Raw genomic sequence first — 72,089 nt, forward strand, 5'->3', positions numbered from 1 at the left:
TACCTTTTTCCCCACATCCTCACCAACATTTATTGTTATCTGTATGCATATTAGCTGCCATTCTGACTGGAGTAAGATGAAATCTTAGAGTGATTTTGATTTGCATTTCTCTAATTGCAAGTGATGACGAACATTTTTTTATATATTCATTTATTACTTGTAGATCATCTTCTGAGAAGTGTCTTTTCTGGCCCTTGGCCCATTTATTGATTGGGTTGTCTGATTTTTTGTGTTTAGATTTTGAGTTCTTTATATACTCTAGAGATTAGTGCTCTATCACATATGTGAGGGGTAAAGATTTGCTCCCAAGATGTAGGCTCTCTATTCATCTCACATTGTTTCTTTTACTGAAAATAAATTTTTTTGAGTCCATTCCTTTTATTGACTCTTGATTTTAATTCTTGTTCCACAGGACTCTTATCGAGGAAGTTGGTGCCTAATCCCACATGATGGAGAATAGGGCCTACATTTTCTTCTATTAGTCGTGGGGTTTCTGGTTGTATTCCTAAGTCCTTGATCTATTTTGAGTTGGGTTTTGTGCCTGGTGAGAGATAGGGGTTTAATTTCATTTTGTTGCATATGGATTTCCATTTTCCCAGCACCATTTGTTGAAGAGGCTATCTTTTCTCCAATGCATGTTCTTGGCAACTTTGTCTAATATAAGATAATTGTAGTTCTGTGAGTCAGTCTCTGTGCCCTCTATTCTGTACCATTAGTCTACCAGTCTATTTTGGTGCCAATACCATGCTGTTTTGTTATTATTGCTCTATAAGGTTTGGTATAGTGATGCCACCTGCTTCAGTCTTCTTGCTAAGGATTGCATTAGCTTTTCTGGGTCTCTTATTTTTCTAGATAAATTTCATGATGGCTCTTTTCTATTTCTATGAGGAATGTCATTGGGATTTTGATTGGAATTGAATTAAATCTGTATAGTGCTTATGGAAGTATGGTCATTATGTTAATATTAATACTGCCTATCCAAGAGCAAGGTAGATCTTTCCATCTTCTAAAGTCTTCTTTGATTTCTTTTTGGGGGTTCTGTAATTTTCCTTATATAGATCTTTCACCTCTTTCATTAAATTTATCCCAAGTATTTTATTTTATTTTATTTAGGCTATTGAAAATGGTGTTGTTTTCCTTGTTTCTCTTTTGAAGGTTTTGTCAGTGATATGCAGAAATGCCTTTGATTTATTGGTGTTGATTTTATTTAAAATTCTAATATTGAAAGCCTTTTCTAAAGCAAGGCACCATTTCAGGCAGTGGAGATGAAATAAATAGAAAACCCTCTAATTTCCTGTCCTTTTGAATCTAATGTTTTAATGGATTTATGGAACCAATGAATTAAAAACATGATAAAACATCTTACATGTAAATTATCAACACAAAAATAACAACTAAAAAACAGATGCATTTCAATGTTTAATAAACATCTGTATAAATGTTCATGTCAACATGGAGACTGAATTATAAAACATGAAATTCCACAAGTTTGAATACTCTGAAAATCACAGGGCAAATGAACTAAGTTTAATAGAATTTACATGAAGTAAGATGCTAAAAATTCTGTTTCTAATTTTTATTTAGTTTTGATGGATCTTTATTTTATTTATTTTATTGGTGCTGAGGATTGAACCCAGTGCTTCACACATGATAGGCAAGTGCTCTACCACTTAACTACAACCCCAGCCCCCAAAATTCTTGAATAACTTGTATTTGCAAGGCAAATATTTATATATCTATATATTTATTTGCTTTTATGATTTATATATAATATATTAAACTTTTAGTAAAATAACAGAAATCTCATTATTTTATAAAGAATAATTCTATTGAATCACAAGAAAGAGTTTGTTGTTCCTTTCTACCTATAGGGAGTGTGTACAATGTTTTACATTATTCAAACAAAGAGTTATTTTCTTCAAAATACAAAAACAACATATTCTAGGGCAGTCTAATTAAGAATAAGAGGAGAGAAGACTGAAATAAATAAAATCAGAAATGAAAAAAGGTAACATTATGACAGATACCTCAGGAAAAAAATCATAATGAACTGTTATGAAAAATTATATGCCACCAAAATGGAATAGCTTAGAGGAACTGGACAGATTCCTAGAAGTATGTACCTACAAATGCTGAATCAAGAATAGCCTGAACAAACTAATTACTATTAGATGGAAGTAGTAGTCAAAAAGTCCCTAAAATAAGAAAAGCCCAAGATAAAATGATTTTGAAGATGAATTTGACAAAAACTTATGGAAGAATTAATACCAATTTTTCAACTCTTTGAAAAAAGTACATATAGGGAACACCTACAAAATCATTTTCTGAGATATCACTCTGAATCAAAAGCCATAATACATCAAGTACTTTGACCACAATAGAAATTCAGAATCTGAATGTAAAAGTAACCCAACAAATAAGTTTGTAAAAGAGAATCTGTTACTAAAAATTTTATGTTATGACTATCTTAAGAAAATGAGTATAAATTTGTAAAAATATCTGAATGTAGGGATTATGACATGCTTGGGGAAAGAGAGCAGTAAGGATAAATAATATAAAATTTAGAAAACAATATATTTTCATTTATTCAGAAAAAGACTGCAAAATTCTGCTTAAGAACTTATTTTATGTGTAAATGATATTGACCTTTTAAACAGTCTAATCATAGACTAATGCCAACATAATGTAAAATTACTTATTATCTTAGAAAAGTTAATGAAGAAATATTTCCATTAAAATGTACAAATAAAATTATTTATTTAGGTGATTAAGGATTTTGTATTATTATTTATCTGTCCAAAATTTTAAGAAATTTATTTGAGATAATAATGAACATTCTGGGCTGAGGTTGTGGCTCATTGGCAGAGTTCTTGCCCAGCAAGTGTGAGGCACTTAGCTCAATTCTCAGTACCACATATCAATAAATAAAATAAAGGTCCATTGATAACTAAAATATTTTTTTAAAAATAATGAACAATCTGACAGTTTTCTTTTGAATAATAAATAAAAGTCTTTCACTTTTAAGTATTTATTCCAATTCAGAATGATTAATTTTATGAGTACAAAATACATGGCTGTATGCAATCTCAGAATGGCAGTGTATAACTATAAGCATCTATTTTGAAAAAAACGTTAATTCGAATAGTTAATTTAATGGGTAAATTACTGGGAAACTATAATGACTTTAGAGGGATAGGTGCCATTGAGTTACTAAAAAAAAAATGTGTTATGATGAAGTAGCACAGGGAAGAGACTGATAACTCTGACTTGAAATGATGAAACAGGTACTTAAGAAAAGTGATATTTTGAGAGGGCTCAGAAAAACTAATATATGAAGTGTTTCACAATAAATGATAGCTAACCAAGTAATTTAAGTAGAACAGTGTTGCTTTACATGTAGATCTGACACATAGGTCAGACAAATAATATCTGAAAACAAAACAGAATTAGTATTTTTCTTACTTCACAGCGATTCACAAATCACTTAGAATTTGCTTTAGAGATATACCAAGTTGATTAGCAAAAGTTTGGGGAGTTTGAAAACATCAAATAATATGTTTCATTATTAATTTTCAAAAAAACCATTAAGATTATCACATTTTTTTAAATCATGATAATATTCATTTAGAAATATAATGTCTTTTATCTAAAAATTAAGTGATTTATTATTTTAGAGCAAGTGCCTATATACATAGATATATACATATATACAAATACACACATAAAACAGTTAAATACACACTTCAAAGGTAAATAGTTCTCAAATGTAAACATGAAATATTTTTTAAAACCATTGTGAATAGGATAAAACCTAAGTGATAGAGGTAAAACTGATAAATAATCTATAGCAAACTGTCTCTGAATGTTACATGTAGATTTAACAGAAGTCAGGAATCAACAATGCTAACAATACTGTAACAATTTTCATTCTACTGTAATTGACAGATGACCCAAAACCGCAGGTTCAGATTTTAATCTTTCTATTTCGTTTTTTTTCCTTGAACAAGCCAGTGTTCATTTTTAATAAATTTAGAATGATTAACTCAAGCCTATAAGCAAAAGTAGGGAGGGGTCATATTCATGAAGAATTTCCAAAGACCCTTGAACATGAAGACTTCTTATTAACACAGTCTTTATCTATGAATAAGCCTACTGCCTGCCACCCCTCCCTGCCTCTCCCCCTCAGTATCCAACTGTAGCAGCAGGATCTGAGGCAACAGCAGGTCCAAACTTTTCTGGGCAAGTCTCAGAGAAACTTCCTGGAGAGAATAAGCCACAGAAATGATGCTCTTCTGATCTTCAGGAGAGAAGAAGTGGGCTCTCCATTCCTACTTGAACACTTCAATCCTGGCATTTTGAAATGCAGTTGTTTCTCTGGCACATTTAGAATATGCATTTTTAATATGCTATAGGTCTTTATCCATGGAAGGTACCCAAGAGGGGAAGGTATTTGTTTTATATTTTCAATAGGATGAAGAGTTAAAGGAAAAACATTTGCTTTAAGAATTTTTAAAGGTATTGTTGGGTGGGGGTTAATTCTGTAAGAGGGACAAAGTAAATCATGGAGGATCAGTCTAAGTGTTTCCTGTCATTTTTTTAACCCTTTACAAACTGCATTAATCTATGGACCATTTTATTGTATGTAGTATTACCTCAGTTATGCTATATCTTTGGTTGTTTATAGGCTGTGTAGTCTTTGAAAGTTTTGGTCCTGGTCAGTAGGTTTTAGCTCAAACATTAGATTCTGTGCCCATTCCCACCATAGCCTACTGCAACTTTGTAACTGTTGAAAGAGGCGAACTGTCCTCAAGAGAAGGGATGTGTTATGTTGGAAACTGCTTAATTTTATTCCCATCTTATGTACTCATTGAATGTTCATTTACTTATAAAGTTAATTGTCTCTTCATTTCTGTTTTCTGCCATTTTATAGATGCAGAAATTGAGGCCAGGAAAATTACACTGTTTCAAAGTGTTACCAAAAGTAAGTCAGAATCAGAATCTAGGTTTTCCTGATGGCTCTGTCTAATAATCAATGTACCCAGAGCCAATTATTCAGTTGATAAATGTATCCCATTTATTTGTTTCCTTTTAGCTATTCAGCTTCAGCAACCTACTTTCATTTTACTCTCATAAATGTATTTCTTACCTACGTGTTAAGCATAAGTGGAAATATGACTATTATCTCTCTCATCTTAGTGAATCATTGCCTTAAAATAGCCATCTACTATTTCCTACAAAATTTTGCTTTCTTGGAGATCTCATTGACTTCTGCATGTATTCCCAGATACTTATGTAACATAGCAACAGGTGACAAGATGATTACCTACAATGCCTGTGTCAGTCAAGTATTTTTTACTGACCTTTGGTGTAACTGAATTTTTTCTCCTGGTTGCCATGTCCTATGATCCCTATGTGGACATCTGCAAGCCCATGCATTATGTGACTGTCATGAGTAGTAGAGTCTGCAGGAGGCTTGTCTTTTGTTGTTGAGTAGCTGGTCTGTTTCTTTTAATCCCCCCACTCAGCCTAGGCCTAAATCTGGAGTTTTGTGATATCAGTGTCATTGATCATTTTCTTCATGATGCATTTCTCCTCTGGAAATCTCTTGCACAAATACTTGGTTTATGGAACAGACCATTATCATCTGTGCTGTACTGACTCTCATTATGTTACTCATGTGTGTAGTTCTGTCCTACAATTACATCATCAAGACAATTTTAAGATTCCCTTCTGCCCAGCAATAGAAAAATGCCTTTTCTACCTGTTCTTCCCACATGATTGTAGTTTCCCTCACCTATGGCAGCTGCATCTTCATCTACATGAAACTTTCAGCAAAGTACTCAGTGGCCATTAATAAGGGGGTGACTCTCCTCACTACTCCCATTGCTCCCATGCTGAACCCCCCTTCAATTACACACTAAGGAACAAGCAAGTACAACAGGCTTTCAAGGACTCAGTCAAAAGAATTTTTAGTGTTTTTCAAGAAATAAGGGACATGAAGTTGATGAACAACTTTGGTGAATTTCCCAAAGTCTGATGGCAAGTTAACTTTTTCACAACGCTCTTGCTCATCCTCATCCAGTGGCATCTTCTCCAAAAGCCTCTTTTAAGATCACGTCATTTCATAATAGGCAGGTTAATAGCTTTCAAAATTTTAAATCCTTGCTTCATTTTCAAATTGAAGACCAAAAAATAAGATAAAAGAAAATAAAATAAATATAAACATCTTGTCATTTTTTACATTTTCAGGGATAACAGAACAAATAATCATCACCACTGTTTCTTCCAATCCAAAATGTCCAAATCATCCATTCATTAATTCACCTAATAAATATGTATTGGGTACTTTCTTTAGGGTAGGTACTGTTTTAGGTCCTACAAACAGAGGACAAAAAAAATCAGAAATAAAAAAATCCTCTTATGCACACTCAGAAATAAAACAAGAAATGGAACAAGCAAGCTTGTTCCATTGTAGAAAAGTTGTAGAAAACTTGTAGAACAGTTCCCAGACATAAAATAAAACTCTGTTATTTGCAAGAACATAGATGAATGTAGAAACAATTGCATTAAGAGAAATAAGCTGGTGCAGTGGGACATGCCTCTAATCCCATTGATTCAGTAGGCTGAGTGAGGAGATCATAAATTTGAGAACTTTTGAGACCCTCAGGAATTTAGAGAGACCATGTCTCTAAAATATAAAATAAAAATTGCAGGAGAAGTGGCTCAGTGGTTAAGTGCTCCTACTTTAGTCCTCAGTCCAAAAGAAGAGAGATACAAACAGAAATAAGCCAGGAACAGACAGACAAGTACTTTATGTGTGAAATATAAAATAATACATCTCATTGAAGTTGTGTGTAGAGTGGCAATTGCAAGAGGCTGGGGAAAGTAGAATGGAGAAAGGTAAATTGATGAGTAGTAAGTTACAGATAGGAGTAAGAAGTTCTGCTGTGCTACTGCCCAGAAGAGTGACTTCAGATAACAATAATATATCAGATATTACAAAAAGCTAGAAGAAAGGATCTTGAATGTTTCAGTCATAAAGAAATGATAAATGTTTGCAAAGTCAGATTATTTTCACCCTGATTAGAATATTATACAATGTATACATGTATTGAAGAATCATGTTGTACCTCATAAATATGTATACTTTTTATGTTTTTATTTGTTAGTTTATAAAGTAAATTTAAATAATAAAATCAAAAAGCTTACACTGCACCAAAATTAATGTTTTTGTCATGAAAGGGAATTACAAACCTTTCAATTTGAGAAAAACCTCTAAAATACTAAAAGTTGAATATTGTGAGATTTTAAATTGTATCAAAGTAATAAAGCCAAAATTTTAAATAGGATAGGCTTTCTCAATAAAAAAGGAATAAGGTTAAAAAATGCTATTTTGAGAAATTTGAATGTTTTTGTACTACAAAAAATTATGCTAGATATAGATAGCTATATTAATATATCTAGCCAAAATGTTAGTGAAATATGCAAACACACACAGAAAAAAATAAAGTAAAAAGAAATCTAGTAAATAAAAGCAGCCAAATATATAGTATCTTTAAAATTTAGATAATTTTCTAAAAGGAATATGAAAAGATATAAATACAGTACTACATCTTTAGGACATAAACAGCAGTATAATATAAGAGTATAAATTGTTTATAAGATTCCCCCACAAAAAGCTCATGTTGCTCATCATCTGAAAATAATTCCCATCCCAAAGGCATTTGAATTTACATTTTTCTAATTTTTTTGTCGCTCATCTTTTCCAGATGATGTTTATATGTCCAAAAAAAATTTCCTCATTTTTTATGCCTCAGTTCTCAAAATAAAATTTACTCCTTCTAAGAATTTTTTCCTGTCCAATTAAAATCCTACATGCTCAAACCCCAAAGAGTCACCATGCAGAAACATCCTGTATCTCTGCTATTATAACATTTTCTCTCTGTCTATATCTTTTAGTAGATTGTCAGTATTGAAAGAAAAATTTTATCAGTTTAGTTTTTGTCCTTGAGTATGAATAATTTCAAATATCTTGAGAGTACACCTTTATCCACAATAAAAATGACACAAGAAATATTTGGATCATTATAACAGAAAATAAAAGAGAAAAATATCTCCAACAAGAGGAATTGAATGTATCAGTGTTGAAACCAAAGTTGAATTTATGCTATATTGATTATAACATAAATATGCTTCCTGCATTTCATTTTTGATTGCTGCTTTCAGTGAATATAGAGTTCCAATTTATTATACATATATATTTATTATTTTATGTATCATTTTATTGATTTAATTGTATGTATCTAAACAACATGATATACATGATGAAATTATTACTACAATTAAGAAAATTAATATACCCATCATCTCAAAAAGTCTGTTTTGTGTATAGTAAAAGCACTTGATATCACTTATTGATTTTTTAGTATAAAATAAAATATTATTAATTTTAGTCCTCCTGATGTAAACTGTCTCTAGATTTATTCATTTTGCATAACTGTGAGTTTGTACCCTTTGACCTACATTGCATAGATTGGTTGAATATCATACATTTTATTTTCCTAACAGATGCATCCATATTCTACCTACTTAGTTGCATGTTCTCTAGTAAGATATAAAATCAGAGATTCTTGGGTTTTTCAAAAGAGTCCAAACTTTTCAAAAGAGTTAACTCTTTGAAAACTTAACCTTGAGGTAATAGTATCTAAATCCAGATCCTGTCGTCATTCCACTAGCCATGAGATTTTTACCAACTCACCCTACTTCAGTCATTTCCTTGTGATTGAAGCACTTTATCAATTTTTTGAAGAAAACAGCTGTATTAATAAATCAAATACCATAGAGTACACCTTAAATATACATAGTAACAAGTAATAAAAAACCTTTATTAATACGTGACTTATATACATATAAGTATATGAAGTATAGATTATAATTGTACAATTAAATATAGAATCAAATTATTTTGTTATATTTACAAAGTTGTGCATACCTAACCATAATCTAACTTTGGAACATTTCTATCATCCCAAAAGGAACCCTCTTATCCTCAGCCATCACTTTTCATCTATCTCTTTCCATATTTCTTCACAGCCTGAAACAGCAAATATATTTTCTTCACTTACTGGTCAAAGAACACAGAATTTCAGTTAGGAGATCTGTTGTATATCAGGGTTAATATATTGAATAACAGTATATTGTATATTACAAAACAGTTAAAAATAAATTCAAATCTCTAAGCACAAAGTCATGGGAGGTGATGGATGGAAGCACATGGCCACCAAATGATGGAGGCAGGAGACAGGAAGCAAACCTTGGATCAGCAAGCTTTCCTCTATTCTGCAGCAAAGTCCATTGATCAGGCTCAGAAGGGCTCATTTTCTGAGTACAGGAAATGGCCTCTGGGGTTACAGAAGAAGTTTGGGTTTTATAGTTTACAATGAGGGTGTCTTAATCAATGGAGACTGCAGATGTGCAGTTTGGACAGTCAGGGACCTACTTGTGCAGGTTAAAATTTTAACTCAGGAAGGCAATTGTAAAAAGGTGTAAACTTCTTGTCACTGGGAAAAGCTCCCAACTCAATTGTTCACTGTTTATCCCTGGAACCTACCTAGAGCTTACCTAGAGCTTCACTATTTGCTTTTCTCTTTCCAAGACTCACTGCAATGGGAAAGTGTAAAAGTCCAGGGCCCAGCATTTTGGTATTTGCCTCCCTTCTTCAGGACCCATTGTGGTTGGGAAGGGGTGAAGGTTTACTTTGGGTAGAGATGCTGGTGATGAACCTGGAAAGGATGGAAGTTTACTTTTTCCCTCAAGGCCTGTTCTTAATGTTTGGCTAATTTCTCTTCCTCCTCCCAAGCTATACTGTCCCTTCATTTTTTTTTCTTGGGGTGCTGTCTTGTGGGGAGAAATATTATTTTCCATAACCCTTCAAAGGATACACTATTTAGCATACTTTGATCAGAAATCATCTTACACATATATCAAAATATATTGCATGCCATAACTACATACAATTATGGTTTGTCAAATTAATACTAATAAAAATATATTTATTGTATATAAGCTTTAAAAATACTCTTATACTTAGTGGTATTATAAGAAATTTGCTTAACAATATTTTGATGCCTTCTATTATATTTCTATTCCTGGGGGAATTATAAAATCAATTGTATGAAAGAATAAATTTCATGTTGTGAAGAACTTTCAGTGGATTTGAAGTCATAGAAATGCTGGGGTACTAGATTTTAATATAATTTAAAATATCAGATATGTTAGTACATAAAAAGAAATTGACATTTCTGCTTTGTCTTAGAATGCTCACAGTTGAATGTAGGCATGTTTGCTGAACTTATTTATTTGTTTTTACTGAAGAATTTTTATGGTTTGTGTAATAAGAATAACATTCTGAGAAAGTAAAGCTGAGTAATATTTTAAAATCTTTATGTATAATTTATTTTTTGCATAAAAATTGGTAAAGCAGAAAAAGAGATCTTTTAGCTACTTTGTGTGCTAACAATTAATTAAAAGAAACTGGACTAGGTTTTGTTTTCAATGAGATTCTTAAAGTTGTCTCTTTTAATGATCCACATGCTTGCTCTAGTCTCTAAAGTCCATGATCCCATTGATACTATGGTAGGTTTGATTGTTTTTCCCCAAGTTCATTACACAAATGATTCATTAGTGGTTTTTGAATTTGGGTCACAGAAGACTTTTTTTCATTAATTTGTTGCAGATTTTGTAAATAAAATAAATATCTAGCTTCAAATTGGAAAACCCTTTCTCTGAGCAAGAGTTCTGAACATCAATTATTCTAAAGGTAACAAGAGTTCCTTGAACACAATTTTCAGTGATAGTTAAAAATAAAAAATAATTTCCTGGGCTTATGATAGAACTGTATCTATTGTGAGAAAGTTGGTGTAATTGATAAAAGAGAAAATCCAAGAAAATCACATATTCCCAGGATAGTATTAGTGTGGAAGTGACCAAATTCAATCAGTAGTGGGTAAAAATTAACAAGTTTATTCTCAACATTTTAAAGTTGTGTCTGTAAAAATACATGTAAACAACTAATAGAGGAAGGTTATGATTAATTGCCAGAAGGGTAAGTAAAATAAATTCTGTCATTTGTTCAATTCCTTTTTGAGAATTGGGTCATATGTGACTCTAATAAATAAATCTTGCCTGATTTCATTAAAATCTAGAAATGTAAATTAATGTGGTATTAACTAAACAGTATTTTTAGAATGCTTTAATCTTGTGTATTGTACATATATTTATAAGATTATATCAGGCAACAATAAAAAGGTAGCATAATTTGTGTCATGTGAAAAGTAGTAAATCTCCCACAAAAATTTTGAAACTAAAAACTAGAAACTATTGGCTTGATATGCACATTTTCAGTAAAATTGGATACTGTGGGACAGAGATAAAACAGAGAAATACAGAGCATTGAAGAGAAGATTACTCCAGATAATCCATGTGAAGTGTTTATTTCAATGTCTAGTCTATAGTAAAGTTTAATAATTAGAACATACTTATTTGATTATAAAGAATACAAGGTGAGAAGTAAAAAGGGGTGTGGAAAATCATGATTTTCACTTTGGTCGTGTTTGGGGTACATCTAATTATATGATTGAGATCATAAAGAGAAATAACTTTTTAGAGCTGAGAAATTCAGGAAAATAATCTATCAGAAAGAAATAATGAAGCACTAAGAACTATCAACATAATAGACACCAGCAAGAAAATAAATGTCTAAAAATGACAAAGCAAAAAGTTGACAGGCTCAACATGTATGTGACAATCAGCAAGTTAACAGAGGCTACTAGAAATACTGGGTGGTTGAAAACACTTCTGAGCTAGGAAGGGTGGCACATTCCTATAATCTCGGCAACTGGAGAGGCTGGGATAGGAGGATCACAAGTTCAAGTCAGGCCTGGGCAATTTGTTAGACCCTGTCTCAAAATTAGGAAAAGCAAATAAAGAAAACACACATTATAACATTATAGTACAAATTTCCTAAACTTCAACAGAAGAAGGGAGGTATTTGATAAACTGTCATGTAATTCATATATTTAAAAACATAGGGGCAAAACATGATTTCAGTATAATAATAATTGACTGTATGGTAACCAACAAAAGGAAAATAATTATGAACTAGGGCACTGAAGTAGTTAAGTTATATTTATTATTCATTATTAGTCAGTTACTTTTATAAATATTTTATATAATATACTTTCACAGAGTATATGTATGAAGAGTGATATTTTATTTTCCATTTTACACTAATAAACTGAGTCACAGTGAAATTAAATTGTGGTTCAAGAAATATGTAATAGTTTAAACCTGATATATTTTGGAATTTGGGATACTAATACAGTATTTTGGGCTGTGCTTCACACTTATAGACATTAAAAAATAAAAAAAAAATTGTGATTTTTTATCAGGTATATATTCCATACCTAACTTATATTATCACCATATACAATAAATTCATCCTGAAAATACTTTTTCTTATGTACAGCAATAGTAAAGCAGTATTTTAAATAGAAAATGATGAGGAAAAATCAGGGAAATAAGCAAGGAAGTAGTTGTTTACAGAAAACACAAGTGTACTTGACATCCTCAGCCACAGAAGGAGAGCCTGTATAATTAACTGTCTGTGTGATATAATTGTATTAATAATAAGACTTCAAGCAAACATAAATATGAAAAAGAAAGTTTAAGGTTCAGCTTTCGGGTTCACAGTATGAGTAAGGAAAATCAATCTCAGAAAACACTAGTAGTCAAATCTAATTGTTTGGGAAAATTAAATCTGAGATGCAGGTAAAATAAAAAAATAAGAACAGAATGCAATAATAAGGAAGCAACCATAACATTTTGGAATTGGTGTAGATAATGCAATTTGAATCTTTTAATCTACCCTGAAATGACCAAAAATATATGATTATAGAACCTATGCTACCAGAGAATTACAATATTTGTAAACAAAATATTTAAATACATATGAATGGGTTTTCCAGGTTCTTCCTCTGTGAATTACTATCCTACACAAACATCTCTGAATTTCAAATGAAAAGTAAATAGATGTCAGGATCCACTTATGAGAAATCACACAATAACAACATTTATCCTGCTGGGACTGACAGATGACCCACAACTAAAGGTCGTGATTTTCATCTTTCTCTTTCTCACCTACATGCTGAGTATAACTGGGAACCTGGCAATCATCTCCCTCACCTTGCTGGATGCACGCCTCAAAACTGCCATGTACTTTTTCCTACAAAATTTCTCCTTCTTAGAAATCTCATTCACAACTGCTTGTATTCCTAGATACTTGTACAGCTTATCTACAGGGGATAAGACCATCACATATAACAGTTGTGCCATTCAGATATTTTTCACTGATCTCTTTGTTGTAACAGAATTTTTTCTCCTCGCCACCATGTCCTATGACCGATACATAGCTATCTGCAAACCTCTACACTATGTGACCATCATGAATACCTGGGTCTGCAGAAGACTCATCCTTTGTTGCTGGACAGCTGCTTTGTTGGTCATACTCCCACCACTTAGCCTGGGCCTGAATCTGGAATTCTGCAACTCTAATGTTATTGACCATTTTGTCTGTGATGCAGAACCCATCCTAAAAATCTCATGCACAGAAACATGGCTCATTGAGCAGATGGTTATAATTTGTGCTGTGTTAACTTTTATCATGACTCTCATATGTGTAGTTCTATCCTATGTATACATCATTAAGACTATTCTGCAATTCTCTTCTGCCCAACAAAGGAAAAAGGCATTTTCTACCTGTTCTTCCCATATGATTGTGGTTTCCATAACCTATGGGAGCTGTATCTTCATTTATGTTAAGCCTGCAGCAAAAGATTCAGTGGCTATTAACAAGGGGGTGACAGTCCTTGTTACGTCCATCAGTCCCATGTTGAACCCATTCATTTACACACTGAGGAACAAGCAAGTAAAACAGGCCTTCAAGGACTCAGTCACAAGAATTGCATTGTTCTTAAATAAGTAAGTGAATTTGCTATTGTAAAAATATTCTAAGTGTACTGAAAAGATTGTTGATCTCTAAATATGTATCTTTGACTTTTTACATCATTCCTTTCCTTGCAAGGAAAGAGTTTCAGGATAAGTTTTCTCAAAAAAACACAAAAAACCTACTTCCAGACAACTAAAGGACTTCACATAATAGAAAATCTGAAAAGAAACTGCAAAAAAACCCCAGAATCAATGCATTCACCACATACTTGAGATTGTGTAATTGTGTTGATAGAATTTCCGAATTCTAATATTTTTTATTTATATATGACAGCAGAATGCATTACAATTCTTATTACACATATAGTACACAATTATTCATATCTCTGGTTGTACACATAGTATATTCACACGTATTCATGTCTTCATATCTCTACTGTGGATAATAATGTTCCTCACATTCCACCATCATTTATAACCCCATGCGCTCTCCCTTCCCATTCAACCCCTCTGCCCCATCTAGAGTTCGTCTATTCCTCCCATGCCCCTCTTCCCTATCCAACTATGAATCTGCCTCCTTATATAAAAGAAAGCACTCAGCATTTGCGGTTTGGGGATTGGCTAACTTCACTTAGCATTATCATCTCTAACTCCATCCATTTACCTGCAAATTTCATGATTTTATTCTCTTTTATTGTAATATTGTATTGTGTATATATTTCACATTTTTTAATCCATTCCTCTATTGAAGGGCATCTAGGTTGCTTCCACAGTTTAACTATTGTGAATTGTACTGCTATATACATTGATGTGGCTATGCCCCTATAGTATGCTCTTTTTAAGTCCTTAGGGTATAGACTGAGGAGAGGGATAGCTGGTTTAAACAGTGGTTCCATTCCCAATTTTCCAAGGAATCTCCAAACTGCTTTCCATATTGGCTGCATCAATTTGCAGTTCCACCAGCATTGTATGAATGTACCTTTTACCCCACATCCTCACCAACATTTATTGTTGTCTGTATGCATTAAAGCTGCCATTCTGACTGGAGTGAGATGAAACCTTAGAGTGGTTTTGATTTACATTTCTCTAATTGCTAGTGATGAAGAATATTTTTTCATATATTCATTTATTGCTTGTACATCATCTTCTAAGAAGTGTCTTTTCTGGCCCTTGGCTCATTTATTGATTTGGTTATCTGATTTTTTCCTTCTCCTCCTTCCCCTCCCACCCCTCCTCCTCCTCCTCCTCCTTCTTCTTCTTTTTGTACCAGGGAGAGAACGCAGGGGCTCTTTACCAAGGAATACATCCACAAGCCCTTTTTTATTTTGAAAGTGTGTCTCACTAAGTTGGTTAGTACCTTGCTCAGTTGCTAAGGCTCCCTCAAAATTGTTAATGTCTGTAAACAAGTCTGGATGGTGCCTGGCATTTTGCCAGAGGGAGTGGTTTGTGAAGTAATGCCAGGGAGCCATTAAGTGTGGAGATTTCTTATTGGTTGACTGCTGTATCTAGTTTATGTTAATTAAGATAAGCTGTGTGGAATGTATAAATACCCCTCCTGTCCTACAATAAACGGCTCCCACTCATGCTGTATCAAGGTACACAAGTTTTTCGTCACCCCGCCCCCCCCCGTTTTTTTGCCCAGCCAGCCAGTCTGCAGCAAAAAATTGTGGATTTCCTGCCTTAACTTCCAGGGTGGCTATGATTACAGGTATGCACCACCACACCTCACTGTTTTTAACAGCCATAATGAAAGAATCTCAATGCAACATACCTTTTTATTAACTATTATTTTAATGGTACAACTATATGAGATATAACGTAAGAATTCAATTATTTAATACATTCATAAGTTGTATAATGATCAAAATACCTGGCTGTTAACATTTCCAACTATGAAAACTTTAAAAAAATGTTTTGTCAATGCATCTTATCAATATAAGATTTATACTATGCAAATGAAACTTACTTATGGGTTAACAACTAAAGGAAGTATTAGATGAAAATTTAAATGTTGAGACCCACTAGCATAATTTGAGATTTTCTGAAAAAGAATTGAATTTTGCATATATAATTCAGTATAAACAATGGAAATGCAAATATGTAAAGTGTGCCACTTCTTAGAGCAACACCTAGTAATATTGACCAGGCAAGAAGGGGAGTAGAGTAAAATGCATTAGGGATGTGGAGAAGCTCTATCTAATACAGGCATTTTGAGGCCACTAATATTTTCAGTTGTTCAACAACACTAACTCCATTGGTCTCCAGTTCTGATTCCGGTGACTTATCTTGTCATCACTTTTGCAATTTTGTCCAAACTTCCCACATTTTTTAGTTGACCCACTCCATGACCTAACTTCAAGATTAATTAACACTATTACTTATATTATTTCTGTTCTAAATTCCTGATATGACAAGCACTGGGTGTTTCTGAATGGAAATCAGTGAATTTAGTGACTACTGAGTTATTAGAAATTCTGTTTCAAGAAGTTTAGATTGCAGCATGCACAGTGGTGCACATCTGTAATCCCAACAACTCAGAGGCTGGGGCAGGAGATTCATAAGTTTGAAGCCTATCTCAGCAATTTAGCAAGTCACTAAGCAACTTAGTAAGACACAGTCTCAAAGTAAAAAATAAAAAGGACTAAAGATAATAGCTCAGTGGTAAAATGACTCTGGGCTCAATCTGTGGTACAAAAGGAAACAAAACAAAAAAATCCTTAGATTGGAATAATGCTCTTCACCTATCTTGAGATCAAGACAGTGGAGGAGACCTGTAATAAAGTCATGTAAAGCTTTAGGTTCACTTAGAACAGATCTAAAGGCCCAGACTGAGAAGCAACAGCAGGCAATATTTGGAGCCTTTTTTCACAGTAGTATCCTAAATTTCTTGAGATGTCCAAAAAATGTTAATCTTGAAAGCTTATGCACTATGCCAGGTCATGTGCTAAGCATTTTATATCTACTAATTTTATATTTAGAGAAATAGATACAGTTTCGTAAGGAACACCTCCATGAAAGTATCAAGAAGTTATCAATTTAAGGCCAGTCTTGAAATGTTTTTTTTAATGCATCATAACTATATAAATATTCAGTTAATTTTGACATAATAATACATGCATGAAAAATAATTCGCTTTATTTAACTCCCTCTCTCCTCTTCTCTTCCATGAATGGTGCTGGCTTTTGTCGAAGTTTTTTTCTTAATCTATTGAGTTGATCATGTGATTCTTGGCCTTAATTCCTTTTATGTGGTGAATTACATTTATTGATTTGCACATATTGAAACAATCTTGCAACCATTGGATGAAACCCACCTGGGCATGGTGTGCTATTTTCTTAATCTCTTTTTGAATGTGGCTTGCCAAAGCACTGGTCTTTCCCTTCTTACCTTAGGGATTTTTGTATGTTCACCCTGCATATTGCTCTGTAGATTTCTTTTCTTGATGTGTCTCTCTATCTGGTGTTAGTATCAGTGTAAAACTGACTTTATAGAATAAATTGTGAGTGTTCCCTCCCTTGCTATTTAATAGAATAATTTGAGGAAGATTAGTGTTATTTTGTCTTTAAAACTCTGGTAGAAATCCATCTGTTCCTGGACTTGGATTGGATGGTTTTTCATTGCTACTTTATCCTCATTGCTTTTTTATTGGTCTGTTTATATTTTTTATATCTTCATGTTTCAATTTAAATAGGTCAAATATATCTAGAAACTTGTCAATGTCTTCTATATTTTCCTGTTTATTGGAGTAAAACTTTTCATGGTGCTTTCTAATTATATTCTGGGTTCCAGAAGTGTCTATGGCAATATCTACTTTTTCTTCTCTAATTTTATTGGTTTGGTTCTTCTCTCTTTTTCTTTTTGGTTAGATTGGCTGAGACCCATCAACCTAGTTTATCTTTTCAGAGAACCAACTCTTTGTTGCATTGATCCTTTTTATTGTTTTTTTTTAATTTTTAATTTTATTAATTATGGGTCTCATCTTAATTATTTCATGTCTTCTACTGATTTTGAAATTAGCTTTTTCTTCTCTTTATGCGGCCTTGAAGTATAACATTTGATTGTTTATCTGGGATTTTTTTTTTAAGGCAGGTGTTCAATGCTATAAACTTTCCTCTTAGAACTGTCTTTATAACATCCCAGAGATTTTTTTATAACTTTATTTTATCTATTTATTCTTTCTTTTATGTGGTGCCAAGGATCGTACCCAGGGCTTCACAGGTACTAGGCAAGTGCTCTATAACTGAGCCACAATGCCGTGTCTCTGTTTTTATTTGTTTCAAAGAATTTTAATTATTTTATATTTTCTTAGTTGTCCATGGACCTTATTTTATTTATTTATATGTGGTGCTACAAATCAAACTCAGTGCCTCTCACACACTAGGCAAGTACTTTACCACTGAGCTATAACTCCAGCCCACACCCCCACCCCCGCAATTTTTTTTTTTATTTCTCTGCTTTTTTTTCCTCATGATCACCAATCTTGTTTTATCTCCAAACTAGCCCATTTCATCAATGCTTACTGTATCATTTGAAATGGATACTCTTATTATTTCATATGTAATGTTTTAGGGTATATCTTTTAATTTATAAATACTTTGTTGAAATATTGGAGATTAACCCAAGGAACATTCTACCACTGAGCTACATTTCCACTGAGCCCTTTATATTTTTTATTTTAAGTTGCTGAGACTGTCACCATACTGATTTTGAAATTAGTTTGATTCTCCTGCCTAAGCCCCCTGAGTAACTATGATTACAGGCATGTGCCATTGTACCTTGTTGAGATATAAATATTTTTAAAATATTAATAGTTAACCTAAAGTAAGGAACATAATTTAATGTATATACTTCAATGAATATTTCCAAGTGTAGTTATAATGTTACCAACACACAGATCCATTTTCAAAATCCCTGAAATCTCTTTAATGCCCCTCCAAATAAATCTGCTGTGCTAACTAATCTGAAATTAGTTTGTTTAGTCATGCTCATTATATAGAAAGGCAGTAGCCTCTCCCTCCTTACCTGAAGTTTTACTGTCCACTTTTTAAAATACCCTCAATCAACTGTAGTTCAAAAATATTAAATAAGAATTTCCAGAAAAAAATATGAATTTTAAATTGCACACCTTCCAGAGTAGCACAGTAGTATCTCACACACCATCCCACTATATCCTTCCTTAGCCCTGATCATCCTTATGTAAACCATATCTACATTCTATGCAATACTCAGCTTGTAGTAACATTGTTGCTTCAGTAACTCTTGCTTTTAGTAAGGCATATTGTGCCTAGTAATTAATCCAAAATGCAAGAGTAGTCAGTGCTGAAAATTCAGATATGCCAAAGAGAAAACATGAAGAGTTTACTTTAGTTAAAAATGTGCTCTAGATGAATTTTTTAAAAGTATTTATAGTGTTCAGTACTATTCACAGTTTCAAGAATCACCTGGTGGACTTAGACTGTATGGCCTGTGGATTAGGGAGGAAATACTGTACAGAATGTTTACACTTTTAGCTCTATATTTATTTACTAAACATTATGTCTGTGATAGTTACTCAAGTCATTATACTGGCAACATATTTTTTGTTTTTAATAAAAAAATAAAAATTGTTTTTAATAAAAATTAAAAATTGTGCATATTTAGGAGGTACCATGTAATGTTTCAATACATGTATCCATAATGTTACATTCAAGTCTAAGTAAATATGTCTGTCTTCTCAAACACTTATCATTTATTTCTGATAAAAATATTCAAAATACTTTCTTCTAGCCATTTTAAATATATTATACATTACTTTTGCCTAAGAGTCCCCAACTATGCAATAAAACACCAGAATTTATCAGAATTTATTTTTTATATCTAAGTGTCATATATTTAATTGTTGACCTACATTTCCTCATCCCATCATCCCCTGATCCTCCCCAGACTCTGGTAACCACCATTATGCCCTTTACTTCTGAGAGCAACTATTTTAGATTTCATACGAGTGATATCATGCAATATTTGTGTTTCTAATGCTTGGTAACATTACGTCCCCCAGGTTCATCCATGTTGTCACAAATGAGAGGACTTCATCATTTGTGATGCCCAAATAGTATTCCTTTGTGTGTTTTTATCACATTTTCTTTATTCACTCATCAGTTTAGTAATTAGCTTCATCTTAATTCTATGCTATTTTGGATAGTACCACAATCAACTTGGGAGTACAGATGTGTCTTCAACATAGTGATTTTATTTCCTTTGAATATTTACCCAGTAATAGGATTGCTAGAACCTATAATTGCTCCACTCTTTTTTTATTATTATTTTTTGAGGCATCTCTATACTGCTTTTCATAATGGCTGTACAAATTCAAGCTATTAACAATGTGCGAGGGTTCACTTTTTCCATATCCTCTCCAACATTTGTTTTTTTGTCTTTTTGACAATAGCCCTTCTAATGGAAGTGAGGTGGGATTTGCATTTCCCTAATGACTTAGTTTTACTGCATTATGGTCAGAAAGGATACTCAATATGATTTCAGGATTTTTAAATTTTATGATAAGACATATTGACTTATCTAACTCTGACAGATCTGGTACTGGATTCTAAGTTGAAGACCTGCTATTAATTACCTCTCTCTGCCCCCTTCTCTCTCATCCTTCTCTTAATTCCCTCTATCTTTGTAGATATCTCCTATCACACTGCACTCTTTGTTGATGTGGGAAATTTAAAATAGGAAACTTTTTCCTTCCTGCTTTCTTCAATGAATCTTTTCTTATTATGCTAAAACCAGGTGCTGTCATCTCTCATCTGGTTTCCTTAGATACTGTGAAGGTAAATGACAAGTGTGAATAGTAGTTCAAATTGATGTATCTGTGATTAAAGGATCACTGGAGGGTCTTCTTCCACCATTATACTCTTCCTCCACCAGGCAATACTTCAGTCATTTAATTTCTAAGTCATAGTCAATCATATATAGATCATTTAATTTAATAATTTTCTGATGTTTAATATTTAGATCTTTTTCAGTAACTACTAAAAATACTAAACACATTTTCAAAGCATTATTATAAATTTATGCACTCATGTATTTAGAATATATACTTAGCATTTTCTATGTCCATAGAAAGAAAACTAAGAGAAGGGGGAAAATAAGTTATAAATAAAGGCAGCTTTAATGGAGATTAAAAGGAAAATTGGCATTTCAGGCCAATGTTTTGAGAAAGAAATATTTTTCAAAAGACATAAATTTAAGTATCAGAGCAATGAAATAAAAAGAAAAGGAGGAAACTAACTCCTGGAAGCTGCTGGTACTACCTGGGCCTCCTTCTTTCATATACTTTGTATAAGGAAGTAGAATATTTATTTTTTTGAGAAAGAGACAATCCTATGTATCATATTAACAAAGGCTTTTTTTTACTTGTTTATTCCATAAGGTATAGATTAAGGGTTCAAAAGTGGAGCAACTGAGATATTGAGGACAGGGATTCCCTTGGAAAAATATCTTCTTTGTTTGATTGGAGGTTTTAGATACATGAAGATGCAGCTGCCATAGGAAAGGGATATCACGATCATGTGAGAAGAACATGTGGAAAAGCCTTTTTCCTCTGACTAGTTGAAGGGATTCTTAGAATGGCCAGGATGATATAGGTGTAGGATACCATCACTAGGACCAATGTGACTAAGAGTGTCACCAAACCTGAGATGAATCCCATCATCTCCAGGAGCCGTATGTCTGTGCAGGAGATCTGCATGAGGGATGTAGTGTCACAATGGAAATGATCAACAACGTTGGAAGCACAGAAGTCAATATTTAGACCTAATATGAGTGGTGGGAAGATGACAAGCCAGCAAGCCAACAACTGAGAACCAGCTGAATGCAGATTTTGCTGTTCATGATGGTTATGTAATGAAGGGGCTTACAGATGGCCACATGACCAATCACAGGACATACCGGCCAACAAGTAAAATTCTGATATTCCAAGTAGGAAGGCAAAAAACACTTGGGTAGCACAACTGGCATAGGAAATGGTCTTGTCCCTAGTTGCCACAATAACCAGCAATTTAGTAATACAGGAAATTTCTAAGAGAGAAATTATGAAGATAAAAGTACATGGGGGGGCTGGGGATGTGGCTCAGGCGGTAGCGCACCCGTCTAGCATGTGTGCGGCCCGGGTTCGGTCCTCAGCACCACATACCAACAAAGATGTTGTGTCCGCCGAGAACTAAAAAATAAATATTAAAAAATTCTCTCTCTCTCTCTCTCTCTCTCTCTCTCTCTCTCTCTCTCTCCTCTCTCACTCTCTCTTAAAAAAAAAAAAAAGTACATGGGGGTCTTCAGGTCCATATCTACCAGGGTAAGTGTGACAATGGTCAGATTACCAGTGATGCTCAGCAACTAGGTAAGAAGCAGGAAGACAAATAACACAACTTTCAATTCTAGATCATCAGTCAAACCTACCAGGATGAACACTGTCAGTCTTGTGTGGTGCTCTTACTTTCACCAAGTCTGAATGCAAAAACAATCATCATCGTCATCATCCTCATCTCTTCAAAAAAAAAAAAAAAAACCAGTGGTAACTAGGGTTGAGCTAATATTAACAAAACAATGTACAAATAAAGCTATGCAATGTTGCTCAGTTATGCTTTAAAAATGATTTTGCAAGCAAGAAGAAGTACTCTTTTTTCAGACTATCTAGTCAGAGAACTTATATATTAATTTGCAATTCTACTGGAGAATAATCTATATTAGGGTAGTAATTGTTTATCCTGTTTTATGAATAAATTAGAGGAAAATTAAAGGAAGTTAAAGGCCAGGTAGGGTGGTGCACTCCTTTAATCCCAGCAGTTTGGGAGACTGAGACAGAAGGATCACAAGTTCAAAGCCAGTCTCAGCAAAGGTGAGGTGCTAAGCAATTCAGTGAGACCCTGTCTCTAAATCAAATACAAAATAGGGGATGTGGCTCAGTGGTTGAGTGCCCCTGAGTTCAATCCCCAGTATTTCCGCCCCCAAAACAAAAGGAAGTTAAAGACTAAAAAGTAGTTTTTCTTTCTTGATAATACACAAGTTTTGGTATGTCATTTCACTAGTCCTTTGAAGTTTAACTGAATAAAATTCATCACTTTGTGTTTTCTAATTTGAAGCTAGATATTTATTTTATTTGTCAAAACTGTAACAAAGAACAAAGTTAATACACAAAAAATTCCTTGGTGACCCAGTTTTAAAAACCACTAATGAATCATTGTCTAATGAACTTGAGGAAAAACAATCAAACCTATCATAGTAACAATGGGATCATGGCCTTTAGAGACAAGAGAAAGCATTCAGATCATTAAGAGACTCATAGGATAACTTTAATAATCTCATTAAATGCAACACCTATTTCAGTTTCTTTTAATTAATTCTTAGTATGGAAGGTAACTAAAAATCTGTTTCTTTTTCTGCTTTATCAATTTGTTATAAATTATACATAAAGAATATTAATCAGTTTTATTTTTTCAGAATATTATTCTTATTACACATACCATAAAAATTCTTCAGTCAAAATAAATAATTTCATCAAATATGATGAAATATGTGAGCATTCTAAAAGCAGAAATGTCAATTACTTTTTGTTCACTAACATATTTTATTATTTAAAATTATGTTAAAATTTAGTACCCTAGAACTTCTGTGGCGTCAAATGCACTGAAAGATCCTCACAATTTGAAATTCATTTTTTTTTATAAAATTAACTTTATAATTCCTCCAGGAATAGAAATATAATAGAATTTACTGCATGGAAATATTATTGAGTTAAGCAAATTTATGTTATAATATAAATAAGTATAAGAATACTTGAAGCTCACATAAAATATATTTTTTTTCATTATTATTATCAATTTTACAAACTATAATTGTATGCAGTTATGGAAAACAATATGTTTTGATATAAGTGTACAATGTGAAATTATCCTATTGTACTAATTAGCAGATCCATCACCTCTCATGTTTTTGTGCTTAGAAACTTGAACTTATTTTATCTGTTTGTAATATTTGATATATTATTAAGCATAGTCACCCTCATGTACAACATATCTCAAAAACATCTTTATCCTGTCTAACTGAAACTCTGTTTTTTGACCAACAATAGAAGAAAGTATATTGGTTATGTCAGGCTGAGAAAAAAGTGTGCAGAGAAATGATGAAAAGTGATGGCTGAAGGGTACAAGCTTCCTTTGGGGGTGATAAAAATGTCCCAAAGTTAGATTATGATGAGGTATGCACAACTTTGTAAATATACCAAAAATAATTTATTTTGTATTTTAATTGTAGAAATCATAATTTAAACTTCAACTGTATTGTATATAAATTACATATTAATAACTGTGAATTTATTATTTTTACTATGTATATTTAAAGTGTACACTATAGTATTTTGATGCACTAATAAAGCTGTGTTTTAAAAATGAAGTAAGTGCTTGAATAGAAAAATGATTTAACATATAACCCAATCAATAAATGGGCCAAAGAACTGAATACACTTCTCAGAAGGTGATATACAATCAATAAACAAATATATAAAAAAATGTTCAACATCTCTAGCTATTAGAGAAATGCAAATCAAAACTACTCTCAGATTCCATCTCAGTCCAGTCATAATGGCAGCTATTAAGAATACAAATAATAATAAGGAGTTGGCAAGTATGTGGGAAAAAAAGGCACACTCATACATTGCTGATGGGACTGCAAAATGGTGCAGCCAATATGGAAAGCAGTATGAAGACTGGAAAAAGTGTGAATGGAACTTGGAAAAGTGTGAATGGAACCACCATTTGACCCAGCTATCCCACTTCTTGGTCTATACACAAAGGACATTGAAACAGCATACTACAAGGACACAGCTATATCAATATTTATTGCAGCACAATTCACACTAGCTAAACTGTGGAACCACCTTAGATGCTCATCAGTAGATGAATGGATAAAGAAATTGTGGTATATATACAAAATGAATATTACTCAACATTAAAAGATAATAAAATTATAGCATTTGAGGTAAATGGATGGAGTTGGAAAATATAATGCTAAGTGAAGTTAGCCAATCCCACAAAACCAAATACCAAAAATTTTCTCTGATGTAATAAGGCTGATTCATAAGCAGGGTTGGGAGGGGAAACATATGAAGATTAAACAAATTCTGGATAGGGCAAAAGGGAGGGAAGGGAATGGAGGGGACAGGGGGTGTTAAAAAAGATGAATGAGATGGACATCATTTCCCTAAGTACATGAATAAAAACACAAATGGTGTGAGTATACATTGTGTACAGAGATATGCAAAAATTGTGTTCTATATGTGTAATATGAATTTTAATGCATTCTACTGTCATATAACAAATTGGAATAAAAAAATTAAAAAAAGAAGTAGGATGAGTTGGTCAAAATATCACAGCTGGTAGAGTGATGACAGAATATAAATTTAGATATTATTACCTCAAGGTTAACTTTTCAAACAGTGAATAATTTTGAAAATCTTCAGGATCATTGATCTTTTACTAGAGAACATCCAACCAATGGGGTAGAATCTGGATGCATCTGTTAGGAAAATAAAATGTTTGATATTCAACCAATCTATGCAATGTAGGTCAAAGTGTACAAACTTGCAATTATGCAAAAGTAATAAATATAGAGACATTTACATCAGCAGCACTATAATTAATAATATTGCCTTTTATACTGAAAAATTTATGATATCCAGTGCTTTTACTATACACAAAAAGGAAACTTTTTGAAATGATGGGTATATTAATTTTCTGACTGTAATAATGTTTACAATGTACATCATGATGTATACTTTAAATACATACAATAAAATCAATAACTTGATACATAAAGTAATACATGTATGTGTGTGTGATAAATTTGAATATATATTCGTTGAAAGCAGCAGCAAAATGAAATGTAGGAAGCATATTTATGTTATAATCAACATAGCATGAATTTATCTTTGGTTTCAACATTTTGATACATTTAATTCCTCTTGTTGAAAATATGTTTTTTCCCTTTTATTTTCTGTTATAACAATTCAAATACTTCTGATGTTGTTTTTATAGTTGATAAAGGTGTGCTTTTAAGATATTTAAAAGTTTTCATACTCAAGGACAGAAACAATATTGACAAAGTTTCTGCTTTAAGTACTGACAATCTACTAACAGATGCAGAGAGATGAAGAGAAAATGCTATAGTAATATACAGGACATTTCTACATGGTGATCTTTCACGTTCGGGGCATGTAGGATTCGACAGGAAAAATTTCTCAGCAGAAGTGAATTTTATTTTGAGAACGAAGGCATAAGAATGAGGGAAAAAAAATTTTGACATGTAAACATTATATGAAAAAGTCACAGAAAGAGAAGGAAAGCTTAAATTCAAATGCCATTGGAATGGGGGAATTAGTTTCAGATGATGACCCTTATGAGCTTTTTGAAGGGGAAATGTGGTAAACAATTTTTACTCTTATTTTTATAGCTGTTTATATCCTAAAAATGCAGTACTATTATTTATAGCTTTTCATATTCCTTTTAGAAAATTATCTAAATTTTAAAGATCCCATATACTGGGCTGCTTTTATTTCCTTAATTTCTTCATTTTAATTTTTTCTCTGTGTGTTTGCGTGTTTTAGTAACATTTTGTGTAGAAGTTTTAATATAACTATCTACATCTGGCAAATTTTTTGCAGCACAAAAATATTTAAATTTCTCAAAATAGCCAATTTTTTACCTTATTTTTTATCTCCATGTTTTTTGAGAAAAACCTATCACATTTAAAATTTTGGCTTTATAAATTTGATATAATTTAAAAATCTCACAATTTTTAAGTTTTAGTATTTTAGAGGTTTTTCTTAAATTGAAGGATTTATGATTCCCTTTCATGACAAAAACACTAATTTTGGTGCAAACTAAGCCTTTTATTTTTATTATTTAAATTTATTTTTAAACTTACACATAAAAACATAAAAAAGTATATATGTTTATGGGGTACAACATAATTTTTCAATACATGTATACATTGTGTAATATTCTAACCAGGGTAAAAACAAACTACCTTCTCAAACATTTATCACTTCTTTATAATTAAAACATTCAAGATCCTTCCTTCTAGCTTTTTGAAATATATAATACATTATTGTTATCTGAAGTCACTCTTCTGGGAAGCAGCACAGCAGAACTTCTTACTCCTATCTGAAACTTACTACTCATCAATTAACTTTTCCCCTTTCTGCTTTCTCCAGCCTCTTGTAACCACCACTCTACAATCAACTTATATTTCACATTTAAGTGAGTTTCTTTTCTGTCTGTGCCTGGTGTATTTCTGTCTCTCTCATCTATTTTTGGATGGAGGATTGAATCTAGAAACACTTAACCACTGAGCCACATCTCCAGCTCTTTTTTTTTTTTTTTTTTTTTTTTTGGAGACATGGTCTCACTAAGTTCCTTAGGATCTCACTAAGTGCTGAGATCTCAAACTTGTGATCTTCCTGCATCGCCCTCCTGAGCCACTGGGACTACAGGCATGCAACACTGCACCAGCTTATTTCTCTTAATGTAGTGATTTCCACTTCCATCTATGTTCTTGAAAAATCACAGAATTCCATCTTATTTTATGGTTGAGAAGTATTCCAATGTGTATATATACCACATTTTCTTTATGCATTCTTTAGGTGATGATCACTTAGCTTGTTTGTTCTGTTTATTTTCTTTTTCTTTTTTTTTTTTACTCCGAGAGTGCATTGGAGGAGTTTTTTTGTTTTTTGTTTTTTTGACATTGTTTTGTCGTTCTTTTTCAGAACCTAAAACCCTATCTACCCTAAAGAAAGTACCCAATATATATTTATTAGGTGAATTAATGAATGAATCATTTGAAAGTTTAAGATTGGAAGAAACAATAGTGAAAATAATTTGTTCTGTAATCCCTGAAAATGTAAAAATTGATTAGAAGTTTATCTTATTTTGTTGTATTTTCTCTTTTGGTATTCTTAATTGGAAACTGAAGCAAGGATTTAAAATTTTTAAAAACTATTAACATGCTTATTATGGAATGATGTGATTTTAAAAGAGGCTGTGGAGAAGATGCCACTGGATGAGAACAAGCAAGCGAAAGCATTTTGAAAAAGTTAACTTGCCAGGGGAGTTTGGGAAATTCACCAAATACTAACTTTATGTTCCCTTATTTCTTGGAAAATATTACAATTATTTTGACAGAGTCCTTGAAGGCCTTTTTTACTTGTTTGTTCCTTAGTGTGTAAATGAAGGGGTTCAGCATGGGAGCGATGGAAGTAGTGAGGACAGTCACCCTCTTATTAATGGCCACTGAGTCCTTTGCTGAAGGTTTAATGTAGATGAAGATGCAGCTGCCATAGGTGAGGGAAACCACAATCATGTGGGAAGAACAGGTAGAAAAGGCTTTTTTCTTTTGCTTGGCAGAAGGGAATCTTAAAATTTTCTTGATGATGTAAATGTAGGACAGAACTACACACATGAGTGTCATAATGAGGGTCAGTACAGCAGAGATGATAATGGTCTGTTCCATGAACCTAGTATTTGAGCAAGAGATTTTCAGGAGGGGAGATGCATCACAAACAAAATGATCGATGATATTAGAATCACAAAACTCCATATTTAGGCCTAGGCTGAGTGTGGGAATTTAAAGAAACAGACCAGCTACCCAACAACAAAAGAGAATTCTCTTGCAGATTCTGCTCCTCATGATAGTCACATAATGCAGGGGCTTGCAGATGGCCACATAGCGATCATAGGACATGGCAGCCAGGAGAAAAAATTCAGTTACACCAAAGAGGTCAGTAAAAAATACTTGGCTGACACAGGCATTGTAGGTAATCATCTTGTCACCTGTTACTATGTTATATAAGTATCTGGGAATACATACAGATGTGAATGAGATCTCCAAGAAAGCAAAATTTTGTAGGAAATAGTACATGGCTATTTTAAGGTGAGAATCCACTAAGATAAGGAAGATGATAGTCAGATTCCCAGTTATGCTCAGCACGTAGGTGAGAAACAGAAAGATAAAAATCAGAACCTGCAGTTGTGGGTCATCTGTCAGTCCCAGTAGAATGAAAACTGTTACAGTATTGTTCCTCATTGTTGATTTCTGGCTTCTATTAAATCTGCATGTAACAGAGAAACTTTGTTATGGATTATTTATTAGTTTTAACTGTACCGTTCAGGTTTTTCTTATTCACAAATAGTTTTAATAATTATTACATTTTAACATTTATTACATTCAATTAAGGGCATACTCTGTAAAGGTTACTTTGCACTCCTATGGTTCTGTCATTTCACTGGGAGAAAAGATATCCTTTGACTCTTAACAATTCTGTTTAATGCATTTGCTTGAAATGTTCCTTTTTAAGTGCTAGTATATGCCAGGAAACTTGGGATTACTTATGTACATTGTAGTCACTTGAGGTCTCCATTCTAGTTTAATGATTTATTCTGGCTTTATGATTAAAAAATTTCGTTTCTATTTTTGCTTATTGCACATGTGTAGTTTTCTCCAGAAAACCTCCTAACTGTACATGTATAGATGTGCACATCACTCACATGCATATCCTATTTTATTTTTGGCTTATGGAGACCAATCTTAACCTAGAACAAAAACATGGAAAAAAGAACATGGAAAATTATCTGACTTAAAAATGAATTTATGAAATCAGAATAAGCAACATTAATCAAATTTGGAGGGGTAGTTGCATATTCAGTTAGAATTAATGTCTCTTCTTCTAGTTTTAAGGTAATGAGGGCCTCTGCTTGAAAATTTTGGGTTGTTTCATTGAAAAAACATATCAAAGTCAATTAATATTTTCTTTATCACTCTACACTTTTCACCATACTCAAATATCATCTGTATTTTCATCAAGTCTTATGTTTTGAATATCACATTTTAGAGACTCTTTCTTATTGTCAGTTGCAACCTGACACAATAGACTACATGTTTTGAACACATTCCATGTGATAGTTTTTTGGTAAATACTTCTCACAGAACAAGAGTTTTCCGTCCTCAAGTCACCTGAGTAATTACTATTTACTCATTGGTTTAAACTTCATTTCAAGCTCTCTGGAAAATTCTCTGCAAGTCTGATGAGTGTACTCACTGTGTTCTCATAGAAAACAGTATGTGCTACTATGTTGACACTTAAGAAAGAATACTAACTTGGTGGGGGAGGATCAGGCTGCATGTGTCTTTTACATCATCACAGCCCTCACAATTTACACCGCTCTATCCACATTTTCAATCGTCTAACAAATGTTCCTAAATGAATTCATCTATTGTATGTTTTTCAATTAGATGCCTTAAAAGCTATTTTCCTTCCTATCTGGACTTTTAATTAAAAGTTTTGACATTAACTTTGCTCACTTAAATTGTCTGTGACTTTGAACTACTGTTAAATTTCTTATTTACTTTTGATTTTAAGAGATCAACTTTTCTGCTTTTGTTTATTACCTTCACAACTCATAATAGAGAAACTGCCTTTATTTGCCAAATATTCAGGTATAATTCCTACCTCCAGTTGCCCCTCTGATCTCTCAGGTAACAGTGATCACTGAGTAAACTTAATCAGCCCTATCACCATTGGATATTGCTCATCCTCTAAATGACAATGTTTTTGTTTATTCTGTTTTCAAAGTGGAAATTTGAAATGAGGACATAGATCTCTAAAGAGGTGATGCAATGTCTGCAGTTTGTCATTCTTTTGAGGGGCTGGGGTTGTTATATGTACACATACCTTAGTTTTTCATGTGTGGTTGATAATATAAGTAATATACTTCTGAGTAACAATCAAATTTTCACATTTAAATATCAAATTTAAATGCATTAGCATCTCCCAACAGTGTCATTTTACAAATCCCAGGAAAGCAGATTGTATAAATAAAAAAGTATGCTTTACTAAATATAAAAGTTATCACTCACATTTTTTCTTTTTAAGAGATAGATAAATTCTCTCCCAGCAATAATAAAATTTAAATTTCATGAAAGTAAATATAATTAAATTAAAATGAGAAACTATTACACTTACTATTTTAACTGTCATAGTTTCTATTGGTCGTTGAAATACACAAAATCTTAGAATTTCTAAACTGGAGGAGGCAATTCAGATGATTTTCATAAGAAATTCTTGTCACATTTGCTTATGAATCCACTGTCAAATTCATGCCAACTCTAAGTTGCACAAATATCTCAGAGTATCTTCAATCAATTCCATGGACTTGCACTGTTTTATACCTTTAAAATAAAAGAAATAAAGAAAACATCTTAATATGAAGACAGTGGAATATTAGGAATCTGCACCTTAGGATACTTGCTATTCTGACTTCTGAGGACAATGGGCACATTTGCTGTATCTAGCTTAACATTTGCTCTGTTTGAAAAAAAAAAAATGCAACTAAATGAAAAACAGGGTCCCTGGTGACCTACAAATAGTTACTAATGAATCTTCATTAGCATACTTTGAGGTTATAAACAAAAGTATGCTAATCTTGGAGACAGTGTCCTTAGAGAAAGGAGGATGCAGCTGTGGATAAAAGCCAGCAGAACAAAAGAAGAATCTGATTATGAAATAAAACACAACTTTAGCTCCTTTTAAAAAATTTTCACTTTACATAAGCTGAGGAAGGATCATAAGAAACCACATTTCTCATTAAAGGTTTTTTACATAAATTATAAATTATAGTTGGGAAATATAAATTAGGCAGGGAAAATATATAAAATTATATAACCCATGCTATTTATAATTCTAGTTTTTCTACAAATATATCAATATATTTATAAGTGTGATTTTAAAATAAACATTAACAACCTAATTTTTATAATTTGATAACATAATGCCAAATGTTCTTAAACTTTTAAATGTACTCCAAATTAATATATATGTAATATTATATAAATTATTTATTGCAGTTAATTATTTTATTTTAAAAATTATTTTAGTTGACATATAATTGTATATATTGTGGACTATAGTGTGATATTTTGATACATGTATATAATGTATAATGATCAAATTAGAGTAATCACCATGTCCATCATCTCAAACATTAATAATCTCTTTATCTTCATGACATTTAAAATTTTTTCTTCTAGTTATTTTGTATATACAATAACTTATTGTCAACTATAGTCAACCTACTGTGCTTCAGAACAGTAGAACTTGTTCTCCTTTCTAATTATATTTTGGACTTCAATCACCAACCTCTCTCTACTCTTCTTTTACCCTACTGCTCCTAGCCCTCAATTACCACTATTCTATTCATTGTTTATATGAAATTATTATTATTATTATTATTACATTCTATATATGAGTGAGATCATGCAGCATTTGTCTTTCTGTTCCTGGTTTTCAATATTTTTATGGCTGAGTTAGTATTCAATTATGTAAACGTGTGTATGTGGGTGTGAGTGTGCAAACACTTTCTTTATCCTTGTATCTGCTCATGGAAACCTGGGGTGATTCCATATCTTGGCTATTGTGAACAATGCTGCAGTAGACACAGGAGTGCAGATATTTCTTCCACATACTTATTTCCTTTCCCAAAGGAAATAATCTAGTAGTGGGATTCCTGGATCATGTGGTAGTTATACAGTTTTCTGAGGAACTTCCATTGGTTTCCATAATGGATATAGTAACATTTCCATCAACAGTGTATGAGAGTTTTTTTTTTTCTCTGCATCCTCACGAGTTTTTGTCATTTTTTTGCCTTGAGGTTAATAGCCATTCTATATGGGATGCAATGGGATCTCATTGTGGTTTTATTTCATTTCCCTGTTGATTATTGAGGTTGATTGAATTTCCATAAACTTATTAGCCATTTGTAGGTCTTCTTTCTGAGACATCTCTATTCAGACCATTTGCTCACTTTAAAATTGCATTTTTACTATTCAGGAGTTGTGTTCCTTGTATATTTTTGTTGTTAATCCCATGTTGAATGAATAGTTTGAAAATTTTTTTTTCCCATTCTGCAGGTTTACTTACTTCTGTTGATTGATTGTTTGCAGTACAGAGGATTTTTTGTTTGATATAATCCCATTTGTTTATTTTTTTTCTGTTTCCTGTTCTCTATGTATTATCCAAAAGACTCTGCCTAAACCAATATCCTAAAGTATTTCTAGTCCTCTAGTAGTCTTCTAATAGTTTCAAAATTTGGAGTCTGACATTTAACTCTTAAATCCCTTTTGAGTTTATATTTGTATATAGCTGGAGAGATGGGATCTAGTTTTATTGTTCTGCATGTGGATAATGTTTTTCCTACCAGTACTTGTTGAAAAGATTGTCCTTTACCCATTGTGTATTCTTGGAAATTTTGATGAAAAATAGTTGGCTATGTATGTGTAGATTTATTTCTATGCTCTCTATTCTGTTGCATTGGTCTGTGCAACACAGTGGTACTTTAATTATAGAACCAGACTATTTTTTTTTTTGGTCTCTATAGCTTTGTATTATGTTTTGAAATTAGTTGTGGGCTCCAGTTTTGCTCCTTTTGCCCAAGATTGCTTTGCCTATTTGATATCTTTTCTGCTTCCATATAAATTTTAGGATATTTCCCCCTAGTTATGTGAAGATATCTTTGGTATTTTTTCCTTTTATCGGGACTGCACTGAATCTGTAAATTATTTGGATAGCACTGCATTTTAACAATATTCATTCTTCAAATCCATAAACATAAAATATTCTTCCAGTTTTGGGTCCTTCTCATTTTATTTCATTCTTGTTTTATGGTTTTCATTAAAGAGATATTTTGCTTCCATTGTTACTTTATATTTTTTGAGAGAGAATTTTTAATATTTATTTTTTAGTTTTAGGTGGACACAACATCTTTATTTTATTTTTATGTGGTGCTGAGGATTGAACCCAGCACCCCGCACATGCCAGGTGAGCACGCTACTGCTTGAGCCACATCCCCAGCCCAACTACTTTATATTTTTAATAATTATTGTGAATAGGATTATTTGATTTCTTTTTCAACTAAGTTGTTAGATTTTAGATATGCTAATTTTTGTATGTTAATTTTTTATCCTGAAAATTTACTAAATTTGCTTCTCAGCCTAAGTACGTTTTTTAGTAAAGTATTTTGGTTTTCTCTACATAAGATCATATCATCTGCCAACAGGGACAATCTAATTTTCTCCTTCCTAATTTGGATGCGCTTTGTTTTTCTTGCCTAATTGCTCTAAGACTTCATTACTGTGTGAAATAAGAGTGTTGAAAGTGGGGGTCAGCACAGGATTCCCAGCTGCTTGCCCACCCAGGATCCAGACACCAGTCCCTTGCAAGATACCTGGCTGCTCCCCACACACAGAATCTCCAGCCACCACTCCCAAATGGACCCCTATCTGATCTGCCAATGTGGGGCACGCCCAGTCACCTCCATCTTGGGATATTGCAACCACTGCCATAGTCCCTTATACATGGTAGCCTGCAGCTGGGGACACAGGACAGATTCTGGAGACAGCCACCAGCCACAACACTGCACGCCACAGAGTTGCATCTCTGAACACACTGCTTAGCTCACCATTTCTGTATAATGTGAAAATACCATAAATCTCTTAATAGAAACTATTTGGTTTAAAACTGTATATTGTTTGTATTGGGATCTGCTAAAATTGTTCTCCCCCTTAAAGGATAGGTATTGTAACCCTGCAGGGACACAATAAGCCCATAGGGTAAAAACTCTACCAGCTTGGATCTGCAGTGCTAGAAAGGAAGATATATGAATATGAAAAAACAAGGGAATAAAGTGCCCCAAACAAAACAAGACACCACATTATTACAATCCATGGCCAACACAGCAGAAGAAATGTCAGGGAAGGAGTTCAGGATGTACATAAATAAAATATTCTGTGAATTAAAGGATGATATAAGAGCAAATACAGGCAACAAAATGTCATTTCTTTAAACAGCTAGATAAGCAAATACAGGAAACAAAAGATTACTTCAATAAGGAGATAGAGGTTCTGAAAAAAAACAACAACAGAAATTCTTGAAATGAAGGTAACAATAAACCAAATTAAAAACTCAGTAGAAAGCATCACCAACAGATTAGACCACTTGGAAGACAGAACCTCAGACAATAAAGACAAAATATATAATTTGAAAATAAAGTTCCACAGTAAAGATGGTAAGAAACCATGAACAGAACATTGAAGAATTATGGGATAACATAAAGAAACCAAATTTACTAATTATTGGGATAGAGGAAGGCATAGAGTCCCAAATGAATGAAACTATATGGATGAGCATTATGTTAAGTGAAAAAAGCCAGACACAGGAAAACAATTACATGTTTTAACACATGGAAGCCAAAAATTGTCAACCTGAATGTAGAATAGTGATTAGTGAAAATTGGAAGGGTGGATGGAAGGGCAGATAAAAGGAGGTTGGATATGATTAGTGCATACTCTATACATCATTCAAATATTACACAAAACCTCCTTAATTTGTACAATTAATGTGTTAATAAAAAATAAAAATATATATTTTTTAATTTAATAACTATAAATACAAATTCTAGAAATTGGTCTTTTCATCTGAACCTTTAATATTTCATAATAGTTCCTTATTTATATACTTTTTAGTAACATTTAATGTACAAAATTCTTTTTAGATATAAATATTTTGTTGCAGTATATAAATAAAAAAAAAACACAGAAAAATAGTTTGGTTCTCTCACTTTCCCCTTTCTGCCATGTGAGGAGCTGACATTCCTCCCCTCTAAAAGATGCAGTCACAAGGTGCCTGGATGAAGAAGAAAGCAGGCTTCACTCTACAACTGAAACTGCTGGCACCTTGGTCTTAGAATTCTTTGCTTTTAGAAATGTGAGAAGATAAACTTGTGCTCACTGTAAATTATCCAGTCTCAGGTATTTTGTTCTAGTAGCAGAAATGGACGAAGACACTAAATTTTTATTAGATGTAATTGAAGTATAAGTCAAGTTACATGTGGATCAATTTTGCCCTGACATCTTTATATAGTACAGAAAGTCTCAGAGACAGATGTATTTAGTATTAATATTAAAAGTTGATTAAATTTTTGAAATAAAACAATGGGAGTGTAACTAATGATCTAGTGGGATATTTCATGAAACCTCTTAAATATACTCTTAATGGTATTTTTTCACATGTGCTGCACATTCCTGATAGTCATGATTTCTTCTCCTCTTCTCCTTTGGCTTCCAACATTTTGTTCATTGGTCTCTTCTCATTTCTTCACATCACCCTTTTTTCACCTCCACCAAGTCTATAGGCTTATTTTCTTTGGAGGTTGTGAAAGACAAAACTCTAAGAAGAAAAATCTGTGGTAATATGTTTTCAAGTCTCACCTAAAATGCTAATGTTTTTCTGTATATTAACTCAGGTTAAAAAGAAAATAATTATCATACCTTTGATATTCTACCTCTCTATATTCTCTTTTTAAAAATGCATAAGGATTCAATGATGGTTGACTGTTCTTCTTTTTTAATTTGTCTTCACAATTGTTCTTTTCCCACATTATGAAAGACATGCTCTCTTCTCACTCATCCTAGTGAGAATTCTAGTTTATTATGATATGAGTTCAATAGCAACCTCTTTGCCTACTGAACTTTTTTCTTAAATTTTCAAAAAAGAAGAGGGGTAATAAACAGAAGAGGGGCATGAGAAAGATGAGGTGTGGTTAAATTCCAGAAATATTTTGAAGAAAGATCTAACACTATTTTCTAACAAAATACACTCTAGTGCTAAAGAAAGAAATTAAGGATAAAATGAAGGTGTTTGGCTCTAGTATCTTGTGAGAAGAGAGTTAAAAGTATACAAAATTGGTTATTAAAAATTGTTCCTTTTGGAGCAGTTGGATTTGTTTAGTCAGCTACACAGCTTGTTATACAGACAGGTCTGGAGTATTATGGAGAGGTATGAATTAGAGATTAAAATTGGGAATTTATAAGACTCTACAGTGGCTTTAAGACATGATCCAGAATGAGGACATGTGGGACTAAGTATAAGAAGACAAGAGTTTGAATCCAAAGATCCAATGTAATATGCAAAATCAGAATAAGGAGAAATGAGAAAAGAAGTAGGAAAAGCACATAGAGAGGTGGGTGGGAGGAATACCGGGTGACTGGTTATCATGGCAATCAAATGAAGAAAGGACTTCAGGTAGATTGCTCATGTTTTTAGATCTCTGGTGGAAAGAGAAAAAGAGAGAGTGGAGAGATAGGGAGAAGCTCAAAATGGCTGTAGCCTGGCTCCCTTACCAAACTTGTGGAGGGCTGTGTTTTCAGTGTGTAGTCAAAGTCATACAAATTCTAATTCCATGTATGTACTCAAAGTCATAAATATCTTCTTGTGATCATGTGCTCACTTACATAACCTGTTAGCATTGAGCTTTTTCTTTGCCTGGCCCACATGTAAAAAGTGCTCTGGAAATGGCTTGGGAGGCTGGCTAGCTGGTATTGCCACCTCTGAATAAAGAAAGCTACTATCCCAAGCATGCCTCACAGCTTCTTTTAACTGCTAGAGCCATGAACCCCTGAATCCTGCTTCCTGGGCCTGAGCCTCAGCACAACAGATGAGAGAGAGAGAGTGAGAGAGACAGAGAGAGAATATCTCATAAAAACATAAAACATATTCCCTCCTGCTCCCCAGAAATTAAAAAAATCAACACTGTCTCTTCATGTTTGAATTACCTACTACCTTACTATGCATATTATGTTCAAGGAGAGAAGTCACTATACAACTTCTGGATATTCTACCTCTCTATTTTCTCTTTTTAAAAATGCATAAGGATTCAGTTGTGGTTGACTGATCTTCTTTCTTAATTTGTCTTCACAATTGTTCTTTTCCCACATTATGAAAGACATGCTCTCTTCTCACTCATCCTCAGCCTTGTTCTATTACTATAACACAGGACCCACAGTATGAAATCCTAAGGGTACCAAAGGAACTATTCAAAATACTGAAGTCCATGAAGACTTCTTTATTCAAAGTACCAATTTCAGTTCTTTTTTAAAGCTTGACTTTCTATGCAATTTTTCCTTTAATTTCCAGTATTTTTTCTCATAGAAAAGGAGTCCAAGATTATAAATATATAAAACATAGTTTTATAAGACAGTAACAAGGCTGGTGTAACAAGTTGGAACCAATAGCATATATTGTATTAATATTTTATTAATAATAGACATATTAATAAAATATTTTAATTTTTGTGAAAACTCTATATAAATCTCCCTACTTAAAGCAAAGAGTGATCTCTTCCAAATAATAACCAATTAGCCTTCATTTTAAGTAAAATGAGGTGTTACCTTTCAATGAATATTTACTGAACAGTTTCATATCCCTGTGTATTAAATAATGCAATTGAAAAAATTATATTCCATATTCAAATTTCTCTCTAATAATAATCCTTATGGGAATGTTTCTTCATTGTCATAATTTAGAGCCCCCTAAGATAGTCTTGTTTTTGGAACAATATCCCCATCCACCTGATCCAATTTGTTTCATGTTTTTATGGGATAATTTCCCTCCCCATCCCCCACCGCCACTGTCTTTCTCATTTGTTGTGCTGAGGCTCAACAAGGTTAAGAGGTTCAGGGCTCTAGCAGCTGAATGAAGATGTGAGGCATGATTGGGATAGCAGCCATTCTTTATTCAGAGATGGGAATAGCCCCTAGCCAGCCTCCCACCAACTCTCATTTCCTGAGTATTGGCACTTATGTAGTGAGCAGTTGGACTGGCAGCAATTGTGTTGTTGGAAGTATGGTATAATAGTCAATCAAGTATACTTGCAATCCGGTCTCTATAATTTCTAAACTGTCATGGGTGTACATAAATAATTTCCCTAAATTTTATTTTTCAACAGTAAACTGTTCATAATCATGCTTCTCTTTTCTATTATGATGATTAAATTAAATACATTTTATTAATAATTAGCATGATGTTTTAGGTGTATTAGATGTTCACACATGATAGGTTAATACATCATAATTAGTGATACTTCAAAAGGGTTGAATTTAGCTGTTAATCTTCAAATCACTGAGGAAAATACTGTTGCACTCATTCTCTAATGGCAACACTATGCAGACATTTTATATTTTTTATAATGTTGAACAATCACCTTTAAAACTTAAGTAGAGTTAATATTTATGCTAGGTACTTGGATGCCTTTCTCTTAGGGATATAGTCATATGTTGGGAATATGAATACATCCCTAAAGGAATTATTCCTTGAAAGACTTATTTTGATATCTTGAAACATATGTATTATCTATCCAAAACAACTTGCTAGTTTTCAATATCTCCATGATTGTATTGATATGATTATTTTTATTGTGAGTAACATAATAATATGTTATATCATCATGCTTGGAACAGTAAACCTACTGTTATTAAATAATAAAGATAAAAGAACTACTGGTGTTTTGCAGGTTGTTTTGAATGTTTTTAAATCTTTCCTGCTTTTCCTTAGGGAACCTGTCCCCTTAGACTCCCCACAGAGAAGCATTAATGCCTTTTAAATAATTGGAAACTAGTATTTGCTAATTTCCAGAGAACCATCTCAGTTATGATAATCTTTATGAAGGATTTTGAGGTGGGATTAATTGGAACTATATATTATCTTATAATTTGTCTGGTGTTAAAAAGAAGATTTTTATTAGAAATATCTATTATCCATTCCATAGATATTTTTATCTGTTCATATACAGGAGTTAGTGAAGAAAAACTACATTAATAAAATATGAAAAACTTAGATATTATTTGAATTAACATGAGATATTATTTTATGTTAATTTTTGCCAACAAAATTAAATATTGTTTTCAGTAAGTATATTTGTCTTTCATTGTGGCTACTCATGTATTATAGAGAAAAAAATGTATCACTGTATACTGATAAAGGTATGTAAAATAGTGATTTTCTTTTTCAAATATTTAGGAATGACTACACATACAATGTAAATTACACAGAAATAAGAAATAGTTATTCAAACTTGGTATTTTATCACTTCTATTTTTATAAAACATAAATAATTCTTTATTTGCTATATTAATGAATCCATGAATGCAAGTACAAGAAGTTTCACTTATGTACTTGCCCCTGCATTTCTAATGCTTTGGTGATTCAAACCAAACATTGCACTGGAGAACTATGAAGGAAATGGTAATTATTTATTTACTGTCTAGATAAAGAAAATCTAAGAAATTTTAGAAGTCAACTAAACATAACAAAGTTGAAAGATATTTTTTCCTAAAGTATGACTTCACATGTTTAATTTTAATTCATTTTTTAAAATAGGAAAAAATAACTCTTTTGAAAGTTAATTAATAAATGCTAATTGAATAATTTTCTCTTGTTGAAAAAATGTCTTTTTCCTGGTTTTTAAATTACTCTGATACTCCAATTTAACCTTCAGAAATGCTCAATATGTTTTGCAGAAAAAGCAGATATTAGAACACAGGCATAGTAGCAAAGTGAAAAATACCAAATGAGATGAAATCAAAGAAGAAAGTCAAAGATTAGTGTGTGTCTCTCTCTATGATCCACCATTTCCATCACAAGTTGTAAATTGGAAAATTAATACAAGAGAGAAGAATCAGAGTAAAACAAACTAAAAAAAAGTTACTAAAAAATGAAAATGATAAATGATGTAAATTTGTCTTCTTGAATTCATATAAGTAATAAACTAAATCATGTAGAAGGAAAATATTCTATATTCAGTAATAATTTTTTTAAAAAAGTCTTCAGAATAGGCAAAGATACTGATTTACAAAATTTGATGGGAAGAAATGTACTTTGAATATTTTGATTTAAAAGAAGAAAACACATTATATTATAAATTTTTTTTTCCTATTTCAGTGTTGATGTTCTAAGCTCATTTGTAAATATCATTTTACAAATCAACTGCAAAAATTTGCTCAGATTAAGAGGAAAATGTGCTGATGTTTTGGGGGGCACCAGAATCAGGAGGCACCACAGCTTTGTAGGTTCAAGCAGCAATTCTTTATTCCTGATCTCACACCAGCCTCCACACGCGTTCAGGGGCAATTCCAATATGTCCGATCCCAAATCCTACTCCACGAGGCTTTTTCCAAATCCCATTTTTATCTCACGAGAACTCAATGGGAACAAGCAACAGGAACACCCTAATCCCAGTAGCAATAATCTTCAAACTCAACTTCCCTAAAACCCATATTCTTAAACCGGGAAACGCCTTAAACCGGGAACACCCTAAACCCAAGGACTGGGATACTTCCTCAAACCTGCAGGATACTTCTTCAAACCTGGATCCACCCTCGATCACCTTGAGCAGGGTCATCTTTCTCAAACACACAAGCAAGGTCGCAGCAAATTTCCAAGGCAAGTCCATTTAACATGGGGTACACTGGCAAGGATTACGATGTGTCAATACCTACTTGGTAATGGCCCTCAGCAAAAATGAAGTGTACCATTTTTTTTTTTAAATTGAAAACATGACTTTACACAGTTTCTGAATTTACTTATAGTTGCTTGTTGCTATTATTAAATAAGTAAGCTTGAAAAAGTTTACATTGTATTTTATCATTCCCTTTGATAGAAGAGTTACTAGTAACTGCATGTTTTAAAAAATACAAGTGCATTGTAATATAATTCCTCTCTACAAAATAATTTTGTTTTAAAGTGCTATTACTTTTGTATAACTTTGCATAAGTTATAGCTATGAATACTATATGTAGGTTTTTATAAATTACAGGATTTTTATAAAAACTTTGTAATTTTGTATCTAAAATATACTGAAATACTTTTATAAGAATATATATCCACTTCAAAATGTGTTAGTATCCAAATGAGTAAATTTATTCAAATAATTGCTTATTTTCAAATATGTAGTGTTCTATGTTTTACTTTTTTCCGTTTTTATTGGTTAATAATAATTATACAAAATAGTGGGATTTATTATGTTCTATTCATACATGCACATAGCATATTTGATCAATCTTACAATTCTGTCTTGTATTTTTCTTTCATTGCATTTTAATTTTTTAATATTTAGTTTTTGGTTGTAGTTGGGCACAATACCTTTATTTTATTTATTATTTTTATGTGTTGCTGAGGATTGGACACAGGTTCGTTATGTAATTGATTTCATAATAAAAGTGGGACATTTTATTTCATATTTCTCAGCAGATTACAGAGTCATAGAGCCCATATCACACCTTTAGGCTTATATATACTTAATATTTTTAAATTTTCTTAGATTCTACTTATATTTATTTTCTTATAATATAAAATAATACATTTTTTTTTCGTGGGAAATTTCCATGTTTTCATCAGTCATAGAGAAGTTGTAAGAGGTACAATAAGGATCTTAGAAATGTCACTTTAATATAAAATTTAAAGATTCAGAATTTAACTGTAGATCTTCATTCACTATACTGGAATAATTGTTTTCAGATGAAATTAAAAATTAATTAAATGATTTTTATTCTTGAAGCAATATTTTTATGAAATTATTTTATCAACTGGAAATATTTGTAATTTGTTACAGTTAACTGAGCTTGAATGGAAGGGTGAAAAAAAAAATCAGCTATTATGTGTTTTGCAGATCAATTTCCAAAAGAAAGTTGACTTCTACAATGTTTTTAAAATCCAAATGAACAGTTTGTGTTTTCTAGTTTCAGGTTATGCCTTCAACACCTATGGAATATTGGCCCTTTAGTGGGAATATGGATCTTTCATGAATCTTCTTCTGGATATATAGCTACTCAGGTAGTTTCTATTTTTTTTTAAATTTGTTCTAATTAGTTATACATGATAGCAGAATGCATTTCAATTCATTGTACAGAAATGGAGAACAACTTTTCATTTTTTTGGTTGTCATTTTTTTTTTCTAAAACTGATTAAAAATCAAAAAAAAGAGAAATGAAGAACCATTCAAGACAGGTAGAATTCATCCTCCTGGGATTGACAGATAATTCAGTTACAGATTGTGATTTTCTTATTTCTACTTCTAAATTACATCTTGAGTATAATGGGAAACTTGACCATCACTGTTCTCACTCTGCTGGATTCCCATCTCAAGACTCCAATGTACTTTTTCCTCCATAATTTCTCTTTCCTGGAAATTTCATTCACAACTACTTGCATCCCCAAATTCCTAATCACCATTGTAACTAGGGAAAAGACTATTTCTTATAATGATTGCATATCTCAGTTGTTTTTTTACATATTATTGGGGACTACCATTCTTTTTCTTCTGGCTACCATGTCCTATGACCGCTACGTTGCCATCTGCAAACCCTTGCATTATACATCCATCATGAACAACAAAGTTTGCCTTCAGCTTGTCCTGGGTTCTTGGGCAACAGGATTCCTGGTTGTTTTTCCTCCTCTGATTTTGGGTCTTGACTTGGATTTCTGTGCTTCAAATATTATTGATCATTTCCTTTGTGACATTTCTCCTGTATTACAACTTTCTTGCTCAGACACACATTTACTAGAACTGATAGCTTTTTTCATAACTATGATAATACTCATTGTCACACTATTATTAGTGATTCTTTCCTATGCTCACATCATCAAGACAATTCTCAAATTCCCTTCAGCTCAGCAAAAGAAAAAAGCCTTTTCCACTTGCTCTTCTCACATTATTGTTGCCTCCATCACTTATTGCAGCTGCATATTCATCTACATAAAGCCATCATCAAATGAAAGAGTTACTTTATGCAAATGGATAGCTGTGCTCAATACTTCAGTCAGTCGCCCCTATGTTGAATCCATTCATTTACACTCTAAGGAATCAGCAAGTGAAACAAGCCTTCAGAGCATGATTTAAAAAGATACTTACTGCTTTAGAAAAATAATACAATTTATTGAAATAACAAGAGAATATAATGAAACTTTGGTCAAAAATAAATTTGATCCATCTAGTTTAAGAATTAGTAGCTAATATATAATTATGTACTTAAGCTGGGTAGAAATTTGAAACTATTTCTTTCTGAATTTAATTTTGTGTTCTTCAATAAGAAAACTGTATTGTGTTAGAAATATAAAATTCAAAATTGATTTTCTTTAAAATCATATTAAAATAAAATATAAGAGGATCTTTGGTTGTATAATACCATGTAAAATATTTTTAATTAAACTGGACTTCTTAAGTAATTTTAAAAATATGTTTTGTTTTGCTTAAAAGCCACTTTCTTTAAAAATCTGAGATAATCAAAAATTTGCATTATTATTAAGAGTTCTTAGAATGGCATATGGGAAACTTAAAAATATATGTATACTCTTTTAAAAAATAATGCACAATATGAAGAAATGGTGAATTAGAGGAACCTCCCCAAGAGCGTAACAACTCCTTGAAACTGAATTAAAACAACAGTGCTCCAAGATATTTAGGAATTAACTCTATGGGGGAAATGATGCCAGACAACTTAGAGAGCTGGAAACCAGAAATAGCAGTTTCTAGAAAAGAAAGAGAATTAATAACATGAACAGATTGCAGCAGTCCTGGGCACATCGTGGTTCAGTGGAGGAAGAGAAGCTCCTCTCCAAGGAGCCAAAAGAAATTCTTTCACTGAGTTTAAGACAAACAGGTAGTGGTGTTCAACAAAGTCATAATCTGAGCAAAAAATTAGAGCAGATATGATGAGCTGAGCTGGTTTGGAGGAAAGTTCCAACACTCTTCAGTGAAAATGAGGAAGTGGCGACAGCTTAAAGTCTCCATTTGGATTTCCTCAATAGGAGACTAGAAATCTCTGCAGTTTATTCAAATAAGTTTACTTATTTTGACCTCTGTTATTTGTCTTGTTCTCTCACTAAGTGAATTCAACACTTCTCTCTCACCAATAGGTCATCCAGACATAAAATTAGCAAAGATGCTTACTGCCTAAGACGGGTATTACAAATCAATGAACTTAACTGATGTTTATAGAATATTTCATCCCAAAACAGATCTTACATTTCTTAGGTACTTATGAAACTTTCTCCAAAATAGACCATATGTTGGGTCACAAAACAAGTCTTACAAAATGTAAATAAATAAATAAAAATTTAAAAATAAGAAGATATAATCTCTTGAAACTTACCAGATCATAATGGTCTGAAAGTAGAAGTGAACAGGAAAAAAATCTTACAGGAACTACATAAACACCTAGAGATTGAGCAATACACTTTTGAATGATGAATGAATCATAGAAACATCAGGAAAAAATATTTTAAAAAACTTCTTAGGCTCAGAAGCACATTACAGGAATAGCAGTGTTCTGAAGAAGAATCCAGGAATTCAGGAGGAAAACAGCCACTTGGACCAAAGAAATAAGGAGGAAAACAGAAGCAATGGTTAGGGAAGGCCTTGAACTTCCAAATTACAGGTCTATAGAGTCACAAAACAAAAGACTTCAAACTATGAAACTGTGTATTCTAGCTTACAAACTCATAATGGATCTCCAGGTCTCTCTCACACACTGCAAGAAAGATAATGATCTCAGGACAGTGAAACAGGGAAGGCAAGGCAGCTGAGTTTATAATGAAATACCCCTTTGAGTACAAGTAGACTAATCCTACTGGGGAATTCTGAGAACCAGTGTATAAAATTCATATTTAAGATTTCTTCTAGGGCTGGGGATATAGCTCAGTTGTTAGGGTGCTTGTGTTTAATCCCCAGCACACAAAAAAAGAATTCTTCTATTCTGGCTTCCCAATGGAGGGGGACTGCTAAAACTAAATGAGATAGGTAACTGTGAATGAAGTCAATTTGGAAGCAGACTGAAACCTCATCCCATGCAAGCAAGGAGTCTGGAGACCTGAGTTAGTTGGATACCCAAACTGAGATCTCTGAACAGTGAGATGTGCTAATTGCAATATCTTATTACAACATAATAATTCAATTAACTTGTATCACCAGTATGGGCTTTTTGTTAATACACATTTTATTTCAGAGATGTCAATACCCCCAAAGACCAGCATGTATTCTCTGTAGCAAGATTTGTCATGTAATTGTATTTGTTCATGGATCTTCAACCTCTAGTAACCATACTATTTGAAAAAGAAATGTTTTCAGCATGAGGAGAAAAGAAGGAAAAATGGTTCCATCTAGAAAAATTTAACTGATTTACATCCTTCCTTCTTCCTCAGCAATTTTCCATTTAATGAACTTATTTCAGCAAGTCTTTGCTTCCCTCTTCACATACAATTGCTTACAACTCTGGCCCAACTTTCTTTTTTCATAAGTTATTGTTATCAAGGCAATTACCTGGAGAGTTTGGAATTATTTCAACAGACTCTAGAGAAAATTAGCAGCAAAGTTCTGTACTTGTATGGGTAGATAATTTCCCATGATTCCAGCAACTTGGATATCAAAAATCTGTTTTGAATCACAGATGGTAAACAAGCAAAACCTGCTCTTGTTCCTTGCTATTGACAAACACATATGCATACACATTACACCCAGAATTGAATCATCAATAGAAGTTGCCAGGATGAATAAGGAGCAAGAAGATAAAGTTTCCATTCAGATTGCTATTTGAAAATTCTTTCACTAAATAAATCAATAAATTCTTAGAATCAAATGTGAATAGATATTTAACATAATGGAGTCTCTGGGACATTTCAAAGGTTGTTTGAAGAGAAAAGTTTATAACTGTGAGTGCCTATATAAAACAAAAACAACAACAACATAAACAAACCTAAAATTCAGAAAGATCCCAAATAAAAAATCTCTTGATGCATCTCAAGCTCCTAGAAATACAAAAACAAACTAATTATAAAACTAATAAAGTAAGGAAATAATTAAGGTCTGAGATAAAATTAATGAAATAGAAAATTTAAAAAGCACAATAAAATTTAATAAATATTTGGTTCTTTATAAACAATATTGATAGACCCTTAGCCAAACTAACTAAAAAATGATAGATGAGATAAAATGAGAGATGAGAGAAGACATACAATTATAGATGAAAAAGTACATATCACCACAAACATCAGTGGAATCCAGAGTCTCTTTAGTTACTATTTTTGAAAACTTCTGGGAAATATTTAATATTGTGATATCTTCTTGTTGAATTGCTCTGTTTACATTGTGAAGGGAACTTCTTTGTCTCTTCTGATTAATTTTGGCTTGAAGTCTGCTTTGCTGAATATGAGAGCAGCTACTGCTGCTTGTTTTCAGGCGACATTTCCACGGAATATAATTTTCTGTCCTTTTACTTTCAGACTGTGGAAGGCTTTGCCTCAGAAGTGTGTCTTTTGTACACAGCATATAGTTGGGGTTTACTTTCCTTTTTCTTTCAGTGACAAGCACACTGTTGATAGCTTCAAGCTCTAACCTCTTAATTTTTTTAGTATTTTAAGCATTATTCCCTTGATCTTAATTTAAATCTATATTACCAATTCTATTTCCTTATTTATTTCTATTTTGCTCATTATATATCATTGATAACTTTTAAAAAATTATATATTTTTGTGTTGATTTAACTAGTGTTCCTATTTGTGGGAACTTAGAATTTGGTGTTCCAATTAAGGTTCATGCATCTATTCCAAATTAGTAATGCATAATAAGTGATTTAATTTTTATATTGCTTTAAATTAAGTATATATCTTTTAAGTGGTGTTGGTCTGCTATATAAGAAAATAGAAACTAAATCTTACCAAAGATTGTGAAGATATCCTCAATTCTGGTGAATCATAAACTCCTGTTGATATTTCCTTTCCCAATATTGTAATAAGCTTGGTGTGCCTTATTTGGTTTAATGTATTTTAGCATGTCTCTGCAGTTTTGGGATTCTGTTTTTTTAAAAATTTTCATTGTTGAATTTATGCTATTCACTTTATAATTCATATTACAGTAAGAAAGTAGCACTATTGTCATATAATGTAACTCATAGATAATTTACACAATTTAAAATATTATTTTCTTTCCTTCCCAAAAGCAATATTATTTTCTCCATTTCCCTAACTCAGAAGTGGAGAAAAACTTAATTTATTGGAAATTATATATTTTTTTAGTTTCTCACTGAAGGAAAACACAATGCATGAATTTTATTTGAAGTAATAAAGAGTTTAATAAAAGGGAGATCAAGATGAAATGTTAAATGTCATTGAGAAGGCTAATTGGAATAAAATGTAGACAAGAAACAATGAAGTGAGAAGCAGCAGTAAAGCAGTTGGAGATGTTTTATTTTCCTTTGATTCGACAAAACTTCTACTTCTTTGAGAGAAATACAATCTTCTTTATGGAGTCATTGAAAGCATGTTTCACTTGCTTGTTCCTCAAGGTGTAAATGAAAGGGTTCAGCAAGGGCGCTACAGAAGTGGTGAGAACTGAAACTCCTTTATTTATGGCCACCTCTTCCTTTGCTGAAGGCTTGATGTAGATGAAGATGCAGCTGCCATAGGTGATGGAAACCACAATCATGTGGGATGAGCAGGTGGAAAAGGCCTTTTTCCTTTGCTGAACAGAGGGGAATCTCAGAATGGTCTTGATGATGTATGTGTAGGACAGAACCACACAGACCAGGGTAATAATGAGGGCAAACACAGCCACAATGATAACCATCTGTTCTAGTACCCATGTGTCTGAGCATGAGATCTTTAGGAGGGGACTTGCATCACAGCTGAAATGATCAATGGCATTAGAATCACAGAATTCAAGCTGGAGACCTACATTTAGGGGTGGGACAATAATCATCAAGCCAGCTACCCAGCAGGAGAGGACTAATAAGGTGCACACTCTGTTGTTCATGATGGTCATATAATGAAGGGGTTTACAGATGGCCACATAGCGATCATAGGACATGGCTGCCAGGAGAAAAAATTCTGTTGCTCCAAAGAGAAAAACAAAAAATATCTGAGTTGCACAAGCATTGTAGGTAACAGTATTGTCTCCAGTTGATAAACTGTACAGGAATTGAGGTAACAGACAGTAGTAAATGAAACTTCTAGGAAGGAAAAGTTTCTGAGGAAGAAGTACATAGGTGTCTTCAGATGGGGATCCACCAGTGTGAGGGTGATAATAGTCAGGTTCCCTGTTACACTCAACATGTAGGTGAGCAACAGAAAGATAAAAAGCACAATTTGCAGTTTTGGGTCATCCGTCAGTCCCAGAAGGATGAAAGTGGTTACTGCTGTGTGGTTCCTCATCATAGAACTTTGATATTTACCTAATCCTTGTGTAAAATCAAGATTTTTGAAGAAAAAACATATTCAAATTCTACAACAAAAAGGTGTGCATATAGAAGATCAGCAAATTAGACTACATTTATCTTCTCCTTTACGTCAAAATCAATATTTGTACTATTCCAGTAGGCTTACTGAATTTTATGTCTACAAGAAGTGGAGATTTCCTTAAGGGATCATGTTATTGTTAAACAATCCAACTGTTTCTTTGATCTTTTGTTGCCCTCAGAATTTACAAATGTAGTTGATTTGTCACATAGGAATCATTATGTGGTCTGGATTTCCATTTCTGTGAAATCTCAAGATTATTAGATTGTTAGAGTGGATAGAAAATGTACTCTAAAAACGAGGAAGTTGTTCTTTTTCTGTTATATCCTTTGTGGCCACAAAAACAGTGTCTAATACATAACACATGTTCACTAATTTTTGAAGAAATTATTTAATGTGCCTTTATATAATTGTAACTTGTATTTCAATGTTTAAAAAAGTAGAGAATGTTTCAGATAATACTCATAGCTAAAAGGCTTTTACTGCAATGTCTGGAAGAGAAGAATTGCTGTGAAATCCTGATTGTAACTAAGGTAGTTTTTTTATTTTTTCTTCTTTGTTTAATTTACTTTCCTATCTATATCCCAAAACCATTTCTGTCACACAGACACTCGGTGAAATAACCAAATGTAATTAGTGATAAAGCCTTTTCATCTTTGAAATATAAATTCTACTCACCTCTTCATATCCATATTAGAATTTTTATTTAGCCATCCAGTTTTCTGTATTTTTCATAAGCAAATTCCGTGGTAGTGTTTCTAGAGGAAAAATGCTTGTCATAGATATAAATAAATAAACCTACCTTTTGTAAGGGAAAAATAATGTCATCACAATTCTATGGCCCAGAACAGTCACAGTCTGAAAAACCGTAATTCCACTTTTTTTTTTGCCTGGCCAGGATTTCTTCTCTTTTCTCCATTCTTCTAGTCTATTGATTCACCTAAAATATTATTAAATTATAAATTTCTTAGGATCCAACAGTTTTGAGGTAAGGAACATAATAGCAGTGAATTCTTCTTTGGCAGTGAACAGAAACCAGGTACAAGATAAAGACAAGGCTGAGTGAGTAGGAAAATTCAAGTTGTTTGTTTGTTTTTAACTTCTCTTTTCTGGTGATTTTGCTATCCCCCAGGAGGTGTGCTCATGGCTTACAATCTTTGTTACACTGGAAATCTTGGGTGTTTGGGGTCTACAGTTAAAAAAATTGACTATTGATCTTTCTAACAGCTCATATTAAGTTGTAAAATACAATCAGATATTACTTTATATCTCTTATGTTATCTATTAACAGCAGCAAATACGTGTTTTGATAAGGATGTGGAGAAATTGAAATCTGTGCACCTTTTGGTGGGAATGTAACCTGGTATATAGTTACTGAAGAAAACATTATGAAGTTTCCTCAGAAAACTAGCAATAGACTGGCTGTATAATCTAGCAATCCCACTTTTTGTCATGCTTCCAAGAGAATAGGTAACAGTATCCCAAAGAAAAATCTGCATTCCTGTGTTCATTGCAGAAAAAAAATAGCAAAGCTTTGGAAACAACCCAGATGTCAAAATGGGTAAAAAGAAAATGTGATGCACATGAGCACACACATACACACACACAATGAAATATTGTTTAACTATAAAAAGAAAGAATCCCTGCAATATGCAACATCATGAATATCCTGAAAGATATTATCAAAGTGAAATGGGTTACAGAAGGGCAAATGTTCCGTGATTCCACTTCAATGAAGTATTTAACATAGTCAGATTGAAACAAACAGTGATTCAGAAGGGTAGTTGTCAGGAGCAAAGGAAAGGGAAATGGAGAGTTTTCTGTGGCTATGAAATTTCAGTATGGAAGATAAGTAAGTCTAGAGATCCTCTGTGCAACATGGTGCCATTATTAGCACTGCTATTTTGGGCACTGAAAAAAATTTAAGAGGGCATATGTCCTGTTAAGTGTTTTTACCAAAACAAAGAAATAAACAACAACAGTTATAAACAAATGAAACCAAAACCTAAAAGGGAAACAAGGAAATTTGGGGAGCTGAAGGATATATGTTTATTTTCTCTATTGTGATGACGTCTTCATAGTATGACCATGTCCTAACTCATCAAATTGAGTATTTCAAATATATGAAATTTATGTTACAAATTATACCTCAATAAAGCTGTTAAAAAGAAACACATGCTGAAGACAATTACACTATCTAAATGAATTCTCACTTCCAAAATTATGAACAGAATGCCTCATATTCTGCCAAATGGCATCTGGCCCCATACCCACTGATCTTTGTCCCTAGTGAATGGGCTATTGGTGAATCACATCTGAAGTCATTTGGTCAACTGTATCATTTGGAAAAGACCTAGGATGTTTATCTGGAGTGTCTTAAAGTAAACATTTGCCTCCTTAATTATTTGACTTATAGTTTTTCCTTTTGTACATTTATAGTCTTTCGTGTGATCCTTTACCCAAACTTCAAATTTCACCTGTTTTTCTCAGAAACACAATATCACTTTCATTTCTCTTTTCAGTCTTATATTCTATTGAGTAGGGGTAAATATGTCTTCTCCTTTTTTATAAGAAAAGAATCCTCTTAATTCTCCTAATATTTTTGAGTTTTGTCCTCTAAGACATCTTTCCACCAGTGCAGGCTAGGGGAAGTTGTATTAAGGTAATGATTACTTCATAGCGTCCATTCTCCATACTCATCTTCCCAAACTCCCAATGTCCTTCTGCCAGAGTGTGCCACTCTGACATCCTCTTGGCCCTAGTCTTCCCAAGGAATGAAGTGCTCTGGATGCTTTCAGCCCCGTAGCTCTTAATTCTGCTTCAGGGATTGATTGAACTTGGCTATTGGCAAACATCTAGCAAGCTATGTAAAACAAATCTATTCCAAGTAGCATCTGCTATTTCCCAGGCACCAGGATAGGTTCCATATCAAGAAAATCATTTAATTTGTATTAAAACTCTCACTGTCATTTTCTATAATCTGTAACATTCATCTTTTGAATTAGAATTATCAAAGTAATTTTTCTCAAATATAGATTCATGAGAATTAAACGGATCTAAAAATTTTCACCAAGAAATAGGGGAGTGAGATCAGATGCTAGTGGAGAAATTAGAAGGCAGAATAATTGTAATACAATGATTTAGAGTTTCATAAACATAGTAATGTTTGAGAATCACCTAGGCAATTAAAGTTTAGTGTTCAACACTGCCATTGTCATCTACCCCTCCATCAGTACCATTCCTTATGCCATAAACCATTACTTAATTAGTATATTTGCATTATACTATAGACACAAATGAAGGATAAATAAAATATTAATAGAGTTCCTCTTACCAGCATTATACGCCTTATTTTGTTGATGTAATCCCTGATCATTACTTGTAGTCTTCATGTAGAGGAACAGATTGTTCTTCTGTTTATAGAGTAATGATTGCCCCAATCAGCCAGCCCTAATTATTTATAATGCTGGCAATGAACATATGCACTATCTGAAACACGGTTTCTTGGCTTTTTTCTATTTCCCTATCATTGAATGAAATGTTGTTTCTGCAGGAGATAACAGTTTGTTTTAAAAATGATTTTATCTTATTAACTCAGTTTGCTTTTTAAAAATTCCTGCAAATAACATGAGTCCTGTGGGTCTAGAAAAATGAATTCTTCCTTCCTATGGCCATGTGCCTTAGAAAATCCCACGTGGTATATATGGTAAGACTCAGCTTGCTTTCAGGTTATCATCACAGGAAAATAGGCAGAAAACTAAGGGAAATGACACAGACCTGGTATGACTTAGATGAAGATGCTAACAGAGCACACTGAACAATATTGTCCAATGACCATGCATCACGTGCATTTACTTCTGAGTGAGATGCAAGGTTTTTGAAGACATCCATAAAAAGGAATCTATTCCCCTTGATGATATCCCACCCCCATCTCAAGATTGGTCCCTGAAAGCCTCTCAGGCTAACCAAGAGCTTATTTTAGGAAAAAACAAAACAAAACAAACAAACAAACAACAACAACAACAAAAAAAAAACAACAGGACTCTTGTTTTCAAGTTCCTGGGATTTTCCATATGAGTTCAATCTTTTTAAATGCAAATCATATTTTGACTTTGATATATAAAAATCAATGTCTTAATGGTTTCTCTTTTATACAGGTATGATTTACTATAACTAGCTCTTTGATTTTAGTTATCTTAGAACTAATTGTCTCTCAACTACTTCAGGAAACAAAAAGGGCAATGAGTGGAATAAGGCATAAAGTCAATAAAAGTTGACATCTTTTCTGTCACCACATCCCTCAGACCTCCCGCTCTGTATGCATACCAAGCAAAAAAGGTCTTGGTGAAAATCCTTGCCTTGATAATGTTGTGCAGTGAATGAGGAAGAAATAAAAGTTCTCCCAATAGACAGTAATTTGTCTCACTTAGATATTAAGAGAAAGATTTCATTAAACTAATAGGAAATATTAGACCATTTCTACTTAAAATTTTCACAGTAAAAGAACATTTACAATTTAGAAAATGTTGAAATTTTAAGTAATCTAATATTTTTTGTTGTATATTTTCCAAGGATTTGGAAGTCATATTTCCGTGTGTCTTTTAAATTACACAGCATGGATAACTATAAATTACTAGATGGATACTTAAACATGCCCTGACCAAGTAGTTAGTCTTGTCAAAAATCTGGTGAATAATTTAAAAACATGTTTCTTACAATTTTCCATATTAAAAAGTTGAAGCAAAGCTTAAAAAATTACAGGAAAATACAGCAACAAATATTTCTTCCCCTGATCTCTCAAAAGAGAAAGCAGTTCTCACATCTACCTTACATTACTTACTCTTGATAATTTTTCATCATTTTAGCTGGTAGCTCCTTAGCGGGTTTAACTGTGTTGTGTTAAGGAAGATGTGACTTGTCCAGGGCTAGCACCATCATCTAAATTGGGTCTGCACACATATTTTGGAGAGTCGTGAATTTTCCTAGTTTCCAAGTTTCACGTAGTTATGTTATATCTTTAGAAACTCTTTCTTACTTTGAATATTGGAAACATTTTCTTTGCTCTCTAACATTCTGATAAGAAAATCAGAGAGAGAAGAAAAAAAAGAATTTTCTTTGGGTTGCAAAGAGTGATGCTCTGATCTTTCGGAGCAGACAGTTAATAATTTCACTCCCCAAATAATGATATTTATGTTTTCTGCTCTATCTCTGGAAAGCACCCTGGGATTACCTGAATTAATAATCATGTATCCTTAGTTCCCAGGTTCAGACATCACTTACTGAGCCCTCTGAGTAATTAGCCTTGGCAAAGCAACTAAAGTAGACAGCAGCAGAGACACTTTCCTTTGAGACAGTAAGATAGCAAACAAGAATCAGCTAGGGGGCAGGTGCTCATCTTAATGAAAATGAAAAAAAACACAAGTCACATTCAACTCCCCATTCTCTCCATTAGAATGTCTAAGGATATAATTCTGTCTGTTAATAAAATATCTTATTGAATCCTCCATGATAAAATGTTTGGTAGTATATCTACTACATGTGAAAATTTTAATTGATAAAGATTATTATGTATAAAAAGTTATTATAATATCCATCATTTTTTTAATCTGAATTTACATTTGAAAGCAGGAAAACAAATATAAGGTGGACATTATTTGTTCTATTTGAAAACAGTGCATCTTCTTATTGCTTTGTGTTTGGAGATTTCCAGCTTTTGTCTTTTAGTTATTTATAAAATACAAAATAAGTTATTATGAATTACAGTTGACCTTGTTCTAGAGAATATTATCACTATTGTACAATGTGATCAATTTTTTAAACATCCATTAATGAGAAAGAATAGATAATATTTGTCTACATGTGATTTAATTTACTTTCCATATTGTTCTCTAGTTATATCCATTTTTGGCACTTGATATTAATTGATAGCTGAAGAATCTCTAAGGATTTTGTATGTTGATTTTTGTATCATGCTACTTTGCTGAATTAATTTAGTGGAGTGTGGGGGATTTTCTCTACCTAAGACCATATTATTTTACAAACAATGACAATGTGATTTCCTCTATACCAATTAAGATGCCGTTTATTTCTTTCTTTTGCCTGATTGTCCTTGCTAGAATGAAAGTGGTGGAAATAGCATTATTATTCCAGATGTTAGAGAGAAAGCTTCCAGCTTTTCTCTATTCAGTGTGGTTGCAACTGTTGACTAACCATTTATAGACTTTATTGAGATACTTAAAGTGTTCTGTTTTTATCATGAAGGGATTGTGAGTTTGTATCAAATGCCTCTTCTACATCTATTTAGGTGATTATATATTTCTGTCTTTCATTTTGATGATGCTGTATAACTTGTTTATTGATTTGCATATTTTGAACCATCCTTGCATCCCTGGCATGATTCCCAGTTAATCATGGTGCATTCTCTTTTTAATATGTCATTTGATTCAGTTCAGTTTGCTAGTTGTTTTTGAGAATTTTTGCATCTACATTCATTGAGGATATTGGCCTGTAGCTTTGTTTTTTGTTAAGTCCTTGTCTAGTTCTGGTATCAGGGAAATTAATGCTAGCCTGAGGGAAGAAATTTGGAAAATTTCCTCCTCTTCAATTTTATGGAACCACTTAAAAATGAAAATAACATATTTTACATATTAGGTAGAACTTGATAGTGAAGCCATCTAGACCTGGGTTTTTCTTTGAAGGGAGATTTTGTTTACTGATTCAACCTCGTTTATCACCATTGGCTGTTCAGTTTTTCTATTTCTTCATGATTAAATCTTGGCAAGGTGTACATTTCCAGGTTTGTTTTCCTTTCTTCTAGCTTATCAATTGTGGTATAGTTGTTCATAATAATATCTAAGGTTTCTCTGTATTTCTTCAGTGCCAATTTTAATAATTCAAATTTCATCTCTGATTTAGTTTGTTTGAATATTCTCTGTCTTCTCAATAGTCTTACTAGGGAATTGTCACTTTTCTTTATTTTTTTTGAAGGAACAGCTCTTCATTTAATTTTTCTTCTGTGTTGTTTTTTAAATTTTGTGTTCCACTCATTTTGTCTTAGATCATTATTTCTTTCCTTTTACTAATTTTAAATTTTGTTTGTTCTTTTTCTACTGCTTTGAGATGCAAAGATAGGTTCTTTATTTTAGGTCTTTACTTTTTTGGTGCAGGTGTGACTGCTGTGAATATTCTTCAAGGTACTGCTTCTGTTGTATAGCATTGGTTTTGGTATGCTGTGTTTCCAATTTCTATTGTTTCAAAAAGCTTTTAAACTTTATTTACTATTGGTTATTCAAACCTGAGATTGTTTAATTTCCCTGGATTTATATAAAGTTTTTTTTTTATTTAATTCTTGTTTTATTATGTCATGCTATGTTTGGAAAAGATAAATGAATATGATCTCAATTTTCAAAATATTTATTGAGATTTGTCTTGTAGCCTATAATATGATCTATTTTGAAAATTATTCCATGGTTTTAGAAGAACATGCATTCTTCATTTGTTGGATGGAAGGCCTGTAAATGTCAACAGACAATTAATTCTGCTGTTTCTTTGTTGATTTTCTGCCTGAACAATTCTGTGCATTATTGAAAGTGGGGTGTACAAGTCCAATACTATTATTGGTTTGAAGTTGATTTCTCCCTTTCATCTATTAATATTTACTTTATTTATTTGTGTGCTCAAATATTGGAAACATATATAACTATTATTTCCTTTTGCAGAATTGACCCTTTATCACTATTTAATTACTTCCTTGTATCATTTTTTTAAATTTATTTTTTTATTTCCTTTTTTTTTAGTCTTGGTGATGTTGGGGATTAACCTCAGGGCCTCACACATTCTAGGAAAGCACTTTAGCACTAGCTACACCTCTGGCCATATAGATTTTTATTTAAGGTATGGTTTCATGATGTAACTGTGGACACTCCAGCTTTATTTTAGATTCTATTTTCATGAAACATCTTATTACATACCCTTACTTCTAGTCTCTGTGAGTCTTAGAGGTGAATTGTACTTCTTGTCAGAAATGTATAGTTGGTTCTTTTATTTTTCATTTAAATACTTCACATCTTTTATTAGAGAATTTAACTTGCTTACATTTAAATAAATTATCAATAGGGAAAGAATTTTCTCCTCAATATTTTTTTTGAATTTATATATGACATCGGAATGCATTACAATTCCTAATACACATATAGAGCACAATTATTTATACAGAGTATATTCACACCAATTCGTGTCTTCATACCTGTTCTTTGGATAATAATGATCATCACATTCCACCATCATTAATAACCCCATGCCTCCTCCTTTCCCCTTCAACCCCTCTGCCCTACCTAGATTTTGCCTATACCTCCTATGCTCCCACTCCTTATCCCATTATGAATCAGCCTCTTGTATCAAAGAATACATCCAGCATTTGTGTTTTTTTTTGGGGGGGTGATTGGCTAATTTCACTTAGCATTATCTTCTCTATCCATTTACCTGCAAGTAACATGATTTTATTCTCTTTTATTGCTGAGTATTATTCCATTGTGAATATATGCCACTTTTTCTTATCCATTCATCTATTGAAGGGTGTCTAGGTTGGTTCCACAGTTTAGCTATTGTAAATTGTGCTGCTATGAATATTGATATGGCTGTGTCCTGTGGTATGCTTTTTTTAAGTCCTTTGCGTATAGTCCTCTGAGGAGAGGGATAGCTGGGTCAAATGGCAGTTTTATTCCCAATTTTCCAATTAATCTCTATATTGCTTTCCATATTTACTGCACCAATTTTCAGTCCCACCAGTAGTGTATGAGGGTACCTTTTTCTCAAAATCCTCGACAACACTTACTTTTGTTTATATGCATAATACTTTTGTTTATATACATTCTGACTGGTGAGAGATGATACCTTAGAGTGGTTTTGATTTGCATTTCTCTAATTGCTAGAAATGATGAACATTTTTTCATATATTTGTTGATTGATTGAATATCCTCTTCTGAGAATTGTCTCTTCAGGTCCTTGTCCCATTTATTCATTGGGTTACTTGGTTTTTTGCTGTTTAGCTTTTTGGGTTCTTTATTTACCCTAGAGATTAGTACTCTGATATGTGAGGGGAAAAGATTTGCTTCCAATATATAGGCAATCTATTCACCTCACAGATTGTTTCTTTTGCTGAGAAGAAATTTTTTTAGTTTGAGACCATCCATTTATTGATTCTTGGTTTTAATTCTTGTGCTGTAGGAGTCCTATTAAGGAAGTTGGGGCCTAATCCCACATGATGGAGATTAGGGCCTACTTTTTCTTCTACTAGACACAGAGTCTCTGGTTGTATTCCTAAGTCCTTGATACATTTTGAGTTGAGTTTTGTGAATGGAGAGAGGGGTTTAATTTCATTTTGTTGCATATGGATTTCCAGCTTTCCCAGCACCATTTGTTGAAGAGGCTATCTTTTCTCCAATTCATGTTCTAGGCACTTTTGTCTAATATAAGATAACTGTAGTTTTGTGGGTTGGTCTCTGTGTCCTCTATTCTATACTGTTGGTCTACCAGTCTGTTTTGGTACCAGTACCACGCTGTTTTTGTTATTATTGCTCTGTAGTATACATTAAGGTCTAGTATAGTGATGCCATCTGCTTCACTCTTCCTGATAAGAATAGCTTTAGTTCTTCTGAGTCACTTATTTTTCCAGATGGAGTTTATAATTGCTTTTTCTATTTCTGTGAGGAATGCCATTGGAATTTTGATCGGAATTGCATTAAATCTGTATAATGCTTTTGGAAGTATGGTCATTTTGATAATATTAATTCTGCCTATCCAAAAGCAAGGTAGATCTTTCCATCTTTAAAGGTCTTCTTTAATTTCTTTATTTAAGGTTCTGTAATTTGTATTGTATAGATCTTTTTCAACTCTTTTGTTAGGTTTATTCCCAAGTATTTTCTTTTTATAGGCTATTGAAAATCTTTTTCCCTACTTTCCCTTTCTGAGGATTTATCACTGATATACAGAAATGCCTTTGATTTATGGGTGTTGATTTTATATCCTGGTACTTTGATGAATTCATTTACTAGTTCTAGGAGTTTTCTGGTGTAACTTTTAGGTTCTTCCAGGTATAGAATCATATCATCAGCAAATAATGCCAATTTGAGTTCTTCTTTTCCTATATGTATCCCTTTAATTTCTTTCATCTGTCTATTTGCTCTGACCAGTGTTTTTTAAGAACTATGTTAAATAGAAGTGGTGAAAGAGAGAACCCACCCCTGTCTTGTTCCAGTGTTTAGAGGGAATGCCTTCAATTTTTCTCCATTTAGAATGATGTTTGGCCTGGGGTTTAGCATAGATACCCTTTATGATGTTGAGATATGTTCCTGTGATCCCTACTTTTTATAGTGTTTTGAACATAAAGCATTTTGTCAAATGCTTTTTCTGCATCTATTGAGATGATCACATATATGATTTTTATCTTTGAGTCTATTGATGTGATGAATTACATTTATTGATTTCTGTATGTTGAACCAATCTTGCATCCCTGGGATGAATCCCACCTGACCATGAGGCATGATTTTTTTGATATGTCTTTGTATTTGATTTGCCAGAATGTTATTGAGAATTTTTGCATCTATGTTCATTAGAGATGTTGGTCTGAAGTTTTCTTTCTTTCTTTTTTTTTTTCTTTTTTGATATGTCTATGCCTGGTTCTGGCATCAGAGTCATATTGGCCTCATAGAATGAGTTTAGAAGTGCTGCTTCTTTTTTCTATTTCCTGAAATAAATTGGAGAGTATTGCTATTAGTTCTTTTTTAAAGGTCTTGTAGAACTCAGCTGTGTAACTGTACGGTCCTGGGCTTTTCTTGGTTGGTAGACCTGCTATTTCATTACTTTAAATCAATTTGTTTAAATTGTGTATATTAACCTGATTCAAATTGGGCAAATTATATGACTCTAGAAATTTGTCAATGCCTTTTATATCTTCTATTTTATTGAAGTACATGTTTTCAAAATAATTTCTAATTATCTTCTGTATTTCTGTAGTGTTTGTTGTGATATTTTGTTTTTCATCATGTATGCTAGTGATCTGAGTTTTCTCTCTCCTTCTCTTCATTAGGATGGCTAACGGTCTGTCAATTTTATTTATCATTTCAGAGAAGAAACTTTTGTTTTGTCAATTTTTTCAATTGTTTCTTTTGTTTCAATTTCATTGATTTCCACTCTGCTTTTAATTATTTATTGTCTTCTGCTTCTTTTAGTGTTGATTTGTTCTTCTTTTCGTAGGGCTTTGAGATGTAGTGTTAAGTCATTTATTTGTTTACTTTTTCTTCTTTTAAGGAATGAACTTCATACAGTGAACTTTCCTCTTAGAATTGCTTTCATAGTGTCCCAGAGATTTTGATATGTTGTATCTGTGTTCTCATTCACCTCTAAAATTTTTTAATATCCTTCTTGATGTCTTCTGTAACCCATTGTTAATTCAGTAGCATATTATTTAGTCTCCAGGTGTTGGAGTGCATTTTATTTATTATTTTATGATTGATTTCTAATTTCATTCCATTATGATCTGATAGAATGCAGGACAGTATCTCTACTTTTTTGTATTTGCTAAGAGTTTCTTTGTGACATAGGATATGGTCTATTTTAGAGAAGGATCTCTGTGTTGCTGAGAAGAGAGTATATTCTCTCATTGAAGGATGAAATATTCTCTATGAGTCAGTTAAGTCTAAATTATTGATTATATTATTGAGTTCTATCTTTTCTTTTGTCACCATTTGTTTGGAAGATTTATTTTGTAATGAAAGAGGTGTGTTAAAGTCACCCAAATTTTTTGTGATGTGGTCTATTTGACTCTTGAACTTGAGAACAGTTTGTTTAGTGAACAAAGCTTCTCATTGTTTGGGGCATATATATTTATAATTGCTAAGTCTTGTTGGTATATGGTTCCCTTTAGCAGTATTTAGTGTCCTTCTTTATCTTTTTTGATTGACTTTGGTTTGAAGTCTACTTTATTTGATATGAGGAAGGAAATTCCTGCTTGCTTCCACAGTCCATGTGATTGGTATGATTTTTCCCAACACTTCACCTTCAGTCTGTAAATGTCTTTTTCTATGAGATGAGTCTCTTGGAGGCAGCATATTGTTGAGTCTTTTTTAAAAAAAAAAATCCAGGTTTCTAGTCTGTGTCTTTTGATTGGTGAGTTTAGGCCATTAATATTCATGGTTATTATTGAGAAATAATATGTAGTCCCAACCATTTTTGTTTATTTTTGGTATTTAACATGACTTGGTTTCTCCTATGATAAGATTTTCCTTTAGTATAATACCTCCCTCTCCTGATTTTCATCATTGTGTTTCATTTCTCTTCTTGAATATTTTGCTGAGGATGTTCTGTAGTCCAGGCTTTCTAGTTGTAAATTTTTTTGACTTTTTTTTATCATGGAAGGTTTTTATTTCATCATCAAATTTAAAGCTTAGTTTTACTGGATATAAGATCCTTGGTTGGCATCCATTTTCTTTCAGAGCTTGGCATATGTTGTTCTATGATCTCCTGGCTTTGAGGGTCTGGGTTGAAAAATCTGCAGAGATTCAATGTAGTTTCCCCCATATGTGATCTGACTACTCTCTGTTGCAGCATTTAAGATTCTATCCTTATTCTGAATGCTAGACATTTTCACTATGTTTGGCTGTAGATCTGTTGTAATTTTATACATTTGGTGTCCTCTAAGCCTCCTGTATTTGGTTTTCCAATTCATTCTTCATGCCTGGGAAATTTTCTGATATTATGAGATTGTGCATTGCTTTGATTTGAAACTCTATGCCTTTCTCTATCCCAATAACTCTTATATTTGGTCTTTTGATGCTGTCCCATAATTCTTGGATTTTCTGTTCATGGGGTCTAACTATCTTCACTTTCTGATCAACTATATTTTACAGATTATATGGTTTGTCTTCACTTTCTGACATTCTTTCTTCTAAGTGAGCTAGTCTGTTCGTTATGCTTTCTATTGAGTTTTTTGTTTCATTTATTTTTCATTTCAAGGATTTCCATTTTTTTCCAGAGTCTCTCTGTCTCTCTTGAAGTAATCTTTTGCTGCCTATATTTGCTCTCTTATCTCATTGTTGAAGTGATTAATCTTTGTTTGTATTTGCTAATTTAGGTCATTCTTTAATTCACAGATCATTTTATTTATGAACCTTCTGAGCACCTTCTCTAACAATTCATCAACTTTGCTGTCCATAAGTTCTTTTATTATAGTGTCCTGGTTTGTTTGGGGGCACTTTCCTCCCTTGTTTTTTCATGTTGTCTATGTGTCTTCCTTTTTTTGCAGTGTGGGTCTGAGATATTACAGCTTCTTCCCTATATTCTTATAGTACCCAAGCAGATTGTCTGTACCTCACCTTGATGTTGGGCTTCCAGACCATGCTGGTGTCCCTCAATGAATGCTACTGCATCCTGGGTCTGGGTCCTGCTCAAGTTGGTGTGGATGGATCTGGGCTGCTGGGCTTGACCCACTGCAGTAGTCTGCTGGTGGGAAAGGGTGGTCCTGCGCCTTGGCTAGGCTCTGGTGAGTGTCTTCCCCACCAGGGGAAGGGTGAACTGGGTCTACTGAGATCCTGGATCCTGGGTGGGCTGCTATGGGCACTCTGGCCAGGATCTCTGCTCCCGCAGTAATCCACTGGTCAGAAGGGGTGGTCCTGCACTATAGACTAGGCTCTGGCAAGTGTCTGTCCCACCTGGGAAGGGGTGTACCAGGCCTGCTGTGTGCCTTGGCCCTGCAGAGGTCTCAATATGCAAATACTTACAGCATTTTGTAACTTCTTTTCTGGTTTTAGTGTAGTTCCTTCCTATCCTTTCCACTTTTCTTACTGTCTCCTTTTCTGATTAAGTGATTTACTTCATTTGTGACAGTGTTTTGATTTCTTGCTTATTATTTTTTGTTTACAGATTTTTTTTTGTTTTTCCTCTGAGGGTACAAAGACATCTTTGAGTATAACAACTTATTTAAAAATGATTACAATGTAGCATGATTATAAAGCTAAGAAAAAAGAAGCTATAACAATAAAAACACTACATTTGTATTCCACTCCTCCTCATATTTTGAATTTTTAATATCTCACCTCACATCTTTCATGTAAACATATAACGTACTTATTTGGCTTCTTTTGTTCATCATCTTCATACACACTACTGTACAACATTAAGGCATTGTGAATTTGTCTGTATGATTACTCTCACTATTGAGTTTTAAATCTTTTCATTTTTCCTTCTTACTCTTCAACATCACTTTCTTTCATTTTAAAGAACTCCCTCTAGCATTTCTTGGCATTCAGTTCTGGTGATGACTAATCCTCCCAGCATTTAGCTAAGCACACCTTTTCCTCTTTTTCATTTCAAAGAATAGCTTTTTCATTTCCTCTTTTTCATTTCAAAGAATAGCCTTGATTGGTACAGTATTTTTTGTTGATAATTTATTTTCCCATAGAGTAAAGAAAAAATAATAATAATAATACATTTATATATAATACACACAGAGAGAGAAAGTTAGGAGACAGAAACAGAAAGAAGGAACAAGACATTTTGACTATTGAAGAGAAAAGGAAAGAAAGTATAACAAACCAAACCAAACCAAACAACAGTTAAAGGAAAAGCAAAAGAGAAAACTCATCAGCTATCAGGGAACAACATAACAAAAGGATACTAAAAACAAAAAAGAAAGATGAAACTAAAAAAGGAACAAACATGTATGTATTTGCATATGCATGAACTAATCTGCAAATGCAATAGGAATGAACAAAAATTCTTAATGAAAAACGAAAGAATTATGTACACTGAGGTGGCCAAAAGTATGGACAAGGAGAGATATTTGTTATATATGCCTTACTGCTCTTATTTCCAATTTTATTGGATTGTGTGCCCTTTAGAGATGACAAGACCTGAGAATTATTTAACATTTTCTCCTTTGGTGTCCTGGGATCAAACACTGGAGTGGATTGGAATCAAAGTTGGTTGAAATGGCTCTCAGCTTCCCTGCTCACCATTAAAGGTAAGATAGAATGGGAAGTATGAACAATTGAAAAATTTTTCTAGAAAGAGTAGATCAATGCATTCCCAAAGTAGAGTTCTAAATGGGAAGTTCCTATGGCTGGGGTCAAGCTCTGATCGCAACTTTGGGAATTTGTTGGGAGGTACCTACTTTGGAGAGATATTAACACATCCCTGAGGCCAAAGAGATGCAATTATCTGATGGGCACCTGAATCTTGGGACACCACCCCACCAAGAAATCTACTTATTGGCAGGATGACCAGCTGCCTTGGATGTAGGGTGTATAGCTGGTATTGTTATTAAAAGAGAATATTACAAATTGTAACTCTGAGCCATTTGTAAGTCCAGAAGAATAAATTCTCCAACTAATATTTCTTTTGGCATGGCTATGCTCTGAATTCTGAAACTTCTAAGGTAAAAGCAAAAGTGAATGTCAACTCATATAAAATTTCTTATACATTTTTGGTGCTCTTATTCTGCATAAAGAATATCACTAGACACATTCAATAAGAAGTAGCAACACAGCTGTCCCTCAGAAGTAAAGCTCATATCAGAATGTGTTAGGGAGGGAAAGGATTAATCTATATCCAATTATTTAAAAACCTCAGTTTTGATAATTCTCTCTCATGTTTTTGGTTACTTAGTTAATATACAGAATGGAGTTTTTAAATAAATAGTAATAAAATGAGTAATAATTAAAACTGCTTGGCTTAATAGTGCTTGGAGAAGTTGAAACAAGTCATCAAAAGAAGTAGCAACTTTGAAAAGTTAATGACCATAAAACATAAGTTCAATGTCTTATTGGAAAACATTGTTTAGCTGCAAGTCAACAATTTTAAAAATGATTCTTAATCTACAGTTACAGAAAATAAAAGATCAAATAAAAATGCTATATTTGGGGGAAATTCAGTGAAATCCTTCTTATCTTGCCTTATGTTAAATTGACCCAATTAGCTCTTCTTTGACTAAAGTTGACTTAAGTTGACAAAACTTTCTTGGGCAAAAGCACCTCATAAGGGCCATCTCATATATCATGGAAGCCAGACTGAAATATACCTTCCCAGGGTCAGGAATTTGTTGGAAAAGCCTTTAGAATAGCATAGGCGTTTACTTGTGGCAGTTGTGTGAGCTTCATGAAAGCAGTAGTTGAAGATTAAGGCAGAGTGGTAAACAGCCTGACTTAGCATTGAAGGAGTCCCCTTTCTTTGAGTCAGGTCACAAGACCAGAAGATTTCTGCTTATTTTTTCCATTTTTTTTTATTTTTTAGGGGGCTGGAACACTACAGATGTTTAAAAAAAAATTCTAACGTATCGCTGTCTGAGTACCGAGATAAAAAAAAAAAAATAGAGACCACTGTGATTGCACCTGATAATGGAAGGAGTCTTATAAAAAATAGTAAAGTCTCTAAATCCATAGGTCTGCAGTGCTCAACAAACAATAGCACGAAAACTCGGCAAGGAAAAAGGATTTAATTCCCAGAATAACCAAATTAAAATATTAAAAATGTCCAGTTTTTAAAAAATAACATTAACGGCTTTCCAAAAAATTTAAAAAGTATGGCATAGTCAATGGGGTTTGGAAATGGGGAAGACACAAGAAAAATTGTCAAGAAAAGATCCTCAGAACATGCAGACAATGGACATATTCGTTAGGTACTTCATATCCAATGTGTTCAAAGAGCTGAATGTAACTGTGGACAAATAAAGGAAGCGGTAAAATGAAAAATAAATAAATGAAAATAAATAAGTAATGTATTTAACATTTCCTCCTTTGGTGTCTTGGCATCAAAGACTGGAGTGGCCTGAAATCAAAGTTGGTTGAAATGGCTCTCAACTTCCCTGCTCACCAATAAAAGGTATGATAGAATGGGAAGTATGAACTATTAAAAACTATTAAAACCCCCCAAAAAATAAATAAATGAAAAATATCAACATAGTGACAGATTACAACAGCAAATCAAACAGAAATTTCAACTTGCAAGGTACAGAGCTAACAAAAATCTTGCAAAGGACTTCAAGAGCAGCTTTTAGTGCCCATGAGAAAGGGAAAATCTTGAATGTAGGTAGGAAAATTGATATTATGGAGTTAGAGGATACAGAAATAAAAAAGAACAGAGAAAAAGTATCTGAGCCTATAGGACTTGCAGTGTATACATTTTGGGAAGCCCAGAAGGATGAAAGAAATGGGCAAAGAGACTATTTGGAGAAATAACTTGTTAAAATTCCCCAATTTGAGGAAGGACGTGGATTTACATATGTAAGAGATTCAATAAACTCCAGTTAGGAAAAACTCAAAAAACTACAAAGAATAGGTTAAAATCCAATGTCTAGAGCCACCCAATTTCTGGTTCTCAATACAGCAGTACTTATAAATAATTGTATTTTCTTACAATTTTACTCAGGAAAGGTTTACATTGATTTTCAATTATTTCCAATTTTTGACTTTTAGAACAACCATCTTCAGATAAGTTTTGAATAATATTTTATAATTTTGCTTTATTTACCTTCAATATCTACCATTACCCTCTATGTATCTATGTATCCATATTAATTATGTATGATCGTATAAAGTTAACATTTATCCTATTATTTAACATTTACATGTGTTTTAGTCAGCTTTTCACCACTGTGACTCAAATGACCCAACCAGGACAATTGTAGAGGAATAAAATGTTATTTGAGGGTTTATGGTTTCAGAGGTCTTAGTCCACAGAAGGCCAGTTCCATTCCTCAGAGCTCAAAGTGAGGTAGAATATTATGGTGTAAGAGTTTGGCAGAGGGAACCAACTCTCATGGTAATCAGTAAGCAGAGGGAGTGTCTCCACATGCAACATAAAAATATATACCCCAGAACCATGCCCCCAATTAGCCACTTTTTCCTGCCACACCCCACCAGCCTCCAATTACCACTCAATTAAGCATATCACTGATTAATTCAGTGATTAGATTAAGTCTATAGCTCAATCATTTCTCCTCCAAATCTTGCATTGTCTCACACATGAGCTTTTGGGGGACACCTCACATCCAAACCATAATAACATGCTTTATCCACATCTCTCATTTTCTCTTTTGCTTGAATGTTTTACAAAATGTCTTGTTTCATATATTTGTGAGTTGTGTGCAACAATAGGAAATTCATAGACAAAATAATGATAGGTTTATAGTTTTGTACTAGTATAATGTATAGTGGATTAAATTATCAACAGTCAATTTGCTGTTTTAAGAAAAACTCTGTTAAATTGTAAGGTTGTTATCTATAGGTCAAAAACCATTGAAAATGTTTATTGGGAAGACTATATTATTAAAGAAAGATGGGTGGATGTTCACTTTGGCAGCACATATATTAAATTTTCAACAACACAGAGAAGCTTAATATAGCCCTTGTGAAAGGATGACATATAAATTCATAAAGTGTTTCATACTTTTTTAAGAAATAAAATGGCAGGAAATGATCATTTTTATAAAAACACTAAATATCAATGATCTCAACTCTCCCATTAAAAGACAGGCAGATTGGGTTAAAACTGGTCTCAATCATATATTGCTCATAGATATATGCCTTATAGGGAAAGACAGCCTCAGGTTGAAATTGAAAGGGTAAAAAAAGATATGCCATGAAAAGAGAATCAAAGTAAGCCAGAGTAACTACTCTCTTGTCCAAAAAAGCAGACATCAAGCCAAAATTAATCAGAAGAGTCAAGAAAGGTCACTTTACCTTGGTAAAGGGAACTATCCTATGATGGCATATAACAATTTTAAAAACTTATGCCCCAAACATAATTACATAAATAAAATACTACTTAAAGACTCAGATATACTCGAATACAATAATACTAGATGATTTTTTCATATACCTCTCTCTCTAACAGATAGATTATCCAGACAAAAAATTATGACAGTATAGACATTAAAAATTATATAAACAAAATGAATCTAGCAGACTTCTATATACTATTTTATCCCTCAAAAACTGAATTTATTTTTTTCTCAGCTGTACATGGAATCTTCACAAAAATAGAACATATTTAGGGGCACAAATCAAGTCTTATAAAATACAAAAAGTAGAGATAATCCCTTGTATTCAACCTATCATAATAGGATGAATTTTAAATTGATAAAACAATAAAAAACAAATCATTTTGACATGTGGAGACTGAATAATACCCTTTAGATGAGGAATGGGTCATGTGAGAAATTTAAAAATACCAATTCTAAAACCCATAAACAACAGGAAATCATTAAATCAGAGATCAAATTAATGGAATTTAGAATAAAAAAATTCAAAAGACCAATGCAACAAAAAGTTAACTCTTTGAAAAGATAAACAAGAACAAACCTTAGTCAAACTAAGCAAAAGAAAAAGAAGATCCAAACAATAAACACTAAAGATTAAAAAAAAAAAGGTACAGACATGGCTGAAATTCAGAGGTATAAACAAGTATTTTGAGCTGAGCAAGGTAGCTCATTCTTTTAATCTCAGCAGCTATAGTAGCTGAGGCATTAGGATTACACATCCAGAGCCAGCCTCAGCAATTTATCAAGGCCTTAAGCAACTCTGTGAGACCCTGTTTCTAAATAAAATACAAAAAAGTCTGGGGATGTGGCTCAGTTTTTAAAGGTCCCTAAGTTGAATCCCTGTTACCAAAAAATAAATAAATAAATAAATTAAAAAAAATAAACTATTTGAAAACATATTTTCAAATGAATGAGAAAATCTTGAAGATATAGACAAATTTCTAGATACATATGGCCTACCCAAATTGAAACAAGAGAATACAAAAAACCTAAAAAGACCAGTATCAAGGAATAATATTAAAGCAGGACTAAAAAGACTTTCAACAAAGAAAAGCCTTAGATAAGATGAATTCTCAGCTGGGTTTTACCAGATCTCTAAAGAAGAAATAAATGCTAATATATTAAAATTATTTTGTGAAACCAAAGAGAAGGAACACTCCCAAATTCATTCATAAAGTTAGTATCACTCTGATACCAAATAAAGATAAAGACACGTTAAGAGAAAAAATTACAGAAAAATATCACTGATTAATGTAGACCCTAGAGTCCTTAGTAAAATATCAGCAGTTCACATTTAAAAATACATTAAGAAGACTGTAGACGATGTTCTAGTTGGCTTCATCCAAGAGATGCAAGTTTTTGGAGATATATATATATATATATATATATATATATCAGTCAATATAATTCATAACAGAAATAGAAATAAAATTGAAAACCACATGATCATCTAAATAGATACATAAAAAGAGTTTGACACAACTTAGCATTGGTTTCCATTAGGGGTTGTGATTCAGAGGTAGAATGCCTGCCTAGCATGCATGAGGCGCTGGGTTCGACCACATAAAAATAAAATTAAGGTATTGTGTCCACCTACAACTAAAAATAAACGTTTAAAAAAACACTGAAAAAAGTTTGGATAGAAGATACTTAACCTCATCATCATAAAGCACATGTATGACAAACCTAAAGCAAACATCATAAAGAATGAGGAAAATCTGAAAGCATTTCCTTTAAAATCAAGAACAGCATGAAGGTGTCCAGTCTCACCAAACCTATAAACATAGTTCTAGAAATTTTGGCCAGAGCAATCATTTAAGAAAAGGAAATTAAAGGGATACAAAAGGAAAGGAAAACATCAAATTATCTTTATTTGCAAATGATATGATTCTATACATAAACAGAAACTTCACCAGGATGCTTCTAGGGCTGATAAAGTAGCAGCAAAGTAGCAGGACACAAGATCAGAATCCAAAAGTCAATAGCTTTCCTATACTTCACTAATCCACTAAGGAATCTGCTGAGAAACAAATCAGGAAAACAATTCCATTCACAACACCCTAAACAAACAAACAAACAAACAAACAAAATACCCAAACAAAAAATACTGAAAATAAATCTAACCAAAGAAGCAAAAGACCTGTGCAATGAAGACTGTGGATCACTGAAGAAAGAAATTGAAGAGGGCATTAGAAGATGGAAAAGCCCCCCCCCCCCTTCTTGGATAGGCATAAATAATGTTTTCAAATGGGCCATAGTACCAAAAGTAATACAGAGATCTAATATAATTCCCATGAAAATACCAATGACATTTTTCATGGAACTTGAAAAACACAGTTCTAAAATTTATATGGAAGAATAAGTGACCTTGAAGAGCCAAAGTAATCCTGACCAGTAAAATAAGGCTGGTGGCATCACAGTACTGAGTCTCAATTCTACTGAAGAGCAATAGTACCAAAAACTGCATGGCACTGACATCAAACAGACAAGAAGACCAATGGAACAAAAGAGAAACACAGAGACAATACTACACAGATACAGAGAAGCACCAAAAACATACATTGGAGGAAAGACAACATTTTAAATAAATGGTGCTGGGAAAATTGGATATCTGTATTAGGAGAATGAAACCTGATCCTGCTCTCTCGCCCTGCTTAAAAGTCACCTCAAAATGAATCAAAGATTTACAAAGTAGAGGAAGAACTTTGCAAGTCTTAGAATAAAATGTATGGTTAACATGCCAACATATACATACAGACACTGACTTCCTTAATAAGATCCCAGAGCTCAATAAATAAAACCAACAATTAATAAGTGGGATGAAATCAAATTTTAAAACTTCTGCACAGAAAAGGAAACAATTAAGAGTGTGAAAGGGTAGCCTACAGAATGAGGGAGAATCAATGACAGCTATTCTTCTGACAAAGGATTAATATCCAAAATATATGAAGAAAAAAAAACTTAACAGAAAAAATACCCACTCAATAAATGCACAAATAAACTCAACAGACATTTCTAAAAAGAAAAAAATGCAAATGGACAACAAATACATGAAGAAATGTTCAACATCATTAGCACCATGCAAATCAAAAGTACACTGAGATTTAATCTCGCTCTGGGTAGAATGGCAAGCTTCAATAACATAAATAATAATAAATGCTGAGGAGGATGTACACAATAAGGTACACTTATACACAGTTTGTGGCACTGCAAATTAATTCAGACTCTTTGGAGAGCAGTATGGAGATTCCTCAGAAGACTAGAAATAGACTCATCATACGACCTCGCTGTTCCAATCCTTGGCATTTATCCAAAATACCTAAAATAAGCATATTTTAGTGATAATTGCATTCCAATGTTTATAGCAGCACAGTTCATAATCATCAAGTGGTGGAAACAGCCCAGGTATCTTCCAAGAGATAAATGGATAACGAAAATATGATATGTATACACTGGGGTTCTACTCAGTCATAGAGAAGTCTGGAGTTATGCCATTTGCTGATAAATGGACAGAATTGAAATCATCATGCTATTATGTTAAATAAGCCAGACTCAAAATCAGAAGTGTAATGATTTCTTTCATATGTGAATGGAAGAGAGAAATAAAGGATAAGAAAAATGGTGGGGGTGAGAACAGTTAAATGGAGAAAGTGAATTGAGAAGAAGGAAGGAGGGGTGGGGAAGAGGAGACACTGTGTAATGAAATTGACCAAATTGTGCTAAGTACATGTATGAATATATCACAATGAATTCCAATTTTATGAATTACTATTTTTCACCAATTAAAAAGCAAAGACACTTGGAAGCACATGCCTCTAATCCCATTGAATGGGGAAGCTGAGGCAGGAGGAGTGCAAGTTCAAAGTTAGCCTCAGCAATTTAGAGAGAGCCTAAGCAATTTAGACCTTGTCTCAAAATAAAGAATAAAAAGGGCTGAGAATGTAGCTTAGTGATATAGTCCTCCTGGGTTCATAATATGTATGAAAACAAACAATAAAACAAAAATAAAACCAATGTAACAGCAATAAAAAAATAAAAATAGAAAAAAGACCACTACAGTAAAAAAAAGGG

General features: G+C 32.8%; 2 protein-coding genes, 1 non-coding gene and 2 pseudogenes across 3 annotated transcripts; 3 read left to right on the top strand and 2 right to left on the bottom strand.

The window, feature by feature from the left end:
- The first annotated feature begins 13,105 nt into the window (after window positions 1-13,105).
- On the top strand, window positions 13,106-14,041 carry LOC144255011 (olfactory receptor 6C2-like). The gene has a single exon (XM_077799069.1). It carries the CDS (start codon window positions 13,106-13,108, stop codon window positions 14,039-14,041), a length of 936 nt encoding a protein of 311 aa, XP_077655195.1.
- Window positions 14,042-28,188: 14,147 nt separating this feature from the next.
- LOC113177436 (olfactory receptor 6C2-like) lies at window positions 28,189-29,124 on the bottom strand (annotated as a pseudogene).
- A 13,892-nt stretch (window positions 29,125-43,016) lies between these two features.
- LOC113177789 (olfactory receptor 6C70-like) lies at window positions 43,017-43,820 on the top strand. Its single transcript, XM_077799285.1, has one exon. It carries the CDS (start codon window positions 43,017-43,019, stop codon window positions 43,818-43,820), a length of 804 nt encoding a protein of 267 aa, XP_077655411.1.
- Window positions 43,821-48,185: 4,365 nt separating this feature from the next.
- LOC144254969 (olfactory receptor 6C2-like) lies at window positions 48,186-49,123 on the bottom strand (annotated as a pseudogene).
- Window positions 49,124-67,544: 18,421 nt separating this feature from the next.
- On the top strand, window positions 67,545-67,649 carry LOC113177792 (U6 spliceosomal RNA). The gene has a single exon (XR_003300144.2). It is a non-coding gene; the product is annotated as a U6 spliceosomal RNA (small nuclear RNA).
- The last annotated feature ends 4,440 nt before the right edge of the window (window positions 67,650-72,089 follow it).

This window comes from Urocitellus parryii, chromosome 5 (assembly GCF_045843805.1).
Source record: "Urocitellus parryii isolate mUroPar1 chromosome 5, mUroPar1.hap1, whole genome shotgun sequence".
Classification (NCBI taxonomy): domain Eukaryota; kingdom Metazoa; phylum Chordata; class Mammalia; order Rodentia; family Sciuridae; genus Urocitellus; species Urocitellus parryii.

Excerpts from the sequence above, each read along its gene's own strand:
- LOC144255011 (XM_077799069.1), top strand. The coding sequence starts at position 13,106 with ATGAGAAATCACACAATAACAACATTTATCCTGCTGGGACTGACAGAT.
- LOC113177789 (XM_077799285.1), top strand. The coding sequence starts at position 43,017 with ATGGGAAACTTGACCATCACTGTTCTCACTCTGCTGGATTCCCATCTC.